The sequence below is a fragment of the Spermophilus citellus genome (genome assembly GCF_964194105.1).
Source record: "Spermophilus citellus genome assembly, chromosome: 2".
NCBI classification, from domain to species: domain Eukaryota; kingdom Metazoa; phylum Chordata; class Mammalia; order Rodentia; family Sciuridae; genus Spermophilus; species Spermophilus citellus.
Genome location: NC_138183.1, coordinates 50,265,697 through 50,337,785, shown reverse-complemented (window position 1 = coordinate 50,337,785; position 72,089 = coordinate 50,265,697). Strand labels below are relative to the sequence as shown.

At 37.4% G+C, this 72,089-nt stretch overlaps 3 protein-coding genes across 3 annotated transcripts in view; all 3 read right to left on the bottom strand.

Moving 5' to 3' along the window:
• The window catches only part of LOC308641975 (interferon beta-like), a gene marked incomplete at both ends in the record, with an annotated part of 564 nt that extends 99 nt beyond the window's left edge, over nucleotides 1-465 (bottom strand). Inside the window, one exon of the mRNA XM_081280560.1 lies at nucleotides 1-465. This exon is cut by the window's left edge and continues 99 nt beyond it. Coding sequence (XP_081136686.1) covers nucleotides 1-465 — 465 coding nt within the window.
• Nucleotides 466-39,308: 38,843 nt separating this feature from the next.
• Nucleotides 39,309-39,881, bottom strand: LOC308640767 (interferon alpha-2-like; the record flags this gene model as incomplete). The annotated part of the gene is made up of 1 exon (XM_081278603.1): nucleotides 39,309-39,881. The coding sequence occupies one exon, from the start codon at nucleotides 39,879-39,881 to the stop codon at nucleotides 39,309-39,311; it is 573 nt and encodes a 190-aa protein (XP_081134729.1).
• A 13,067-nt stretch (nucleotides 39,882-52,948) lies between these two features.
• On the bottom strand, nucleotides 52,949-53,512 carry LOC308632749 (interferon beta-like; the record flags this gene model as incomplete). The annotated part of the gene is made up of 1 exon (XM_081265122.1): nucleotides 52,949-53,512. The coding sequence occupies one exon, from the start codon at nucleotides 53,510-53,512 to the stop codon at nucleotides 52,949-52,951; it is 564 nt and encodes a 187-aa protein (XP_081121248.1).
• Nucleotides 53,513-72,089: the final 18,577 nt, after the last annotated feature.

Here is a 72,089-nt window from a genome sequence, read left to right as displayed (position 1 = left end):
CTCCAGGTACATCCGGATACTCAAATAGTAGCTCTTCAGGGGCAGGATGGTCCTGGAGTATGCCTGGCTTTTGTTTTTCTCCCCCAGTTTCCCTACCACTGTTGTGTTCAGGAGGTCCATCTGATGATTGAGTTTAGCAAGGAGGTCTTTGACAACCGTCTCATTCCAGCCAGGGTTAGTGTAGCCTCTTTCTAATACATGAAAGATGTCCTTGAGCATCTCATAGATGACAAAGGCAGCGTGCTCCTTCTGGAACTGCTGTGGATGTTTGATCTCCTTGGGGATCTTGAAGTCCATCCTGTCACTGAGGCAGTCTGCAGGCCTTCCATTCAACTGCTGCAGGAGCTTCTGACATTCCACACTGCTGTTGAACTGTTGGAGTCGAAGCAGGTTGTAACTTAGGGAAAGAGCTGTGGTGGAGAAGCACAACAGGAGAGCCAGTTGGAGGAGGCACCTGTTGTTCATGATGACAACCAGAAAAGCGCTGCCTACAATCTATGCAAGGTTGCACAGACTGCAAAGGTCTGTAGAGTGAATGTCCTGGCTCCATGGGGATGGGCTATTTATATGGGATGGTTCTCTCTGTTTCAGAGGAATTTCCCACTTTCAGTTCTCCCTTTCATTTTTACCATGTCATTTTCTTCTTATTGCATTCTTAAGAGTTTCTAAAACTCTTTTTATTTAACTGCTGATTACTCTATATAAGGTATATTAGGGAAAATATATACAAATTGTGAGAATTTCTAATATTGTATAAAGTTTCATTAATTTGTAATGCAAAGGGGGAGAAAGGGACTTGAGAGAAAACAGAGAAGCCCCAAATAGCTCAGAGTCATTAACTGAAAAGCCACTCATAGAACAGCAGCTGGATTGGGGTTTTGCCTATTGCAATAGTAGGTTCATGTGACAGGGCCTGGGGGAGTTCTGAGAGACCTTGGAATAGTGCAGGGAAGAGAAAGTTTCAAACCAACTGTGTCTGAAATAGTGACATGTCTTCCATTTTGTTGGCTTACATCCTTGCTCTTGAAGTTGTTAGCCACCATGTGAGGGGTCTGACTTCCCTGAGACTACTGTACTCTAGGAAAGCCCAAACTAGCTCAGGGGAGGCCAGGTAGAACTTGGCAAGATAACTTAAATGTTTAAGCAATGAAATCCCTTTAACTTGCAATATTATGACTAGAAATCTACCTATGGCTGTCCCTGCAGAAGTGTGTGTGTGAGTGTATAACACACACACACACACACACACACACACACACACACACACAATATCTACAAATGCCCATTACAGCAATGTCATAATAAAAAATACAAATGTCCATCAGGAGAAAAGTGGTTAAGTAATACCATAGTACAGACAAAATGGAATATTATTGCATCATTAAAATGGAAACAGCTGATATAAACCTATGTCACCAATATGTTCAATGAAATGAATACAATATATGAAATATATAATACTATACTAATTAATATATAATTTAAAATAAACAAATATATGAAATATATAATTATAATGTCATATAATACCTGTAAAACAAAATATATATCATATAGTATAATATATCATAATTATTATATTATAACAGATTATCTATAAAATAATGGAAATGGTAATATTGTTTGTTTTATAAATTAACTGAAAGTCACACACAAACACAAATTTACATGAATACGTATGCTGATACATGCATATTTTCTTTTTCAACAGGTACATTCACTCAAATATTAATAGTAGTCACTTGCAGCGAAATGGTGACAAGGGTGAGAATGTGGCTTGAAAGAAAAATTTTTCCATTTTCACAGTGTAACTTTAAAAATATTGATAATTATTTAGTGTAAAATTTCTTATTGGTGCATTATAATTATGTATAGTAGTAAGATTCATTAAGTCATATTTATACATGCACACAAAATAACTGGATGCAACTCACTCACTTCCCTCCTGCCTCCCCTGATCACCATCACATATAAGAAGAGCCATGAGGCATCCTAATCATTCAGTATACTTTGTTTGAGGAAAGCTAAAAAGCCTTACTCTATTTAATATATCCCTTTTTAAAATCACATTTAATTTTTTTTCTATAACAAAAGTACATTATTGGTATCATTAAAAATATAGTTATAAAGGAGGAGTAAGTCTTAGTGTCTATAGCACATACAGGAGGTGACTCTGGTTCATAATATTTCCTAAGTTCTAAGAAAAAGTAGATTCTAAAATAATGAAATTTTGAAAAAAATAAAATGATCTTGCAGCTGTTTCACTTATGAATGTCTTGTTATGTCAGTGACTGAGTAATTCTTTGGGGAAACTCCATTTTGAAAACCATCTTAGGGGAGAAGATGGCGGCGAAGGGAGTGCAGCACGCCAGTACGCTGCGCCACTGTGCGGGAGAAACACGAGGTGAAATGGCTGAAGGCTACCTTGGTGGGAATCCCCAGTGAAATTGAGGTGCTCCAGAATCTAGAGGACAGAATTCCAGCGCGCGGGATTCGGCTGCAGGGGCTTGGTCGCGGGCGATTTCTCCGCAGGGAGGGAAGCAGTACCTGGTCGGCGGACCGCCCCGTGGATGGAGTCTGGGACGTGCCCGAGTTAATTAGCCGCAAGGTACCAGAGCGGGATTACAGCGAAGCAGATTCTGCAGGCTCCTGCCAGTGGCACACTGGCCACGCTGAGTGCTGAGTTCCAGCTTTGAAATAGAGGAGAGAATCGGTCCAGTTCGATTCCCGACACCGGTCGGAACACGGAGGAGGACAGCAGCCGCCATCATGGAGAGCTGATGCAATCATCCCTGTTTTCTACTGATCTTAGCTCATTCAACTACAGAACAGGTGATTCCAGGCTGGTATTTGCCTGCGTCGCGCAGACAGATCGCTCAGGCTCGGGACTGGAAACTCTGAGGAGAATACTCTTCAGGCCTCACCCCTGGCAAGGCGGGCGCCGGGCTTTGAGCGGCCAGATTCTAGTTCCCCGGGTTGCTTTGGCCCAGGGCGGCAGATCCTTCGGGGACTCCGGGCGGAGGCCAGTTAAAAGTGGAACAGTTTTGGCCCGGGGCTAGGGAACCCGCGGCGACTGCGTCTTTGACCCTGCCCCTGTCTGAGCGTACACTGAGCTGGGAGAGGTTGGAGCTGCCAGGCTCGGGCTCCCGGGGCTGCCTGGGCCGGAGGCTGGGGTACCTCTGTGGAGCCTGCTCCGAGCAGAGTGTGGCAGGGATCGGAGAGGCTGGGTTCTGGCTCTCGTGGCTGCTTGAGCCCAGGGCCACGGAGCCTGCAGGGACCGCGAGCTGAGGCCAGCCACAAGTGAAACTTGCGACGAGGGGCAGCGGGACTCTGTCTCCTGGAACAGTTTTGACCCGGAGCTGGGGAGCCCGCGGGAAGTGTGTCTTAGACTCTGCTCCCAGCGGAGCGTGCACCGAGCAGGGAGAGTCTGGTGCGGCCAGGCTTGGGCACCGAGCAGGGAGAGTCTGGTGCGGCCAGGCTTGGGCTCCCGGGGCGGCTTTGGCCTGGGATTGGGGAACCCGCGGCGGTTGCCCTGAGGAGCCTGCTCCTAGCAGAACGTGGTGGGGATCGGAGAGACCGGAACCTGGCTCCCGAAGCAGCTCTGGCTCAGGGTTGGGGATCCTACAGGGACTGCTTCTTGGTCCGGGTCCTGCTGGGTGCTGCGGGGGCCTGGGGGGCAGAGTGGAGCTGCCTCCTGTGCCCAGAGCAGGCTAAGGGTCCCGCCGGTGTGGTATCGCGACACCCCAACTGCAGCTGGGGCCGAGGAGAGTAGCCGCCCACGCCTGGAACAGGACCAGCGACCCGATGGCAGGGTAGCCAAGTCAACCCACTTGGAGTGGAGGCCGTGAAGAGCTGCCGTCTGACCCTGCAAGGTAGGCAGTCCTGCGTCCCACTGGCAGGACAGGCTCGGCAGCCGGCCAGTGTGGTGGACGAGTAGCATCGAGGCAGTCACGTCACACTGGTTGGAGTGGTGGTTGAACAGAGCCGCCGCCAGCATCCGGAAGGAGCCCAGAGACCCGTTGGAGAGGCAGTTAGGTACCCCCACTGGGAGTGGGGGTTGAGCAGAACTGCTGCCCAGGCCCGCAGGGTGGGCAGATCTGAGACCCACCGGCGGAACAGGCTTGGAGGCCGACCAGCGTGGTAGACACATCACATCAATTGGAGTAGGGGTGGAGAAGAGCTGCTGCCCACATCCAGATCAGGACCAACGATCTGAGGACGTGGTAGGAACATCACCGCAATTGGAGTGGGGGCAGAGTAGAGCAGCCACCCGTGCCCCCAGGGCGGGCAGACCTACGACCAACCAGCATAGTGGATAGATCACCCTGATTAGAGGAGGATCACAGCCACTACCCGCCCTACAAGAGAGATATCCCAAATATACAAGAGCAACATAAATAAACAGGGGGAAAAATTTCAAAAACACAACAGTTTCACGAAGCAGAAAGAAACGCAAGCAACATGAAAAGACAAGGAAAGAAAGGACCACAAGCAATGCAGGTCAACTCAACTCTAGAAGAGGTAATAGCTGCAACAGATGGAATGTCAGATAAAGAGTTCAGGATATACATGCTTCAGATGATCTGGACTCTCAAGGAAGACATGAGACAGCAAAATCAGACAATGAAAAATCACATTGACAAGGAACTACAGAAACAAATCCAGGAAGTAAAAGATCAATTTCACAGGGAGTTAGAAGTAATAAAAAACAAACAAATAGAAATCCTAGAAATGCAGGAAGCAATAAACCAACTTAAAACCTCAATTGACAATACTACCAGCAGAATAGATCACTTAGAAGATAGAACATCAGACAATGAAGACAAAGTATTTCAACTTGAGAAGAACATAGACAATTCAGCAAGACTGCTAAGAAACCATGAGCAGAACATTCAAGAAATATGGGATAACATTAAAAGACCAAACTTAAGAGTCATTGGGATACAGGAGGGCACAGAGCTCCAAACCAGAGGAATGAACAATCTATTCAATGAAATAATATGAGAAAACTTCCCAGACTTGAAGAATGAAACAGAATCCCATATCCTAGAAGCCTACAGGATGCCAAAAGTGCAAAATCATAAGAGATCCACACCTAGACACATTATAATGAAGATGCCCAACATACAGAATAAGGAGAGAATTTTAAAAGCTACAAGAGAAAGAAAGCAGATTACATTTAGGGGCAAACCAATCAGGATAACAGCTGATCTCTCAACTCAGACTCTGAAAGCTAGAAGATCCTGGAATAACATTTTTCAAACACTGAAAGAAAATGGGCTCCAACCAAGAATCGTGTATCCAGCGAAATTAAGCTTCAGGATGGAAGATGAAATTAAAACCTTTCACGATAAACAAAAGTTAAAAGAATTCGCAGCTAGAAAACCATCTCTTCAAAAAATCCTTGGCAAAACATTACAGGAAGAGGAAACTGAAAATAACATTGAAAACCATCAGTGGGAGGTAGGACAGTAAAGGGGGGAAAGTAACCAAAGAGGAAAACTAATCAGGTTTAGTAACATAAATAAACAAATATGACTGGAGGAACAAACCAAATCTCAATAATAACCCTAAATGTTAATGGCTTAAACTCACCAATTAAGAGACACAGGCTAGTCGAATGGATCACAAAACAAGATCCAACAATATGTTGCCTACAGGAGACGCATTTGATAGGAAAAGATATACATAGACTGAAGGTGAAAGGATGGGAAAAATCATTCCACTCATATGGACTGCGGAAACAAGCAGGAGTGTCCATACTCATATCAAACAAAATAGATTTCAAGCCAAAGTTAATCAAAAAGGATAAAGAGGGACACTGCATACTGCTCAAGGGAACCATACACCAACAAGACATAACAATCATAAATATATATGCCCTAAACAATGGTGCAGCTACGTTCATCAAGCAAACTCTTTTCAAGTACAAGAGTCTAATAGACCAACATACAATAATCATGGGAGACTTCAACACACCTCTCTCACCACTGGACAGATCTTCCAAACAAAAGTTAAATAAGGAAACTATAGAACTCAACAACACAATTAACAACCTAGACTTAATTGACATATATAGAATATACCACCCAACATCAAGTAGTTACACTTTTTTCTCAGCAGCACATGGATCCTTCACAAAAATAGATCATATATTATGTCACAGGACAACTCTTAGACAATATAAAGGAGTAGAAATAATACCATGCATCCTATCTGATCATAATGGAATGAAACTGAAAATCAACGATAAAAGAAGGAAGGAAAAATCATGCATCACGTGGAGAATGAACAATAGGTTACTGAATGATCAATGGGTCATAGAAGACATCAAGGAGGAAATTAAAAAATTCTTAGAGATAAATGAAAACACTGACACAACATATCGGAATCTATGGGACACATTGAAAGCAGTTTTAAGAGGAAAATTCATTGCTTGGAGCGCATTCCTTAAAAAAAGAAAAAACCAACAAATAAACGATCTCATATATCATCTCAAAATCCTAGAAAAAGAAGAGCAAAATAACAGCAAAAGAAGTAGAAGGCAAGAAATAATTAAAATCAGAGCTGAAATTAATGAAATCGAAACAAAAGAAACAATTGAAAAAATTGACAAAACCAAAAGTTGGTTCTTTGAAAAAAATAAATAAAATTGACAGACCCTTAGCCATGCTAACGAAGAGAAGAAGAGAGAGAACCCAAATTACTAGCATACGGGATGAAAAAGGCAATATCACAACAGACACTTCAGAAATACAGAAGATAATCAGAAATTACTTTGAATCCTTATACTCCAATAAAATAGAAGATAGTGAAGGCATCAATAAATTTCTTAAGTCATATGATCTGCCCAGATTGAGTCAGGAAGATATAGACAGCCTAAACAGACCAATAACAATAGAGGAAATAGAAGAAACCATCAAAAGACTACCAACTAAGAAAAGCCCAGGACCGGACGGGTATACAGCAGAGTTTTATAAAACCTTTAAAGAGGAACTAACACCAATACTTTTCAAGCTATTTCAGGAAATAGAAAAAGAGGGAGAACTTCCAAAGACATTCTACAAGGCCAACATCACCCTGATACCTAAACCAGAGAGAGACACTTCAAAGAAAGAAAACTACAGACCAATATCTCTAATAAACCTAGATGCAAAAATCCTCAATAAAATCCTGGCGAATCGGATTCAAAATCGTATCAAAAAAATTATACACCATGATCAAGTAGGATTCATCCCTGGGATGCAAAGCTGGTTCAATATACGGAAATCAATAAATGTTATTCACCACATCAATAGACTTAAAACTAAGAACCATATGATCATCTTGATAGATGCAGAAAAGGCATTCGACAAAGTACAGCATCCCTTTATGTTCAAAACTCTAGAAAAATTAGGGATAACAGGATCATACCTCAACATTGTTAAAGCAATCTATGATAAGCCACAGGCCAGCATCATTCTGAATGGAGAAAAATTGAAGGCATTCCCTCTAAGATCTGGTACAAGACAGGGATGCCCTCTCTCACCACTTCTGTTCAACATAGTCCTCGAAACACTGGCCAGAGCAATTAGACAGACGAAAGAAATTAAAGGCATAAAAATAGGAAAAGAAGAACTTAAATTATCACTATTTGCAGACGATATGATTCTATACCTAACAGACCCAAAAGGGTCTACAAAGAAACTATTAGAGTTAATAAATGAATTCAGTAAAGTGGCGGGATATAAAATCAACACGCATAAATCAAATGCATTCCTGTATATCAGCGACAAATCCTCTGAAACGGAAATGAGGACAACTACTCCATTCACAATATCCCCCCAAAAAATAAAATACCTTGGAATCAACCTAACAAAAGAGGTGAAAGATCTATACAATGAAAACTACAGAACCCTAAAAAGAGACATAGAAGAAGACCTCAGAAGATGGAAAAATATACCCTGCTCATGGATAGGCAGAACTAACATCATCAAAATGGCGATATTACCAAAAGTTCTCTATAAGTTCAATGCTATCCCAATCAAAATCCCAACAGCATTTCTTGTAGAAATAGATAAAACAATCAGGAAATTCATATGGAATAATAAAAGACCCAGAATAGCAAAAACAATGCTAAGCAGGAAGTGTGAATCAGGCGCTATAGCGATACCAGACTTCAAACTATACTACAGAGCAATAGTAACAAAAACAGCATGGTACTGGTACCAAAACAGGCGAGTGGACCAATGGTACAGAATAGAAGACACAGTAACCAATCCGCAAAACTACAACTATCTTATATTTGATAAAGGGGCTAAAAGCATGCAATGGAGGAAGGATAGCATCTCCAACAAATGGTGCTGGGAAAACTGGAAATCCATTTGCATCAAAATGAAACTGAATCCCTTTCTCTCGCCATGCACAAAAGTTAACTCAAAATGGATCAAGGAGCTCGATATTAAATCAGAGACACGGCGTCTGATAGAAGAAAAAGTCGGCTATGTTCTACATACTGTGGGGTCAGGCTCCAAATTCCTCAATAGGACACCCATAGCGCAAGAGTTAACAACCAGAATCAACAAATGGGACTTACTCAAACTAAAAAGTTTTCTCTCAACAAAAGAAACAATAAGAGAGATAAACAGGGAGCCTACATCCTGGGAACAAATCTTTACCCCACACACTTCAGATAGAGCCCTAATATCCAGAGTATACAAAGAACTCAAAAAATTAGATAATAAGATAACAAATAACCCAATCAATAAATGGGCCAAGGACCTGAACAGACACTTCTCAGAGGAGGACATAAAATCAATCAACAAGTACATGATAAAATGCTCAACATCGCTAGCAGTCAGAGAAATGCAAATCAAAACCACCCTAAGATACCATCTCACTCCAGTAAGATTGGCAGCCATTAAGAAGTCCAACAACAACAAGTTCTGGCGAGGATGCGGGGAAATGGGTACACTTGTTCATTGTTGGTGGGACTGCAAAATGGTGCAGCCAATTTGGAAAGCAGTATGGAGATTTCTTGGAAAGCTGGGAATGGAACCACCATTTGACCCAGCTATTCCCCTTCTTGGACTATTCCCTAAAGACCTAACAAGAGCATGCTACAGGGACACTGCTATATCGATGTTCATAGCAGCACAATTCACAATAGCAAGATTGTGGAACCAACCTAGAAGCCCTTCAATAGATGAATGGATTAAAAAAATATGGCATTTATACACAATGGAGTATTACTCTGCAATAAGAAATGACAAAATCATAGAATTTGGAGGGAAATGGATGGCATTAGAGCAGATTATGCTAAGTGAAGCTAGCCAATCCTTAAAAAACAAATGTCAAATGTCTTCTTTGATATAAGGGGAGTAACCAAGGACAGGGTAGAGATGAAGAGCTGGAGAAGATTAACATTAAACAGGGATGATAGGCGGGAGGGAAAGTGAGAGTTAAGGGAAATTGCATGGAATTGGAAGGTGAGCCTCAGGGTTATACACAATTACATATAAGAGGAAAGGAGGAGTAGGAGAAAAATTATATAAGTGGAAGAAACGATTTATAGTAGAGGGGATGGAGAGAGAGAAGGGGAGGGGAGGGGAGGGGAGGGGAGGGGGGACAGTGGAGAATGGGATAGACAGCAGAATACATCAGTCACTAGAAAGGCAATTTGTAAATCAATGGAAATGTAACTGATGTGACACAGCAATCTGTATACGGGGTAAAAATGGCAGTCCATAACCCACTTGAATCAATCTGTCAAATATGGTATATTAAGAACTATGTAATGTTTTGAACAACCAACAATAAAATAATTAAAAAAAAACCATCTTAAGATAAATCTGGAATCATCCATGGCTCACAACACAAAGACCAATGCAAGGTGTTTCAGAGCTCAATCCTTTCTACTAAGAGGAGAACAATCCAGGGAGTCTGGTTATTAGAACCTGTCCATTAAGGACAACTTGTGCGCTCATTTAGACTTGACCTCTCCTGGTGCAGCCTTGGGCCTCCTCCTTGGGCCACATCTAGTGGTCTCTGATCCTCCCATGCTGAAATGGCCATCAGAGTTCATCCTATGATAAGAGAAAAGCCACAGAAGTGGAATCTGTAGTAGTAGTTGTTGTAGTATTGTTACTAATTCTTGAACACTTACTATACAATGTTTTCTGAATAATCCTCATAATAAACATTTGAGTGATACGTTAGTCCATTTTTTATTACTGTCAAAAAAATTCTTGTTTTGGAGAGTGAGAGAGAGAGAGAGAGAGAGAGAATTTTTTAATATTTATTTTTTAGTTATTGGCAAATACAACATCTTTGTTTGTATATGGTGCTGAGGATCGAACCCGGGCTGCACGCATGCCAGGCAAGCGCGCTACCACTTGAACCGCATCCCCAGCCCTCAAAAAAATTCTTGAGGTAGGCTACTTTTTAAAGAAAAGAGGTCTACTTAGCTGGCGGTTCTAGAGATTTAAACTCCAAGATTGGGCGGCTCCATTGATTTGACCAACTCACTCTAAAGGTCAGATGCAGTGTAATTCAGGATAACCTAATAATATCACTGTGTGTGTAAGTCACTTGTAACTCTGGTATAAAGGGGAAAATTTTAGTAACTTTAAGTAACTACAGCTACAAATATTTGTTTATGGATACCCAATATAAAAAGTATAACATCGAAAACATACACTGTAACAGGAGGATTAAACATATACTGCTTCTATATGCAATTGAATAAAGTTGTCAGTTTCTAATAGACTGCTGCAATTATAAAATATTCTATGTAAGCTTTATGATTACTACAAAGCAAACCATTGTTTTCTGTATACAAAATATCAAGAGAAAGGGATGAAAGCACACCACTTCAAAATCATCAAATCACTAAAGGACATAATAATACAGGAAGAAAGGAATGAAGAAACTAATAAACAATCAGAAAGAAATTAACACAATGGCAATAGTAAGCCCTTACCTACCAATCATTAGTATAAATGCCAATGGACTAAACATTCCAATCAAAAATAGAGTGTCTGAACAGATTCTTTTAAAATGCCCCAACAGTATGCTGTCTGCAAGAGAGTTCAGCTTTAAGAACACATATGCAATGAAGGCAAAGAGATGGAAAAAGCTATTCCCCACAGACACTGACCAAAAGAGAACATAGGTGGTTGTACTTACTTTAGAAACAGTATCATAACACAAGGAAGGTCCTTACACAATGTTAAAGGGGTAAATTCATTAAGAGTATTTAACAATCGCAAAAACATATACATCCAACAGCAGAACACCAAAATATACAAAGAAAGTGTGAATGAATCTGAAGAGAAAAACAGGTTGTAATGCAATATTAATAGCAATTTCTGTACCACTCTGGACAATGGATAAATCATAAAAAATGAGACAATATTGGAGTGGAGCTACACTTCAGTCCAAATGATCTTAACTAAAATACATTAAAAGAACTTCCCATCCTACAGCAGAAACCCATTCTTCCCAACTGAATATACAACTTATTCTAGAATAGATATGGTAGGCTACAAAATAAATCTGAACAAATTTAAGATTACAATCATATCATATCAGTATTATTTCCAAAATCAATGATATACAACCAGAAAAAAAATTTGGAAATTAAACTACTCCCTCCTGAATAAGTAGCAAGTCAAAAATAAATCAAAGGGGAAATTAGAAAGTACCTGAAAGCAAACAAAAATTGGAATGTAACATACCAAAACATGGAATGCAGCAAAACCAGTTCTAAGAGTGATGCTGATGGGATCAATACCTACAGAAGGGATAAAAGAAAGATCTCAAATGATGAAACCACCTTTTAACTTCAATACACTAGTAACAGAAAGGCAAAGGAAGCCCCCACAGTGAGTAGAGGAAGAGAGACAATGAAGATAAAAACAGAAATAAATTAGAAAGAAACTACAAAAACAATAGGAAAGATCAGCACAAAGATGGACAATCCTTTGTTTACAGTAACTAAGAAGATTCAAAATAAATAAAATCTGGAATAAATGAGGATAGGTTACAACTGATACCAGAGAAATGCAAAAGAGCTTAGAGACAACTGTGAACAATAGCATAATAAATTGATACTCAAAAAGAAATGGATACATGACTATTAGTACATAAACTGTGAACAATAAATCATGAACAATAGAAAATTTGAATGGACAAATAGTGAAAAAGGGGATTCTGATCAATAATCAAAAATCACAGAACAACAAAAAGTCTAGGACTTGAGGAATTCACTTGTAAATGCTACCAACCATTAACAAGAATGACAGAAGAAGAAATACAACCTGTTAACAAATCTATGAAAAAATATTTAACATCTCTAGCAAGTAGGGAAATGGAAATTAAAACTGAGATTCCATCTCACTCTAATCAGAATGGCAGTTATCAAGAATGAAATTAACACTGGCCTGCCAACCAGCAGACCCATGCTCAAGGCCAGGCCTGGCTCAACTCCATCTTGCAATATTGTTGCCACCACCATAGCCTTCCCTATATAGGTAGCTTCTACCTTGGGCCAATAGATAGGGCCTGGAGGCAGCTGAATCTCTGAATAGGCAACTCTCCTTTTCATCCCCATCTCTGAAAGTGGTTGCAGCCATCTTAGGACATCACTATGGCTACCTTGAGTTACCTCCACTATTTCAAGAACCACATTTAGTTTCAGTAGCTTTTATCATGGGACACTAGCTGTACTTCACCAAAGTGAGGTACAGGTAATATTCAGGGATGCTACAAGATTACAGGGTAGAAACTCTAATACCACAAATTTGAACTGCAAGAAAAGATGACACAAAGACAGCATGAAAAAAAAGGTGGGGGTGGGGGGGAATGCCTGAAACAAACCAAGAAACTACAATAATAGAATCCATCAACAGTGCAGATGATGAAATGTCAGAGAAGGAGTTCAGAATGTACACAATTAAAATGAAATCTGAATTAAAGAATGACCTACATGAGCAAATACAGGCAAACATTGAATACTCCAACAAAGAGATTAGAGAGCAAATACAGGCAACCATCAATCACAACAACAAAGAGATAAGAGAGCAAATACAAAGAGCAAAAGATTACTTCAAGAAAGAGATAGAGATTCTGAAAAAAAATCAGAAATCAGAAATACTTAAAATGAAGAAAACAATTGATGAAATGAAAAAAATCAACAGGAAGCATCAACAACAGACTAGATCACTTGGAATACAGCACATCAGATAATGAAGACAAAGCATACAGTCTTGAAAAGCAAGTTGACCACACACTGCACATGGTAAGAAATCATGAACAAAACATCCAAGAATTGTGGGATAGCATCAAAAGATCAAATCTAAGATTTATGGGGATAGAGGAAGGCACAGAGATTCAAACCAAAGTAATATACAATCTCTTCAATGAAATAATGTCAGAAAATTTCCTAAACATGAAGAATGAATTGGAAAATTAAATACAAGAGTCTTATAGAACACCAAATATACAAAATTACAACAGATCTTCACCAAGGCACATTATAATGAAAATGCCTAGCATACACCATAAGCATAGAATCTTAAAGGATGCAAGGGAGAGGAATCAGCTCACATATAGGGGGAGAACAATTCATATCTGCAGATTTTTCAACCCAGACCCTCAAAGCCAAGAGATCCTGGAATTTTATATACCAAGCTCTGAAAGAAAATAAATGCCAACCAAGAATCTTATATCCAGCAAAATTAAGCTTCAGATTTGATGACAAAATAAAAACCTTTCATGATAAACAAAAGTCAAAAGAATTTACAACGAGATAGCTTGCACTACAGCCTGCAAAATATTACAAAAGGAGGAAATGAAAAACAATAATAAAAATCAGCAAAGGGTGGAACTATACTAAAGGAAAGGCCAATCAGAGGAGAAAAAAGTCAAGCTAAAAACCAAAATGACTGGGAATACAAATCATATTTCAATAATAAACCTAAATGTGAATGGCCTAAACTCATCAATTTAAAGACATAGATTGGATTAAAAATAAAGACCTAAATATATGTTGCCTTAAGAGATTCATCCCACATAAAAATACATCCACAGACTGAAGGTGAAATGGTAGGAAAAAATGTACAACTCACATGGACCATATAAACAAGCAGGGTTTCCATCCTCATATCTGATAAAGTGGATTTCAAACCAAAGATACTGAAAAAGGATAAAGAAGGACATTTCATACTGTTTAAGGTTTTCTTAAATGAACAAGACATAACAATCATAAATATCTATGTTCTAAACAATGGGGCATATAAAACGAACAAACAAACCCTTCTAAAATACAAGAACCAAATAGACCACAACACAATAATACTAAGAAACTTTAATACACATCTCTCAACACTGGATATATGTTTCAAACAAAAACTAAATAAAGAAACTATAGAACCCAATAATACAAACAATAATTTAGACTTAACAGACATATATAGAATATGCCATCCATCAACAAATGAATACACTTTCTTTTCAGCCACACATGCATCATTCTCCAAAATAGACCATATGTTATGTCACAAAGCATAGCTTAGCAAATACAAATAATCCAAATACTACACTGCATTCCATCTTACCATAATAGAATGGAATTATAAATCAATGATAAAATAAAAAATAGAAGCTACTCCAACACATGGAGACTAAATAATATGCTATTAAATGATGCATGGATAGCAGAAGATTCAGGGAGATGATAAAAAAATTCTTAGAGGTAAATGAGAAATCTGATACAACTTATCAAAATGTATGGAACACTATGAGAAAGAAAGTTTATTGTATTAAGTTCATTCATTAAAAGAAGAAAAAGCCAACAAATAAATCACCTGACATTACAGCTCAAAGCCCTAGAAAAAGAGAAATAAACCAACACCAAAAGTAGTAGAAGACAGGAAATAATTAAAATCAGGGCAGAAATCAATGAAATTGAAACCAAAGAAACAAATCAAAAAATTGAAAAAAAAAAGCAGGTTCTTTGAAAAAAATAAATAAAACTGTCAAACCCTTAGCCACTGGAATGAAAAGGAGAAGAAAGAAAACTCAAATTACAAAAATTTGTGATGAAAAAGATATAAGACAGGCACTATTGAAATACAGAAGACAATTAGAAACTATTTTCAAAATTTATACTCTAGTAAAATAGAAAATCTTGAAGACACTGACAAAATTTTAGAGGCATATAATCAACCCAAACTGAGTCAAGAGGACATACATAGTTTAAACAGATCAATTTCAAGGAAGGAAATAGAAGACACCATCAAAAGTCTTCCAACCCAGAAAAGCCTGGGACCAGATGGATTCACATCTTAGTTCTATAAGACCTACAAAGAAGAATTAATACCAATTCTCCTCAGATTATTCCATGAAATAGAAAAGAAGGGAACCCTTCCAAACTCATTTTGTGAAGTTAGTATCATCCTGATACCAAAACCAGGCAAAGAAACATCAAGAAAAGAAAACTTTGAAGTACAGAAATCTGTGCGGGAAATAAAGAATATAGAGAAGAAACTGTAATATCTCAGATACGCACTGCAAGAAAGGAAGACTCATAGACAACATGAAAAAACAAGGAAAGAAAATGGCCCAAAGAAACCAGAACACTATAATAACAGAATCTATGGACAGCAAAATTGATGAAATGTCAGAGAAGGAGTTCAGAAGATTCATAATTAAAATGATCTGTTAATTAAAGAATGACCTAAATGAGCAAATGCAAGCAAAAATTGATCACTCCAACAGTGAGATAAGAGAAAAAATATAGGTAGCAAAAGATTACTCTGAGAGAGATAGAGACCCTGGAAAAAATGGTCAGAAATCCTTGAAATGAAGGATACAATCAATCAAATAAAAACTCAATAGAAAGCATAACCAGCAGACTGGATCACTTGGAAGAAAGAACATCAGATAATGAAGACAAAGTTTACAATCTGGAAAATAAAGTAGATCACACAGTGAAAAAAGTTAGAAACCATGAAAATAACATCCAAGAATTCTGGGACAGCATCAAAAGACCAAATCTAAAAGTAATTGGGATAGAGGAAGGCATAGAGTTTCCAACCAAAGGAATGCACAATCTCTTTAATGAGATAATTTCAGAAAATTTCCCAACCATGAATAACAAATTGGAAAACCAAATACATGAGGCTTACAGGACACTAAATTACAACAGATCTACACCAAGTTACATTGTAATAAAAATGCTGAACATACAAGAGTAAGGATAGAATCCTAAAAGCCACAAGAGAGAGGAATCAGATCACATATAGAGGGAGACCAATTTGTATCTCAGCAGATTTTTCAAACCACTCCCTCAAAGCCAGGAGATTATGGAACAATATACACCAAGCTCTGAAAGAAAAAGGATGCCAACCAAGAATCTTATATCCAGCAAAACTAAGTTTTAGATTTGATAATAAAATAAAAACCTTCCATGATAAACAAAAGTTCAAAGAATTTACAACTAGAAAGCCTGCACTACAGAACATCCTCAACAAAGTATTCCAAGAAGAGGAAATAAAAAACAATGATGAAAATCACCAGAGGGATGAATTACACTAAAGGAAACATCTAACCAAAGGAGAAACCAAGTCACATTAAATACAAAAAAACCCAAAAAACAAAAATGGTTGGGAATACAAATCATGTCTCAATAATAATGCTGAATGTTAATGGCCTAAACTCACCAATCAAATACACAATGGAGTATTATGCAGCACTAAGAAATGACAAAATCATAGAATTTGCAGGGAAATGGATGGCATTAGAGCAGATTATGCTAAGTGAAGCTAGCCAATCCCTAAAAAGCAAATGCCAAATGTCTTATTTTATATAAAGAGAGCAACTAAGAACAGAACAGGAAGGAAGAGCATGAAGGAAAGACTAACAGTAAAAAAAAAAGACGAAGGGCGGGGAGAGAAAGGGAGAGAGAAGGGAAAGCATATGGAAATGGTAGGAGACCTTCAATGATACACAAAATTATAAGAGGTTGTGAGGGGCAAGGGGGAGAGAAAAAATAAGGGGAAAGAATCTAACAACAGCAGAGGAGGTAGAGAGGGAAGATGGGAGGGGAGGGAAGGGGAGGGGGGATAGTAGGGGATAGGAATGGTAGCAGAATACAATAGTCACTAATATGCCATTATGTAATAATGTGAGTGTGTAACCAATGTGATTCTGCAAATTGTATTTGGGGTAAAAATGGGAGTTCAAAACCCAATTGAGTCAAATGTATGAAAGATGATATATCATGAGCTCTGTAATGTTTTGAACAATCAATAAAAAAAAGACATAGACTAGCAGATTGGATAAAAATTGGATAAAAAAAGACCCAATAATATGCTGCCTCCAAGAGACTCATCTCATAGAAAAAGACGTTCAGAGACTGATGGTGAAGGGTTGGGAAAAATCATACTACTCACATGGACTGTGGAAGCATTCTCATATCAAATAAAGAAGACTTCAAACTAAAGTTAATCAAAAAGGATAAAGAAGGACACTACATACTGCTCAAGGGAACCATACAAAAACAAGACATAATAATTATAAATATATATGCCCCAAACAATGGAGCAGCTATGTTCATCAAAGAAAACCTTATCAAGTTTAAGAGTCAAATAGACCACAACACAATAATTTTGGGTGATTTTAACACACCACTTTCATCACTAGATAGATCTTCCAAACAAAAGCTGAACAAAGAAACTATAGAACTTAATAATACAATCAATAACTTAGACTTAATTGATATATATAGAATATTCCAAACTTCAATGAGAGAATATACTTTCTTCTCAGCAGTACATGTATACTTCCCTAAAATAGATGATATACTGTGCCAAAAAGCAACTCTTAGCAAATATTTTAAAAAGTAAAGATTCTACCCTGCATTCTATCAGACCATTTAATACCTGGAGACTAAATAATATGCTACTGAGTGAACAATGGGTTACAGAAAACATCAAGGAGGAGATTAAAAAGGTTTTAGAGGTGAATGAGTACAACATACTGAAATCTGTGGGACACTATAAAAGCAGTTCTAAGAGGAAAGTTCATTGCATGGAGTTCACTCCTTAAAAGAAGAAAAGTCAACAAATAAATGACATAAAACTACATCTCAGAGTCCTAGAAAAAAAGAACAAATCAACACCAAAAGCAGCAGAAGACAGGAAGTAATTAATATCAGAGCTGAAATCAATGAAATTGAAGCAAAAGAAACAATTGTAAAAAATGACAGAACAAAAAGTTGGTTCTTTGAAAAAATAAATAAAATTGACAGTCCTTTAGCCATGCTGATGAAGAGAAGGAGAGAGGAAACTCAAATCACTAACATATGTAATGAAAAAGGAAATATCACAAAAGACACTACAGAAATAAAGAAGATAATTGAAAATTATTTTGAAAACCTGTACTCCAATAAAATAGAAAATATTGAAGGCATTGAAAATTTTCTAGAGTCATATAATTTGTGCAAATTGAATCAGGATGATATACACAATTTAAACAGATCAATTTCAAGTGATGAAATAGCAGACACCATCAAAAGTCTACCAACCAAGAAAAGCTCAGGAACCGACAGATACACAGCCAAGTTCTACAAGACTTTTAAAGAAGAACTAATACCAATACTCTACAATTTATTTCATGAAATAGAAAAAGAGGCAGCACTTCCAAACTCATTCTATGAGGCCAATATCACCGTGATTCCAAAACCAGTAAAGACACATCAAAGAAAGAAAACTTCAGATCAATATCTCTAATGAACACAGATGCAGAAATTCTCAATATAATTCTGGCAAATTGAATACAAAAATATATCAAAAAGATTATGTACCATGACCAAGTGGGAGTCATCCCAGGGATGCAAGGTTGGTTCAATATATGGAAATCAATAAATGTAATTCAACACATCAATAGACTTAAAGATAGGAATCATATGATCATCTCAATAGATGTAGAAAAATCATTTGACAAAATACAGCATCCCTTTATGTTTAAAACACTAGAAAAACTAGGGATAACAGGAACATATCTCAACATCGTAAAGGCTAACTATGCTAAGCCCCAGGCCAACATCATTCTAAATAGAGAAAAATCAAAGACATTCCATCTAAAAACTAGAACAAGACAGGGATGCCCTCTTTCACCTCTTCTATTTAACATAGTTCTTGAAACACTGGCCAGAGCAATTAGACAGACAAAAGAAATTAAAGGGATATGTATAGGAAAAGAAGAACTCAAATTGGCACTATTTGCTGATGATATGATTCTATACCTGGAAGACCCTAAAAGTTCCACCAGAAAACTTCTAGAACTAGTAAATGAATTCAGCAAAGTAGCAGGATATAAAATCAACACCCATAAATCAATGACATTTCTGTATATCAGTGACAAATCCTCAGAAAGAGAAATGAGGACAACTACGCGATTTTCAATAGTCTCAAAAAAAAAAAAAAACCTTGGGAATCAACTTAATGAAAGAGGTGAAAAATCTATACAATGAAAACTACAGAACCTTAATGAAAAAAATCAAAGAAGACCTTAGAATAGGGAAAGATGTATCTTGCTCTTGGATAGTCAGAATTAATATTATCAAAATGATCATACTTCCAAAGCACTATCCAGATTTAATGCAATTCCAATCAAAGTTTCAATGGCATTCCTCATAGAAATAGAAAAGGCAATCATGAAATTCATCTGGAAAAATAAGAGACCCAGAATAGGTAAAGCAATCCTTAGCAGGAGGATTGAAGCAGGTGGCATCACTATACCTAACCTTAAACTATACTACAGAGCAATAGCAACCAAAACAGCATGGTATTGGCACCAAAATAGACTGGTAGACTCATAGTACAGAACAGAGGACACAGAAACTAACCCACAAAACTACAATTATCTTATATTAGACAAAGGTGCCAAGAACATGCATTGGAGAAAAGATAGCCTCTTCAACAAATGGTGCTGGGAAAACCGCAAATCCATATGCAACAAAATGAAATTAAACCCCTTTCTCTCACCTTGCAGAAAACTCAACTCAAAGTGGATCAAGGATCTAGGTATTAAACCAGAGACTTTGTATCTAGCAGAAGAAAAAATAGGCCCTAATCTCCATCATGTGGGATTAGGCCCCAACTTCCTTAATAAGAATCCTCTGGCACAAGAATTAAAATCAAGCATTAATAAATGGGATGGACTCAAACTAAAAGTCTTCTTCTCAGCAAAAGAAACAATCTGTGAGGTGAACAGAGAGCCTACATCTTGGGAGCAAATCTTTACCCCTCACACATCAGATAGAGCACTAATCTCTGGAGTATATAAATAACTCAAAAAGCTAAACACCAAAAAAAAAGAAAAAATAACCCAATCAATACATAGGCCAAGGACCTGAAGAGACACTTCTCAGAAGAGGATATACAATCAATCGACAAATACATGAAAAAGTGTTCATCATCACTAGCAATAAGAGAAATTCAAATCAAAACCACTCTAAGATTTCATCTCACTTCAGTCAAAATGGCAGCTTTTATGCATAAAAAAACAATAAGTGTTGGTGAGGATGTGGGGAAAAAGGTACATTCACACACTGCTGGTGGGACTGAAAATTGGTGCAGCCGATATGGAAAGCAGTGTGAAGATTTCTTGGAAAATTGGGAATGAAACCATCATTTGACCCAGCTATACCTCTCCTTGGTCTATACACAAAGGACTTAAAACCATCATACTACAGGGACACAGCCATATCAATGTTTATAGCACCATAATCACATTAGCTAAACTGTGGAACCAACATATTGTGCAACCAACAATAGATGAATAGATTTTTTAAAATGTGGCATCTATACACAATAAAAGGGAATAAATAAAAGAGAATAAAATCATGGCATTTGCATGTAAATGGATGGAGTTAGAGAAGATAATGCTAAGTTAACCAATCCCAATAAACCGAATGCTGAATGTTTTCTTTGGTGTAAGGAGGCTGATTCATAGTGGGATAGGGAGAGGGAGCTTGGGAGGAACAGACAAACTCTAGATAGGCAGAGGGGTAGGAGGGGAAGGGAGGGGGAACGGAATAATTAACGATGGTTGAATGTGATGATCATTATTATCCAAGGTACATGTATAAAGACACGAATTGGTGTGAATACAATATGTATTCAACCAGAGATATGAAAAATTGTGCTCTCTCTATATAATAAGAATTATAATGAATTCCACTGTTCATATATATATATATATGTGTGTGTGTGTGTGTGTGTGTGTGTGTGTGTGTGTGTGTCTGTGTGTGTGTATACACCACTTTAGACCAATATCCTTGATGAACATCTGGAAAATTAATGCAGAGAAAGTATTTGACAAAATATAACACCCTTTCATGTTCAAAACACTAGGAAATTTAGGGATAGTAGGAACATATCTCAACATTGTAAATAGTATATATGCTAAACCCAAGGCCAACATCATTTTAAATGGAGAAAAAATTGAAAGCATTCCCTCTAAAAACTGGAATAAGATAGGCATGCCCTCTTTCAACACTTCTATTCAACATAGTACTTGAAACTCTATCCAGAGCAACTTGATAGATGAAAGAAATTAAAGATATACAAATAGGAAAAGAAGAACTCAAACTATCATTATTTGCTGATGGCATGATACTATGCTTAAGGGATCCAAAAAATTCCACCAGAAAACTTCTAAAATTAATAAATGAATTCAGCAAAGTATCAGGATGTAAACTCAATAACCATAAATCAAATGCATTTCTTTTTTATTGGTTGTTCACAACATTACAAAGCTCTTGAAATATCATATTTCATACATTAGATTGAAGTGGGTTATGAACTCCCAATTTTACCCCAAATGCAGATTGCAGAATCACGTCAATTACACATCCACAATTTTACATAATGCCCTATTAGTAATTGTTGTATTCTGCTACCTTTCCTATCCCCTACTATCCCCCCTCCCCTTCCCTCACATCTTCTCTCTCTACCCCATCTACTGAAATTCATTTCTCTCCTTGTTTATTTTCCCATTCCCCTCACAACCTCTTATATGTAATTTTGTATATCAATGAGGGTCTCCCTTCATTTCCATGCAATTTCCCTTTTCTCTCCCTTTCCCTCCCATCTCATGTCTCTGTTTAAAGTTAATCTTTTCTTCCTGCTCTTCCTCCCTACTCTGTTCATAGTTGCTCTCATTATATCAAAGAAGACATTTGGTATTTGTTTTTTAGGGATTGGCTAGCTTCACTAAGCATAATCAAATGCATTTCTATACATAAGTGATGAACCTTCTGAAAGAGAACTTAGGAAAACTGCCCCATTCACAATAGCCTAAAAAAAAACAAAATACTTGAGGATCAACAAAAGAGGTGAAAGACCTATACAATGAACACTAAAGCAAGAAATTGAAGAAGACCTTAGAAGATAAAAAGATATCCCATGCTGGTAGATAGGCAAAATCAATATTGCCAAAAAGGCCACAATACCCAAAGTGCTATACAGGTTCAATGAAATTCCAATTAAAATCCCAACATCACTTCTTATAGAAATAGGAAAAGCAATCATGAAATTCATTTGGAAAAATAAAAGACCCAGAATAGCCAAAGCAATCCTTAGCAATAAGAATGCCATAGTAACAAAAATGGCATAATAGTCACACCAAAATAGACATGTAGACCAATGGTACATAATAGAAGACACAGAGAAGAAAAACCCACATAAATACAGTTATCTCATACTAGACAAAGGCATCCAAAACATACATTGGTGAAAAGAAAGCCTCTTCAACAAATGGTCCTGGGAGAACTAAAAATCCATGTGCAGAAAAGTGAAACTAAATCCTATCTCTCAATATGCACAAAACTCAACTCAAAGTGGATCAAGGACCTAGGAATTAGACCAGAGACCCTGTACCTAATAGATGAAAAAGTAGGCCCAAATCTACATCACATCAGATTAGGCCCTGATTCCTTAACAAAACTCCTAAAGTGCAAGAAATAAAATCAAGAATTAATAAATGGGATGGATTCAAACTAATAAGCTTCTTCTCAGCAAAAGACAATCAATGAGGTGAATAGAGCCTACATTTTGGGAGCAAATTTTTTCCACATGCACATTGGATAGACCACTAATCTCCAGGACATGTAAAGAATTCAAAAAACTTAGCACCAATAAAACAAACAACCTAATCAATAAATGGGCTAAGGAGCAGAACAGACATTTCTCAGAAGAAGATATACAATTGATCAACAAATATATGAAAAAATGTTCAACACCTCTAATAATTAGAGGCATAAAAATCAAAACTACTCTAAAATTTCATCTCACAACAGTCAGAATGGCAGTTATCAAGAATCCATACAACAATAGTGTTGGAGAGGATGTGGGGAAAAGGCACACTCATACATTGCTGGTGGAACTGCAAATTAGTACAACCACTTTGGAAAGCAATGTGGAAATTCCTTGGAAAACTTGGAATGGAACCACCATTGGACCCAGCTATCCCGTTCCTTTACTATACCTCAAGGACTTAAAATCAGTATACTATAGTAACTCAGCCACATCAAAGTTTATAGCAGCTCAATTCACAATAGCTAAACTGTAGAAGCAACCTAGATGCCATTCAATAGATGAATGGATAAGGAAACTGTAGTACATATACACAATGCAATATTACTCAGTATTAAAAGAGAATAAAATTATGGAATTTGCAGGAAAATGGATGGAATTGGAGAATATCATATTAAGCGAAGTAAGCCAATCCCCAAATACCAAAGGCTGAATGCTCTCTCTGAAAAGTAGATGCTGATTAATAATGGAAATAATGGAGGAGGGGCATGGGGAAAATGGAGAAAACATGATTGGCAAAGTGGAGAGTGGGGTGGGAATAGGGAATGGGGGCAGGAAAGATGGTGGAATGAGATTCCAAGTATAGTATCCTTAAGTATAGTATATATATGACTACGCATACGGTGCAATGTTACCTTATGTACCATCAGAGAAATGAAAAGCTGTGCTGCAATTGTGCACAATGAATCAAAATGAATTCTGCTCTCATATATGCCTAATTAAAATAAATAAATGAATGAACAAAGAAAGAAAGAATAAAAGTAAAAATAATTGTTGGTGAGTATATGAGGAAAAAATGTTCACTCACACATTGCTGATGGGACTTCAAATTGCTGAAACAACTCTGCAAAGCAGTGTGGAGATTCCTCAAAAATCTTGCAATGGAACTACCATTTGGCCCAGGTATCCTACTCCTCAATATATTTAAGTCCTAAAGGACTTAAAATCAGCATACTTCAGTGACTCAGCCACTTCAATGTTTATATCAGCTCATCTCATAATAGCTAAGCTATGAAACTGACTTATGTGCCCTTCAGTAGATGAATGGATAAAGAAAATGTGATACATACACACAGTGGAATGTTACTCAGTCATAAAGAAGAATGAATTTATGGCATTTGCCAGTAAATGGATGCAACTGGAGAATAACATGCTAAGTGAGATAAGCCAATCCGCCAAAACCAATGGCTGAATGTTTTGTCTGGTATGCAGATGGCAAGTCACAATAAGTGGGGCTATTGTGAAGAATAGAAGTTCATTGGATTAGACAAAGCAAATGAAGAGAAGGAAGGGGGACAAGAATAGTAAAGACAGTAGAATGCATCAAACATCACTTTCTTATGTTCTTATACGAATACATGAAAAATGTAACTCCATATTATGTACAAACAAAAAATGGGAAGTTATACTCCATGTGTGTATGATACGTCCAAATACATTGCACTATCATGTATAACTAGAAGGAACAAATTAAAAATTTTTTAAAAAGAAGAATGAATATCAACTGTAATGGTTACTTTGAATTGTCAATGTGATTGGACTAAGAGATGCTGAAGATTAAGAAGCTTCTGGGTGTGTCAGTGAGGGAATGACTAGGAATGATTGGCATGTGGGAGAGCGAACCTAAGTGGAGACCCTACCTAAGTGTGGGCAGCACCAACCAATAGATTGGAGGTTTGGATGAATAAAAGTTGAAAGAAGAAGGAAGCAAATGCAGATGCAAGCCCTTCTTGCACAGGTTCTTGATTGCAGCTGTGATTGCCATACTCACTTTCTTTCACTCTTCCAAAGCAGTGTCTGCCAGTGATTCTCCAGAGAGTTTCCAGAACCTTTGGTCTCAGATTAGGATAACAGCATTGATCCCTCTAGTTCTGAGGCTTTAGCATCTTGAACTGAGCACCTACTGGCTTCTCCAGCTCTCCAGCCTGCAACCATTGTGGACTATGCAGCTTATGGTTGTGTAAGCTAATCTGATAAATCCCCTTTTATAATCATACCTCCTGTTGGTTCTGTTCCTCTAGAGAAACCTACTAATACACCAACCCTACTTAAATTTTCCTAAATAGTGAAGAGGAGGAAATGCTTCCAAATTCATTTTATGAGACTAATATTACCCCGAGATGAAAACCCTACAAGATAGTAAATAGAAACTTATAGGACAATATCCCCCAATGAACATAGGTAAAAAAAATCCTCAATGAAAACCTAGCAAACCAAATTCACCAGCATACTAATGGGATCCTAAAAACAATCAAATAAAATTCCCCCGGGCATGCAAGGATGATAAAGCATATATGTACCAATCAATAAATGTGATACCACATTAAGAGAACAAAGGATTAAAAATTATACAACCATTCCAATAAATGCAGAAAAACCATTTGATAAAATTCAACATTCATTCATTGCTGAGGGCCATTGCCAAGTAGGAATGACGTGTCGAAATTTCCTTGCCATCGTACCCCATGTTAAATGGACTTGCCTTGGAAATCCGCTGTGACCTTGCATGTGTGTTTGAGAAAGGTGACCCTGCTCAAGGACCAGGGTGGATCCAGGTTTAAGGTGTATCCTGCAGGTTTGAGGAAGTATCCTGCTCCTTGGGTTTAAGGCGTTCCTGGTTTAAGACAAGTTTCGGGCATTCCCGGTTTAAGACAATATGGGTTTTAGGGAAGTTCCAGGTTGAAGATTATTGCTGCTGGGAATAGGGCGTTCCTGCTGCCTGAGTTCCTGTTGAGTTCTCATGAGATTCAGAAAGTATTTGAAAAAAAGCCTCATGGAGTAGGTGAATTGGGCGGCGGCAGAACTTGGATTTCCCCAGAACGTGTGTAAAGGCCCATGTGAGTTCGGGAATAAAGAATTGCTGTTTGAATCTACAAGGTGTGTGGTGGCTCGTGATTCTGTGCCCAGCCAAGACTGCGGCAATTCATGACAAAAACTGCCAACTAGGACTAGAGATACAGTTCACTGGTAGAGCACTGGCCTAGCATGTGCAAGGCCTTGGGTGTGATCCCCACTATTGAAAACAAAAACAAACAAACAAACAATGCAACAAACAACTGCAACAGAAAACTATCAACACATGAGGTATAGAAGGAAAGTACTTCAACATAACAAAGGCCATCTATGACATGGCTATCATACTTAATAGTGCAAAGTTAAATATTTTCCTGAAGATCAGGAAGAAGACAAGGATGCCCACTTGGGCCACATCTGTTCAATATTCGAGTGGAATTCGTAACCAGAGCCATTTGGCAAGAAAACTGAAAAGCCATCCAAATAAGAAATGAAGAAGTAGAATAATGTGTAAATGACATGATCCTATAGAGTACTGAAAACTCTAAACTTCCCACCAGAACACTGCTTGAAGAAACAAACTAATGCAGTAAAGTTGTAGGATATGAAATCAGCATACAAAAATCAGGAGCATTTCTACATGCTAACAGTGAAATCAAAAGAACAAATTTAACTGAGGAAGCAAAGGCTCTGTACATCAAAAACTAGAAAATACAGATGACAGAATTGGCAGAGGAGATAAATTAATGGAAAGATATCTTACATTAGTGGATTGAAAGAATTAATAATGTGAAAATATTCAAACTATCCACAGTCATCTATACATTCTGTGCAATTTCTATCAAAATATCCATGGCATTTTTCACAGCACTGAAACAATATTCCTAACATTCCAATGAAAACCCAGCAAAGAAGAAAAAAGAAAAACATTTCCCCAGCAATCTTGCCAAGAGGAATGAAGAGGCTGCATCAGTCTACTCATACTGCAAGGTTATCATAGTCTAAATATTCTATAAAATGTAGACACAAACATGCAATATTGACTAAAGTCCTCCTGCTATTATTATTTTGAATAAATTGTATTTTACATAAATTAAAAATAAAAAAGTATTTAACCTTCACTCATTTCTTCCTTAGTATTCTTCATTTTTGAAAAATTCAAATATGAGTTTCTGACATAGATACTGTTTTCCTTCTCTTTAAATTTTTTTAACATTTTTTTACAAGGCAGGTCTACTGGTATCATATTCTTTCAATGTTTATCTGAGAAAGTCACTATTTTCCCTTTTCTTTTTAGAGAATGATTTCACCAGGTAGAGTATTCTAAGTTAGTGGGTTTTTCTCCCAGTGCTTGACCTTTCAATTCTCTCTGTTCTTGGTTGCACAGCTTTTGGGGAGAAGATAGCTGGATGTTCTTTTCTTTGATCCTCCATAAGGAAGATGTTGATTTTTCTCTGGCTTCTTTCATAATTTTCCCTTCACCTTTGACTTTCTGAAGTTTGAAAAAACATGGAAAGATGTAGCTTTTTCTGGCATTAAACCTGCTTGTTCTTGATATTGTGCATCTGAAGATTAATGTCTCACATTAATTTGAGGAAATTTTGTCATCATTGTTTCTTGTGTTCCTTTCTTTTTTCTCCTCCTGGGAATTCCAGTGCCTGTATGTTATATCTTTTGAAGTTTTCCCTCAGTTCTTGGATATTCTGGTCTGCCCCTAACCCTGTAGTCTGTTAGTCAACTTTACATTGCTGTGACAAAAATACTTGTCAAGGAAAATTTAGAGAAGAAAATTTTATTTTGACTCATGGTTTCATAGATTCACTTCATGGTGGGCTGACTCCATTGCTCTGAGGCAAGGTGAGGCAGACATCATGGTGGAAAGGGCTGGTGGAGGAAAACATCTCAGGACAGGGTAGCTAGGAAGCAAAGGGAAGGGGGTACCAGCCACACGGAAGACAATCTCTTCTAGGCTGCCAGCCCAGTGACCCTTCTCTAGCCATGCCCCTCCTGATTATAGTTTCCGCCCAGTTTTTCCATTCCAACTAGGATAGACTGAATTGTTTAGAGTTCTCATAATTCCATCACTTTACCTCTGAACAAAACTGTGAGCACTAGAGTAAGGCATGACCTTGCAGAATAGTGTTGACTTAGTTATAGATCTTTTGCATTCCTTCTCTGGTTTATTGCAATGTATTTCATTATTTACTTTCCAATGTGTTATTTGGAAATATTGTATTTTATACTTTATTGTTGCTATAGCTATGAATAAAATTATATTTTATTACATTTTCTAATTTTGAAAGTTTTAAATTCATTTCATTTACATGCACACTTTATTTTAATGAAAAAAGTATTTAAAATTTTGCCATTTAAAATTTTCTTATGACAAATATCAACACATAGAAACACAGAAGCACAACCTATTTGGGTGTCTTCATAATTTTCAAGATGCATCAGTGGGTCCTAAAAACAAAACATCTGAGCACAGTTGATGTTGATAATATTTACAAGTGTCTATTTGCAAGTTATGGTTAACTTGTGATGATTAATAAGGACTTATGATATTAACCTATTTTTAATTGATTATCATTTTCAAATCCAACAAAGATGAAAATGTCATTTTTCTGACCAGAAGTAGTGACCATGGGGCAGCTCCAGATTCCACTTAGAGACAAATCCAAGAGAAGCAGCTGGGGATGGGAGGTAAGGAAGGTACAGAAGTGTAGGAAAGAATGGTTGGAAGATAAAACCCTCCACCTGAACACAGGGAGTGAGAATCTCACCAAAACTCTTCATCTCCCTGGAGATTCTTGATCTTCCATAGAGTTTCTATGAAACTTGAGAACCACATGAAAAGCTTATGTATAAGGAAAGGGAGAAGAGCCTGTCTTCCTGTCTCCCCCTACTGCCTCACTCACCCCACTCAATGAGTGACCAAGCTGCTCCTGCCCAGGCTGTGGGTTTTCTGTAACCCCAGGAGCAGCTGGCAGGGCAGAGAATTCTCCATCTGAGCAGTGTGAGGAGGGTTAGTGCCAGCCTAGATCTGTGTGCCACTGGGTCCAGACACTTTCTGTTCCTTTGTCCTTTCCCACATTCTGCATGTCTTCTCATAGGCCTTTAGCCAAACTGCTTCTTCAGTTTCAATCTTACTCATCACCAGATCCAGATGTTAATATGCCACTGTTCTGGGGGATGTGCCATACTGTAACTATTGTCGCCATAAAGTATTCTCTGAAATTCCTCCCCTAAAGTGAGTCATAAGTCATGCAGTGGGCATCCTGCCCTATGCCCAGAGAACAGGTGTGAAATCGAAAGACTCCCAGAAGAATCTGAGCAAATAGGCCTTGTTGAGGTCCCCAGTTTTTGACCATTCAATAAGACTCCCATTTGGGCAATCATCCTGTCACAGAGCTGCATCCTCTTCGTCTATCCTAAGCGTGAACGGTAGTTTCCCTGGGTCTTCTCATCTTCAATTCTGAAGCCTCCCATGTCTTGTAAACTTTGGCTAAATATATTTGTCCTTTCTCTTGTTGATTTTTTTTACTACTTGGATGTTAGCTTTGAACCTCACAACTGTTGAGGAAAAGACTTTTCTTCAGACATTCTATATACAAAGATTACCAGAAGGCCCTCCAGTCTGCACCCCATGCCTCAATGAAAGGCTCCATCAGTGCTCAGTGGCCCTGGGGCCGACAGGGGCTGCCCACCCACATCTCCAACATGTGCCATCAGGACCCTGCTTCTAGAAACTTCCAAGGAGCCCTCTCAGATACAGATGTTGTTTGCCCTGAGCATAGATTTACTTTTCCTTTGAGATTCACCTGTGATCTCAGATTCAGGCTGGATAAAGTAATACTTAGACAACTGGTAAAGCATTATTTCTGTGTCTATCTGTGAAAGTGTGACTAGAGGAAATCAGCACATGAGTCAGTGAACTGAGTGGGAAGATCATCTAAGCAGCTGGAGGCCCAAACAGAGCAGATGGTAAAGAGAGGGAAATGTCTTCTCTCTCTCTCTGTCTCTATCTCCGCTAAAACTAGGACACTCATCTTATCCGGCTTTTGGAGTTTAGAACTCCATGCTCCTTGGTCCTCTGGACTCCAGTATTTACATTATTATCCTCCCTGAATTCTCAGGCCTTTGGCCTCAGGTAGAAATACATCATCAGCTTCTTTGGTTTTGAGGCTGCCATATTTAGATGTAGGCACAATTCTGGCATCCAAGGGTCTACAGTTGCAGACAGCCTGTTTTGTGATATCTTAGCCACAATTACGATATGAACCAATTCTTTAATAAATCCCCTATTTGGCTGTCTGATTGTCTATCTATCTATCTACATCAATTGTCTTAAATATTCAGGACCTCCTGGGGCTGAGAGCATCTAATGACTGGTTTACAAGGTGGTAGAGATGCCCCTCACTCCACCACTGTGAGTTCACACACATAACATGCCTGTGGAGGCAAACTTACCAACTGTGGATGACTGTGAATTCTGAAACAGCCCTGTCATTTGGACTTAGCCTCTCTCAGCTGTAGCATATGATCAGTCTCATCTACCCAGAGAACTGCTGGGAGACATGCTTTCCTATGTCCGTGAAGGAAAGTCCACCAACCTCAGTCCAGATGCAGAACCTAAAGCACAGTGCTCTCTATAATCTGGGGCCAGTCCTGCCCAGGTTCTTGAACCTGCCTAAGTACTAGGAAAAGTCCTTCCCAAGACCTAGTGGGAAGTGTTTCCATCTATTTAACTGATAAGAGGCCCACCTTTTACAGATTCAACTGTGGATCCTAAAGCAAGTCTTGTACCAGTGCCAGCCCTACTGAACAAAGTCCTTGTCTTATCCATCAAATGATCAGGCAGGGCCCATGCCAACTGCCTATCACCTAGAAATGAGCCTGCCAACTTCTTTTCGTAGTACAGATTCAGCAGACGCCCCATGATCTGACTCCATTTCCACCTGACTGTGATGCCTGAAGCAATCCCATCATTCTGGTGAAGCAACGGAGAAGATCTTTGCATGATGAAATCAGAGTGGAAAAGCTGCTTGCCCCTTCAAGTGCAGAGCAACCACAGCAAGGTATACGAATCACGAGGTGTTAGTCAAACACATCACCAATAAAGAAATAAAATAAATCACTAGTAACTGAGCCCCCAAGGAAATAGAGAATTACTGGACAAAAGATTTAAAATTAAATATGTTCAAGAAGATTAATGAGGTGCAGAAGAAGACCAGACAACTATATGAAATCAAGGGAACAATTTATGAACAAAACAAAAAGTTTGATAAAGAAATTGAAGCCCTGAAAAAGAACCAAATGGATTCAGGAGCTGAAAAATGTATTGACAAAACTAAAAACCTTAATAGTTTCAACAGTAGGCTCAAGCTGTTCGACATCACTCAATTAGAGAAACAAAGAGAGAATTAAAACAAAGGACAAAAGCAGAAGGAAACCAAGATATATACATGGTCAATATGAATATATGATTTAAAGGAATGTGAGAAGTGACACAGAGAGGATTAGACAGCTTATTCAAGTAAAAATTATGTGATACCTTCCCAAATATGGGGAAAAAACACTGATATACTATTTACTAAACTGAAAGAACTAATGGCAAGATCAATTCAATAAAGAACAAAACAATGTGAAATACAATGATATTTTGGTCAACATTCAACCACATAATATGATGGTTGTCCCATAAAATTATAATAGAACTGAGAAATTCCTATTCCCTAGAAAAGGAATCTTCTGCAGAAGAAAAAGAAATTTCCCCAGGAAAATACATAAGAACAGTTTAGCAGAAGCTTCTAAGCTTCTCTAGCTTCAATATATGGCTTGAAAATTACATTCAGGTCTTTGAATAACTATTGGGAGAGGGACAACCAAGGGGTCATTCTACATGAATTAATAAACAGAGTTCAAAAAAAAGATAAATTTGTATTAAGATCCAGTTACTTATGTTTTTATTATCTGTAATAGAACCTAGCATCAATATTTACTGTCAAATATCTCTCAAAAATTCACTCTTGATGAGCCTCTTCCATGAGAAAACTAAATTTCAAACTTCTGGAAACTGCAAATGCCTTCCAGAAGTTTATTGAAAAAAAAATTAAAATTATAAATAATAACATTTTTTTTTCTTTAAAAAATAAACCATGCTATTCTTCTATGTATTTATGGTCAATTTAAAATGCATGATGTATAACATCTATTTAAAATACTCTCATGGTTAGGTTTGAAATATTTTTCTTCTGGTGAAAAACTCATAGATGAGATTGTGTTTGTGGGTTCAGGAAAGAAAATCATATAATTTGGTAGAGGAAGCCATGAGCATGAGTTTCTTCTTTCTTTGCTAACTTTTCTTTGATGATTGCTAATGTCAAAACAGGACAATTTAAGTTCCCCTCTGATAATCTTCCAGGTACAGGAGATGTATTCCTATTCCTTAAGAAAACAGATAATTATATGGAAATATGTCTGGGGAGCAAATTCCAAGTGATACACACTTTTTCTATATGTGATGGCTTCAGTTGATCCAGACTGAAATGAAGTCTAGAGCATTGTTGCTGAAGGAGGAACTCATTGCCATCATCGCGGATGCCCACTGTGCTGAAGAAATTGAACATCTGCTAGATCATCGGATGGGAGAGACAGGTAGCCTCTGTCTTCTGCATTTGGATGATCTTCCCAGTTTTTCAGAAAAAGTGGAAGTCAGCTCTGTCTTTCAGGCATTTGTGAGACCATCTTTAGGTGATCAAACAAGATGATATCAACACGAGAAGGTAGCTTTACAAGTAAATAGCAGATGCACCTGTCCAATGGGAAGTGTCTTTGACCTAATGACAAGAGTGTCTGTAGAATCAGATGCTGATAGCAAAGGTTGGTTCTGTTTGTATAGCTAAGGGCTGGTAACTGTCATTTCAGTTTCAGTATACAAATATTTTTAAGCTTGCTCAATACTACTTTATTTCCAATTTATATCCTTAAATCTCTGAATTTTATCTTTTAAATTTCTGAGCTGGGCACAGAGGATTCATTAATGACATTTTCCTCCATTAGAACCCAATTAAAAAAAAAACTGTGACATCCAGTTTCCATACAGGAGTATAAGTCCAATCTCTCTAACACACACACACACACACACACACACACACACACACACACACATTTTCATCTCTAAATATTACTCTTCTCTGTTCTAGAAACAAACTTTGAGCCCTGACCTAACATTCACTTTTCTTTCCTTCTTTGTCAGAGAAAGTCTGCTCCCTCAACCTATGAATCCCTGTATTTCTTCCATGTTTTACCAGATCATCTCTGACAATAAAGTTCTTCCTGAATAGGATTGCTCTTTGATTCATTCACAGCAGAAGCTGCTGATTACTGTTGGATGAGCTTCTCTTTTTCCTCTCCTTTTTAGAAGATATTCCAGCAGTTCTATGTGCTTATGCTTCACTGAGCCACAGGATCAGAGATAATGTAGATACTGTCTTTTCTGTCCACCATCTTCTAACTGAGGTCTACATTGCTCCTCAGTCTGCCAAAAATACTGGGAGAAATCCAGGTATTTTTCAGTTTCTTAAGAGTATGTTGATACTAATTTCAAAATAATAATATTTTCCCAGCACCACCTGGCTTTCTAGGTGGTTTTAACAACTAGTTACAAGATCTGCTCTCACATGTCAAAGTGTCCTCAGTCCACACTCACCAGACTCATCTAGAGAGCAGGTGCACCACCTCTTCATGAGGGGAGGACTCTGTTACTGAGACTCATTTCTTTATTGACAAAATAATAAACTCTCCATGATTCTTGCCCTGTCTCTAGAGATCTTATCCCATGGACCCTAGTGCTCAGTAGTGACTTCTCCTCTCCTGATACATGTACCCAGGTATCAAACTCTTGTGATTCTGAGACTAAAGGTTTGTTATGAGTAGGTACCTAGAGGACTTATCTAATAAAAATCATTTACCTTCAATAGCCAGAGAAGATTATTTTGCTAATTACACTTTTATTGTTTTATTCTTCTACTTTTTAGAATTCTTGTCTTCCTCAGATTTTCTGAGCTGGGCACAGGGAACTCATGGATGATACTGTCCTTCATGTAAAACTAATCTTACAGAAACACATGGCCTTCAGCTGGTCATAGTCAGTGTGGTTCCATTGAGGATCATCGCTCCTTGGTCTATGTCTCACTCTGACAGTGAAGGGTGGTGAGATCCAGGCTATCATGCCAGGAAGGAAAACACTTCTTTCCTCTCCTTCTCTTTTTGACTTTGTCACCTTAAATTTTTGTACATTCTTTTTAATAGCGGTTTACCAGGAAAACTTTGTATTTCTGCTCATGCATTAGGCTCTTATAATGAAGTCAGACAAATAATGGAAAGTATAAGAAAAGTGAAAGGCTGCACTGCCTTTCTGTATCAGATTTCATTTCTTATTTCAACTTTCCTAAAAAGCAAAATTACACAGTTTGTGGGTAACAGGGAAAAGAAACGGATGTCATAATTTTCATGGAAGTGAAAGAAGGAAGTGGCTCTTCCTTGACTGTTAACAGAGTGTAACTTAGCCTCGTGCAATGCAGCCAAATTGAGCCCCAGGGCCAAGGCAGAGGGGAAGACTGAGGGCCAATGTTCAGGTGCCCAAGGCAGGGAAATGCCTGCTTTTGACAGAGGCTCAAAGACCAGTCAATGGATTGCCTGACTGTTCTCTCATTTAATCCAGATGTGATCAGCCCTTAGGAGAAGAGAGGGGAGTCAAACCAACCAATAGCATCCTTCCCACTAGGCTCCAGAACTAGCATACTCACCGAGTCTGGCAGGACATGGATATTGGACTTGACAGTGCATTCCAACTTGGTCATAATCTACTCAAAGAAAAGTCTACCCTGAGAACCCAAGACTTGAAACAGGGAGTGTGAAAATCTCAAATATTTAAGTCTTAGTCTGGAAAATACTCCTAATCTCCTAATAATGATATTAAAAATAATACCATCAAAATGATTTATAGGCTGACTATAGAAAACCATCATTTTAAGATCTTTGAAAGTAGTATCTCATACTTCCCATTAACACTGTTAGTCATTTGGAGAGCTCCTTGGAGACAAATATAAATCTGGAGAGATGAACTATTCCAAACTCACCAATGATCCAAGGTCAGCACCTAAGGGATAGTTGACATATGGCTTGTCAGGAAGGCCCTATTAAGAACTGAAAGAATAGAAATAGACTTGAACTTATGAACCAAGTAAAGTGTGATATCAAATCCATATAGCAGAGAAATTGAGATGCCAGAGGATCTGGCATCTGGTTTTAGTCTATGTTCTGTCTTTCTGGGCTCAGAAAGCCTACCTTGCCCCTTGCGGTGTGAGGCTTGGCAGGCAGGGAAGGTTGAGGTGTGGCCACCTTCACCCTTCTGCTTCTTACATACACAGAGCCACGCTTTCTCCAGTTGGTGCTTACCACGGCACCCAGGGCAGACTTGAGTCCTTCTCTAGTCCTGTTTCCAGGCTGAGTCAGAGCCCCTTGCTGTCAGACTCACTACTTTCTCAACTTGGTTTTCAACACTTTCCACTGTATAATAAATTAACATCTGATATGATCAGAAGATGGTTCCAGAGATGTTTCAGTGTGAATTGAGAATAAAGAGCCAATTTTGTGATTTTTGCACAGGGAGCATGACATGATAAAGAATTAAAAGTAAAACTACATTAAAGAAGTAAACAACACTAAAAAATAAAGAACGGACAGGGCAATAATGTTGAAAGGTATTAAGCAACAAGAAAGGGAAAGACAGAGGCAGAGAAATGAGGAAAAAGGAAACCCACAAGCTACAGAAATTGCAGTGTTTTTTTTTTAACCTTCTTGTAAATTGAGAGTCCTGCAAGCTTTACAGGAAGAAAGAAGACAAGTAAAAACTTTGAGTGTCTCAGACTGCACCCTTCCTCTCATGTGGAGAAAAGGTTGGGTCTGTGATCTGAGCTAAGGTTTGAGTGATTCCCTCACTCCAAGCCCCTTTCAGCTAGCTCAGAAATTCACAGGCAATTCCTGATCACCCTCATAAGTAACCACATTATTCAATCTTCTTTAAACTTCCCAGTGTCTTCCCCAATGGATTCTTTCACAGGCTGTCAGTTGGCTATTTCTGCACCCTTTGAAATCCCTTTACATTTGCCCTTGCTGTGTCTTACTCCTGAATCAAGGTGGAGCAAACCTTCCAAGTCATTATTCAAAGAGACAGAATTTTCTCTAGGCATAGTGGTGCACACCTGGCTCGGGAGGCTAAAGAAGGAAGAGATGGCAAGTTCAGGGCCAGCCTCTGCAACTTATTGAGGCCCTACACAACCTAGCAAGTTACAATTTGTCTCAAAATAAAAAATAAAAGGGCTTGGTTTGGGCTGGGGTTGTGGCTCAGAGGAAGAGCAGTCACCTAGCATGCATGAGGCACTCACAGGGTTCCATCCTCAGCACCACATAAAAATAAAACAAAGGTATTGTGTCCACCTACAACCAAAAAATAAATGTTAAAAACTTTAAAAAAATTTAAAAGGGCTGTGTTTATGACAAAGTGATAAAGCACCCTGGGTCCAATCCTTCCTTCTCAAAACAGAATTTTCTCTTCACTATAAAGGCATCCTGGGTAATTTACTAAGAGTAAAATTGTAAAAGTAGACACTTAGATTTTTCCTCATTTTCCTTCAGGTATACTGTCCTGCCTCCTATATACAATAGACATGCTCTCCTGCCTTCTAGCATCATACACTATGCAGAGGGACTGAAGGGCCAGGAGACTCTGGAAGGCTGAGCAGGCTGAAGGGGAGGGTGGGAGCATTCTGACCCTTTCTTCCAAAGAGGACACTACCTTCCTGGGGCTGAGAGTCATTGCTCTTTCTGGAATGGAAAGTTGAGAAGTTGGACTGTTCTGGTATTGGGGTCATTTCCTTCAAGGAGAACAGCCTATTTTAGCTGTGGAAAAATGTCTCTTCCCAGGACACAGAAATTGTGCATAGAACAGAAACTTGATTGCCAGACTTGGACTCTTTCCCTGTCTTCTTGGGCCAGTAGGCTGTGTCTATTTCTGTCAATATGTTAATGGCTTCCAGAGTGAAATGAATCATGCTTTCTCTTTGTTTATTTGTCACGCTACTGTTATATCACTGTAATAACAACATGCTTTTATTTCCAAAAATATTAACCAGTAGGAACTAAACTTCTCTTGGAGGTTTCTGACAAAGGTAGAACTCTCATTCATTTATGGCTTTCAGTAGGTGACTCGATACAATTCTAGAGAAAATTTATAGCTGGAAACCATAATAGAACAGGAAGCAGAAATGCATGAGCAGGTTAATGAGAAATAAAGGAGGAAATCACACTTGGTTGATTTTGTTTTTGTTGTTTTTTTTTTCTGGTTTTGTGTTTTGTTTGTTTGCTTGCTTGGTACCTGGGATTGAACCCAAGGACACATAACCCCTGAACTACATTCTACCCTACATTGCTGAGGGCCTGGATAGTTTGCTGAGTATGGCTTTGAATTTGCCATCCTCCTGCCTCAGCCTAGAGAACCTCTGGGATTACAAGCATGCACTGCCATGCCAGGCACACTGGAAGTTTCTGAATCAGAGAGGGAGGAAACAACTGTGATAAGGCAGTGACATGATAGGATCCATGGAATTAGGGAACAAGGAGGAGTGTCACAGGAATCACAACCCGCAAATGAAATGTTAGTATACATATGTATGTATGTATGTGTGTGTGTGCGTGTATGTGTGTGTGTGTGTGTGTGTATATATATATATATATATATATATACACATGTGTGTGTGTATATATATATACATATACATATATATATAATATATATATATACATATACATATATATATATAATGATAATACTTTTAAATAATTGTATATTATATACTGTAGGATATATTATACAGACACACACGTGTGCACTAGCACAAAAAGCTGTGATATGCAGCATGCATGGAACCAGAGATCACATGTAAAGTGAAATGAACCAGGACAGGAGGACAAGTGCCACCAGATCTCACTCACATGGGAACTAGAGAGAAGTTGATCTCATAGGAGCTGAGAGTGGGATGGTGCTTACCAGAGGCCACAGAGAGCAGAAGGTGAGCAAATTTGGGAAAGGGTGATCAATGGTTCCCCAATACACCTGGAAAGGAACAAGGAGCTGGTGAGCAATTCCAGAATGTCGTGACTGTTCAGAGCACGAACCTCCTGTGCATTTGAAAAAGCTGGAGGAAGGGATTTCTGAGAGGTTCACAACAGAGACATGAAAAATGTTCAAAGAGATGAATTTGTTGACCTGATTTAAACATTACATTCAACATGGCACTGCACTAATGTGTACCACTTTTGTGTTTTGATGTATGTTAAAAAAGTTAAACAAGAATATCAGAAAGCAGTTGGGTGCATTGAAGCCATCAGTATAGAGGGAAAATAGATGAAATTGGGATAATGAGTGAGACATGAAGAGTATCTAAGCACAAACCCCAATGGAGTAAGTAGAAAGATGAGTCAGAGAAGTCCCCTTATTTTTTTCTTCTTCTAAGGGGTAATTTTTATGGTTTTCCTTTATCATATCCAGAGTTTATTGATTTTCTATTAGTCTCACTTTTTCTACAGGCAAAAATAATGATGGCCATGAAGTAAATTCAACCTAGAAATCAGCATTTGGAACTAAATTTTTGGTTGCAATTTAAAATAAAATGGAAAAGAATGAAAAGAAAAATGAATCCAATCCCTCATTCCCTGCAAGAATGTAAAGAGTTAAAGAAATTTAAAAAGTAATGAAGAACAAATATATCAACTTCTTAAATATAAAGAAAATGTTCAGCTTTATTAATCATATTGCAAACATATACATAATATCATATAGACAAAATAAATAAAATTATATAAATAGTTAAATAAATATTTAAATAGATATATAGACACATCTGCAGGGATGAAAGGGTCTAGTGCCTATAGATTTGAAAGCAATGTTGGGCAAAGGCCTAAACACATCTGAAAATTGAATTCATGTCACAATTCCAGGAGGAAGGAGAGTCTTTGAAATGGCAGAACTTGTGGGAGTGTGGTAAGGTGTGTTCATCAGTGAGAGGCATTTCCCTGCTGGACCAGGTCTCATTCCATGCTCCTTAATCTTGCATACAAGTCGGCTGATGAAGAGAAAAATTTCATGATTTCTGCTCTGACCACCTCCCAGGCACAAGGCAGGTATTTCTTCTCCTTCAGGTAGACAGTGATCCTGTGGAAGTATTTCCTCACAGCCCTCAGGGGAGCCTCTTCCACCCCCACCTGCTGGGTCCCACAGTCTTTCAGGTCATCCAGATGCTGATGGAGGCCACTGAGGAAGGTGTCCAGGAGGGTCTTGTCCCAAGCAGCAAAGGCCTCCTGGGTGCTGAAGAGGTTGAAGACCTGCTGGGTCATCTCATGGAGGACAGCAACAGCTTGAGCCTTCTGTACCTGCTCATCCTGCAACTGCTCCTTGTGGAAAGCAAAGTCCTTTCTGTACTTCAGGCAGGAGAAAGTGGGAATTCTCCTCATTTTTTCCAGGAGCATCCAGGTCCCCTCCTCATTCCTGTCAGGAGTTGCAAGATCCAGATTGTGAATCTGAGGCAGGTCACAGCCCACAGAGCAGGTGGACTTACAGCTGAGCACCACCAGGGCCAGCAGGAAAGCCAAGGGCAAGGCCATTGGGGATCTTGCAGATGCTGCTGGCCTGCTTGAGATGGGTGGTCTTGCACCTTTGCCTCTAGGTTCTCTGAAGCCCTTGACTTGTTCCTATGTCTTAAATAGGAACCAATTGCTCTCAATTTTCTGAATGTCACCAGTACTTTCTGTTTTTGCTTTCCTTTATGCTTTCACTACATGAGTTTAGAGTAGTGTTTCCAAACCATGTTCTTATTATGTATTTCCCCTTCCCTGCCCCCAGACCCTCTTTTAGAATTATTGACCCAACTGAAACCCCTATTAATTTTGTATGGTGGTAGGGGAGCTTACTAGGTATTGAACCCAGAAGTGTTTTATGACTGAGCCACCTCTGGAGCCCTTCTAATTTTTATTTTGAGACAGGGGCTGGCTAAGTTACATTTCCTCCCTTAGTTCCTCAGGCTGACCTCAAATGTCCGATCCTTCTGTTTCAGCCTCTGAAATCACTGGAATTAAAGGTGCACACAACCATGTCCAACCTATTAAGTTTTAATACACATGTGTATGTATTTATATACCCAATGAATATGCCTATGTTATAAGTAAAATATTATATGTAAATATATAAACAAGTAAAATTGTTAAATTTAATCTTTGTGTTCAATACAGAATTAAAAATGTCTACATTTAAAAAATTCAGTCAAAAGTAAATCTGAAAAGCTATTAATATAAACATAACTTTATAATAAATTTACTCAATGACTCTAACTTGTATAAATCATAATGTATCATATTCCTCAAAATCTCTCTTCAATGTGATCTTATCTATTAGTGAAGCTTTCTGCTGAAAACTTAATTTGTTTTATTGAGTTTCATTTCTAGTGTTTCTGTTTTGTATTTTTCAGAGTCTCTGCATCTTTATTGAAATTATCTTTTACTTCTTCTGTTTTCTAAGTTCATTTCTTATCTTCTTTTAGCTTGTTGAAGAAGATCACTATGAACTTTCTAAATTCTTTTTATGTTACTTCTTCCAATATGGTAGATATGAAATCAATTGTTCTGTTTTCTTTGCTGTGGTTTGTTCCCCTCCTTTTTTATACTGCCAGTATATCCAATCACCTATTACGATGATTATTGTTTTATTTATTTAAGGGACTATTTAGAGAGCTTCTTTCTTAGAGCCCCAGGCTGGGTAAATACACATCTGTTGATACCTTCACTGAATGTACGTCTTATGCAGTTCATTATCACTTTAATATGAATACTATTATCATTTTGAGAGAAGCTATTGATCCCTATTTAGTACAATCACTTTAGAGCAAAGCCAAATACTACTCAACCTTAGTAAAAACCAAAAACATATTGAAAGTTTTCTCCATAACTTTTCTAATCCAAGTATATACCTGTAGTACAGTTCTGGAATAGATTGAAAAATATTATTATCATTATTATCAATTAAATATACCAATATTGCTACAACATTATATAGATACAGAAAAGGAGAAGAAAGAAAATTTGGATAAAAGGAGAGAGAAAATAATAATGAAAGAAGATAACATAGAAAATTAAATGCACATCAAGGCAAGGAGAAGAAAAAATGTATGAGGGCAATTGACAGCAGGTAATCTAAGAGGGAAAAGAGGGAGCAAGGAAAGAAAATATAAATCTGAGCTCAAAAAAAGAGAATAGTTATAATGAGTGCTTTAAAACATTAGAAGAAATACAGTGAAAACTGCTTGAGGCACAAGATCAAATACTATGGTCACAAATATAAAATAAAAGTGAAGAGTAATACATATATAATCAGAACTATTTATAATTAAACATGCCAAGATGAAGAAAATTCTTGTTGAATGCTTTTTGGATTTTGTAAGGATTTGGAACCTATTGAAAATATCCACCTCTTTCAGCTTTGGATCACCCCAAGAGGTGCTGGGGCCCAGGCACCAGTGCTTGAGTTGCTGAGGACCCCCTCACCAGCATGTTCTCATTTATCAGCCCAATCGCCTAAAGCTGGATGCTCCAAGGGTGTGGCACTCTGTCTGTTGGCTGTTTATCTTGTGTGCAGGAACTCAGGATGCCTAGATCTGAACAGTCACTCTGAGTGTCCTGGGTCACCACCCCTCCCACTCACCTTCCTAGGGTCCTTTTCAAAGTGACACAGAGCCTGGTGTCTCTCTGCAACCATTGGATCTGTCATTGTGGGATCTCCATGGGTGGTGAGTGGTGCAAAAGTGTCCCCCCTGACCTACTCAGATCGCTGGGACACTTTTTCTGGTACTGAGATAGAGGCTTAGCAAGTTTGTCTGGCTTGGAGATCCCACTGCCCATAGTCACAAACCACTAGAGCTGCTCCCCTCCTCTGACAGGGACAGACACAGACATGGTCCAAGCTCTTGCTGACTGCAGCCAGGAATCATGGGGGCTGTCCCCCTCTGCTGCCTGGGAGTGAGACAGCCATCCCACCCATGTCCAATCTCCTACCTGCTGCAGCTCTAACTTCCAGAGACTATCCCCATCTGCTGCTGGGACACAGACTGCTTTCCTGCCTGGTTCTGCACTTTCATTTCCTGCCACTGGGGGCTTCTGTGCCTTCTCTATCTAGCCTGCCACAAAGGCCATGTGGAGTTAGGCTAGCACTTCCAGGGCAGTCTGCTCCCCTACACCTCTGGTGGCTGCTAAGGGGTAGGGGGTTTCAGCAACTTTTGGCAAGGAGGGACTCATGTACAAGGTCCTTCTGCACAGATTATAGTGACATCCCTCTGCAGGAACAGTCTCTCTGGTTTTATCTGTTGCTACCTGGAGGTGAAGAGATGCCATGTTGATTTAATTTATTCTAGGGCCACAGGCCAGCTGTGGACTCCACAAAATGAAGGCGACTCAGCAGGACTTTGAGCCCACAATTTGGGTTAAACTGCTTGATCTCCTTCACTGACTTTGTTGTTCCTCTTGCATTTTAATTTGGTCTTCTTTTTTTTCCAGCTGTGGGTAAAGGAGTGAGCTTACATGATCTTCCTCTCCCTCTTTCTCTCTCTATTCCCCTGGCTGCTCACCCCACCCTGGTCTGGCTTCAGGTTAAGGAACTCTGCTTTGGTAATCGGACTGAAGTCCCTCCAGGTCTCAGACTGTCAAATATTCAGTCTTACAACATTTACTGGGTCAGCTCTGCAGTCAGCTGTTCCCTCACTGCCTCTTTCTCTGCTGATGGGGTTCGCCGCTTAGTTGTACCTACACATTCTTATTCTTTCAATGTTTTCCTGAGCATAGAGTTGTCCTGATGTTTTTTGAATTACTTTCATTTTCATCTTGAGGTTAGAAGTCAAACAGAAAAATAAAAATGCAACAACATTGAGCCAGTATTTCCAAAAATTTTCAACACACCATTTTTACTTCTGTGGTGATATTCCTAGAAAGCTAGATTGCACCAGAAGCCAAAGGAAGACAGAAGTAAGTCTGAATTGGAGGGAAATTCAAATGACTGGCTCCTCAGATTGACTTGCTGCAGGGGAGTTCTTCTCTACTCTTACTCGCCTGCCACCTTCTCCAGTGTCATTTCCACTCACTAATTCTAAGATCCATCTCTCACAAGGTCATTAGTTCTGTCTAACTTCCCACTGTGGTGATGCTTTCAACCCACAGAGCAGCTTACTGACATTTAACATAGTACTTACTAATACAGGAAAAATGACCATTGTAATTAAAGATGTCATGATTTAACATTAATACAATAGAAAGGTTACTAATATGACTTGCCAATATATGAAATCCATTTGAACATAAATATATTTCAGAGGTGAAAACTGTATAGAAAAAAAAAACCCTACACTATTTTTCAGATCATATCCCACTTTTCTCCTCTGCCTAAGATTACAACCTCTCATTCTTTTTTTTTTTAATATGTCAACCCTAATTACTCTTCTCTTATTTGTCACTACCTTGGTTAGCATAGTTTCTACTGATGGATTCTTCTCGATCACTAAGATTTTCCCTGCCCTCCACTTTCCCAATGTGTTTCAATCCATATCTTCCATAAATCTATTGATTGCTCTTCTTCTAAGCAAGTTTTGGACAGCTGATGTGTAAACATCTTGAGTAGGAAGGGGGGTCCCTGAGCTCTATGTCACCTTAATAGTAACTACCCTGGCCTTCTCTCAGACTTCTTCTCCTGGAGTCTTACTCTTTTCAAGAATCTGACTTTCCATTCCCAGATTTCCAAGGAATCTCCATATTGCTTTTCATATTGGCTGCACCAATTTGCAGTCCCACCAGCAATGTATGAGTGTACCTTTTTCCCCACATCCTCACCAACACTTATTGTTGTTTGTCTTCATAATGGCTGCCATTATGACTGGAGTGAGATGATATCTTAGAGTAGTTTTGATTTGCATTTCTCTAATTGCTAGAGATTATGGATATTTTTTCATATATTTGTTGATTGATTGTATGTCCTCTTCAGAGAAGTGTCTGCTCAGATCCTTGGCCCATTTGTTGATTGGGTTATTTGTTTTTTTGGTGCTTAGCTTTTTGAGTTCTTTATATACCCTAGACCCAAAGGACTTTAAAACAGCATACCATAGGGACACAGCCACATCAATGTTTATAGCAGCACAATTCACAATAGCTAAACGTCGGAGCCAACCTAGATGTCCTTCAGTGGATGAATGGATAAAAAAGTGTGGCATATATACACAATGGAATCTTACTCAGCAATAAAAGAGAATAAAATTATGGCATTTGCAGGTAAATGGATGGCGTTGGAGAAGATCATGCTAATTGAAGTTAGCCAATTCCAAAAAAAAAAAAAAAACAAATGTCAAATGTTTTCTCTAATATAAGGAGGCTGACTCATAGTGGGGTAGGGAGGGAGAGCATGGGAGGAATAGATGAATTCTAGATAGGGCAGAGGGGTGGGAGAGAAAAAGAGGGAGGGTATGATTAGCAAGGATGATGAAGTGTGATAGACAAAGTACAAGTATGAAGATGTGAACTGGTGTCAATATACTTTATATACAACCAGAGATATGTTGTGCTGTATATGTGTAATAAGAAGTGTAATGCATTCTGCTGTCACTTATTTTTTTAAAAAATGAATAAAAAAGAAACTGATTTTCATGCTGCTCTTTGAACAAATGCATAGTTTCAAATAAAACTTTTATAAACCTCCACTCAAAAGATTTGTGAAATTTGGTGGTTACTAAGCCTCTTTGATATTTAGTTTCCTGTCCTATAAAATGGAAAAATGTAGAATAAGTATCCACTATGTAGGCAAACTGCTTATGTAAGGATGCATATGAAGAGGATCAAATTGAAATATGTACATAGGTGCTCAGCCCAGTGCCTGTTTCATTAGAATCTCTGAGTAAATGGCAGCTGCAAATGACGGTAATGGCCAAAATATCCCAAGTACCAAGAAGTGAGTCTGAAGACCAAAACCTAGCCAGTGGGCATATGCTGGTGAGATAACCAGGAATTCCTTGGAAAGTTTCATTATCCCAGGGAAAGCACTGGAAAACTGGTGCCTTCAAAAATGGTTGGGAATACAAATCATGTCTCAATAATAATGCTGAATGTTAATGGCCTAAACTCACCAATCAAAAGACATAGACTAGCAGATTGGATGAAAAAAAAGACCCAATAATATGCTGCCTCCAAGAGATGATGAGTCTCTTTACGAAGAGTCATAGAAAAAGACATTCAGAGACTGAAGGTGAAGGGTTGGGAAAAATCATACTACTCATATGGACTGTGGAAGCAAGCAGTGGTTTCCATTCTCATATCAAATAAAGAAGACTTCAAACTAAAGTCAATCAAAAAAAAAAAGATAAAGAAGGACACTACATACTGCTCAAGGGAACCATACAAAAACAAGACATAATAATTATAAATATATATGCCCCCCAAAATGGAGCAGCTGTGTTCATCAAACAAAACCTTCTCAAGTTCAAGAGTCAAATAGACCACAACACAATAATTTAAGGTGATTTTAACACACCTCTTTCATCACTATATAGATCTTCCAAACAAAATCTGAACAAAGAAATTATAGAACTTAATAATACAATCAATAACTTAGACTTAATTGACATATATAGAATATTCCAAACTTCAATTTGAGAATATACTTTCTTCTCAACAGTACATGGATACTTCTCTAAAATAGACCTTATACTGTGCCACAAAGCAACTCTTAACAAATATTTAAAAAGTAGAGATTCTACCCTGCATTCTATCAGACCATAATGGAATGAAATTAGAAATAATTTCATTCAATACCTGGAGAGTAATAATATGTTACTGAGTGAACAATGGGTTATAGAAGACATCAAGGAGGAGATTAAAAAGTTTTTAGAGTTGAATGAGAACACAGATACAACATACTGAAATCTGTGGGACACTATAAAAGCAGTTCTAAGAGGAAAGTTCATTGCATGGAGGTCACTCCTTAAAAGAAGAAAAGTCAACAAATAAATGACTTAACACTACATCTAAAGTCCTAGAAAAAAAAAAAAGAACAAAACAACACCAAAATCAGCAGAAGGCAGGAAGTAATTAAAATCAGAGCTGAAATCAATGAAATTGAAACAAAAGAAACAATTGTAAAATTTGACAGAAAAAAGCTTGGTTCTTTGAAAAAATAAATAAAATTGACAGTCCTTTAGCCATGCTGATGAAGAGAAGGAGAGAGAAAACTCAAATCACTAACATATGTTATGAAAAAGGAAATATCACAAAAGACACTACAGAAATAAAGAAGATAATTGAAAATTATTTTGAAAACCCGTACTCCAATAAAATAGAAAATATTGAAGGCATCAAAAAATTTCTAGAGTCATATAATTTGCCCAAATTGAATCAGGATGATATACACACTTTAAACAGATCAATTTCAAGTGATGAAATAGTAGACACCGTCAAAAGTCTACCAACCAAGAAAAGCTCAGGAACTGACAGATACATAGCCAAGTTCTACAAGACTTTTAAAGAAGAAATAATACCAATACTCTACAATTTATTTCATGAAATAGAAAAAGAGGTAGCACTTCCAAACTCATTCTATGAGGACAATATCACCCTGATTCCAAAACCAGCAAAGACACATCAAAGAAAGAAAACTTCAGATCAATATCTCTAATGAACATAGATGCAAAAATTCTCAATAAAATTCTGGCAAATCGAATACAAAATCATATCAAAAAGATTGTGCACCATGATCAAATGGGATTCATCCCAGGGCTGCAAGGTTGGTTCTACATATGGAAATCAATAAATGTAATTCATCACATCAATAGACTTAAAGATAGGAATCATATGATCATCTCAATAGATGTAGAAAAAGCATATGACAAAATACAGCATCCCTTTATGTTTAAAACACTAGAAAAAATAGGGATAACAAGAACATATCTCAACATTGTAAAGGCTAACTATGCTAAGCCCCAGGCCAACATCATTCTAAATAGAGAAAAATTAAAGGCATTCCATCTAAAAACTAGAACAAGACAGGGATGCCCTCTTTCACCTCTTCTATTTAACATAGTTCTTGAAACACTGGCCAGAGCAATTAGACAGACAAAAGAAATTAAAGGGATATGTATAGGAAAAGAAGAACTCAAATTGGCACTATTTGCTGATGATATGATTCTATACCTAGAAGACCCTAAAAGTTCCACCAGAAAACTTCTAGAACTAGTAAATAAATTCAGCAAAGTAGCAGGATATAAAATCAACACCCATAAATAAATGACATTTCTGTATATCAGGGACAAATCCTCAGAAAGAAAATGAGGACAACTACGCCATTCTCAATAGTCTCAAAAAAAAAAAAAACTTAGGAATCAACTTAATGAAAGAGGTGAAAGAATTATACAATGAAAACTACAGAACCTTAAATAAAAATATCAAAGAAGACCTTAGAAGATGGAAAGATGTATCTTGCTCTTGGATAGTCGGAATTGATATTATCAAAATTCTCATACTTCCAAAGCACTATACAGATTTATTGCAATTCCAATCAAAATTTCAATGGCATTTCTCATAGAAATAGAAAAAGCATCTGGAAAAATAAGAGACCCAGAATAGCTAAAGCAAATCCTTACCAGGAGGACTGAAACAGGTGGCATCACTATACCTGACCTTAAACTATACTAGAGAGCAATAGTAACAAAAACATCACGGTATAAGCACCAAAATAGACTGGTAGACTCATGGTACAGAACAGAAGACACAGAGACTAACCCACAAAACTACAGTTATCGTATATTAGACAAAGGTGCCAAGAACATGCACTGGAGAAAAGATAGCTTCTTCAACAAATGGTGCTGGGAAAACTGGAAATCCATACGCAAAAAAAAATGAAATTAAACCCATATCTCTCATCATGCACAAAACTCAACTCAAAGTGGATCAAGGACCTAGGAATTAAACCAGATACTCTGCATCTAACAGAAGAAAAAATAGGCCCTAATCTTCATCATGTGGGATTAGGCCCCAACTTCCTTAATAAGATTCCTATAGTACAAGAATTAAAATCAAGAATTAATAAATGGTATGGACTCAAACTAAAAATCTTCTTCTCAGCAAAAGAAACAATCTGTGAGGTGAACAGAGAGCCTACAACTTGGGAGCAAATCTTATCCCTCACACTTCACATAGAGCATAGGGTATATAAAGAACTCAAAAAGCTAGACACCAAAAAAAATAAAATAAAATAACCGAATCAATCAATGGGCCAAGAACCTGAAGAGACCCTTCTCAGAAGATGATGTACAATCAGTCAAAAAACACCTGAAAAAATTTTCATCATCACTAGCAATTAGAGAAATTCAAAGAAAAACTACTCTAAGATTTCATCTCACTTTAGTCAGAATGGCACCTATTATGCATACAAACAATAATAAGTGTTGGCCAGAATGTGGGGGGGAGGAAGTGCATTCATACACTGCTGGTGGGACTAAAAATTGGTACAGCCAATATGGAAAGCAGTGTAAAGATTTCTTGGAAAATTGGGAATGAAACCATCATTTGACCCAGCTATACCTCTCCTTGGTCACCCAGTGAGTGAGGCAGTAGGTGGGAGACAGGAAGACAGGCTCTTCTCCCTTTCCCTGAACATAAGCTTTTCATGTGGTTCCCAAGTTTCACAGAAACTCTATGGCTGAGCCAGCTTCTCCAGTGAGATGAAGAGTTTTGGTGAGGTTCTCACTCTCTGTGTTCAGGTGGATGATGTTGTCTTCAACCAGGCTCTTCCTACATTTTGTATCCTCCTTCCTCCCATCCCCAACTGTTTTTATGGACTGGGCTCTAAGTAGAATCTGGAATCAAGGTCATTACATCTGGTCAGAAAAATGTCACATTTGTCTTTCTTTGATTTGAATAGGCAAACCAAAAAATAAAGAGATTGATATTATAAGCCCTTAATAATCACCCCCAATTAACCATGCAAAAGGCACTTATAAATATTATCAACAGCAACACTGCTCAAATGTTTTGTTTTTAGGACCCAGTGCTTCTCCATTTCTATGTATTGACATTTGCCATAAGAAAATTTAAAATGAGGAAGTTTTAAATATTTTTTTCATTAAAAATAAAGCACACATGTATATACATTGAAGCTATTCTCTTTTAAAATTAGAAAATGTAATAAAATTCAATTTTATTCATAACTATAACAATAATAAAGTATAAAATAAGATGTTTTCAAAAACATATTGGAAAATTAATAATAAAATACGTTGGAATAAACCTCAGAAGGAATAGAGAAGATGTATAATTAAGCTAACATTAAAACTTTATTGAGTATTCTTCAATGATTTGGAACGAGAGTCACCATTTTTATTTACACTTAATATATATTAGAAAATATTCAATAAACAAAAACTTTTTCTTTATTGAGTGCTCAGCAAATATTCATTAATATGTTAATAAAGAATAGGTATGTATTTAATATATTAATTGTATTTCTCTAGTGGAAGAAACCAGAGCCTTGCCCTGCCTTGCAGCCTGCTCTGCAGAGTCTGATTTCCCTCTTCACTAGGCTTCCCACCCACCACATGCTAAAATGTGCATCACTCACTTGAGAAGATAACATGTGGAACAACTTGCTTAAGCCTCATTGGTGAACAATATGAAAAAAAATAATCTCAGTTTAAGGAGAAAGGCTATATACCTATAGCTACTGTGATATCATTATTAGAGGGACATTACCTCCTTTCTAAAAATATTTATAGTGTGTGAACAAGAGCTACTCACATAGAATTTCTGACAAACAGAGAACTTACACTCAACATTTGCTGTCAAGTGTGGTATCTGTACTACTAAAGGGAAATTGATGGAAAGAAACCACAAGGGAAAACAGCTGTATGAAAACACAGAGCAGGTTAATGATGAGTAAAGGAAGACCCCGAGTGGGGAATTCTGGAGGAAGGGGAAAATGATTATCAAGATTTCTCAATGGAAAAAATGTGGGCTAGAGCAGTAGGGAGGAATGTGCCAGCTATCGGAAACATCTAGGGGAGTAACATACCTATTTCCTATCAGTTTCAGAGACTAACTTATCCAGAATGGCCTACAACCTGTCATGTTCTGACTCAACCTACAAATAAGACTTATCTTCCATGTGAAGAGTAACTGTTTTTCAGTCTTCTCCAGAACTCTTCCCAGCATTTTTTTCTTTTTTAAAAAAATCATCTCTTTGAAGGTAGTTACTGAGAGAGGTACATGGTAACCATTACCACTGCCCCAAAGTAGTCTGCATTATGAGGAGAAACCCATGGAGCCATTGGACTTCTGCATAGATCAGAAACCTGTCGCTGCCCTTATCACACTGAGCCACCAGGGAGAGTTCTTCTCTGAAGGAGTTTCCCTTAGTCTGCATGCACTGGATGCTGCTCTCTGTTTCCTTTAGGTACAGCTACTATGACATCACATACAATGGAAAGTAAGGAGAGCACTCCAGCAGATGTCTCTGCAAAACCTAGACATTTTATGGAACTTCTGCTTTCTACGCATGCTGCACTGATCTTCAGGGAAACCATTAAGCTGAAACCACAACACAATAGAAAGCAGCCCTGTGTGAATGGGCAGGCAGGTGAAGGGAGAGAAAAAGAGAATTATGGGCTTTCAGAATGCTTCCTTTAAAGGTCAATTACTGACCTCTTTATGAGGAAAAGTTGTAAGAATTCTCTAGAAAAACAAGTGGCATCTGCCTAGAGAGCAAAGAAAAATTTAAAAAGACCTACATAATTTTATTATTTATTTATTTATTTATTTATTTATTCAAAATATGTTTTGCAGGTTTATTGAGAGAGATGAAAGGAAAGGAGACAATAACTACTTGATGAAAGGGATTACTTCAATTTCATTAGATTATTGTTTTTTCCCCTTGTGCTGTTAATATCCAGATAAACTAAATGCAAATGTTGGGTATACTTAGTTATAAAATATCTGAATTGTCTAAAATGCTTTCTTTTTATTTTTATATCTTTTCTAGTTTTTTTATTTGTTTTAATTAGTTACACATGACAGTACAATGATCTTGACATATCATACATTTGAATCAGATGGGATATAATTTCTCATTTTTCTGAGTGTACAGGTTGCAGAATTACATTGGTCATGTAGTCACGTACATACCCACAGTAATAATAATGTCTATTTTATTCTGCTGTCCTTCCATTCCTACATAATTTTAAATCCTCAATCTATGGAAGATACTGTGCTAAGATCTTTGAAATGCAAGTACATTTTTAGTGTTTCCAGACTATATTTTGAACCCATTTTATTAATAATAAAACTGTAGGCTATAGTTTAAGTGGAAAAGAGTAAAGATAAAATGGAAAGTTAATTTTATTTAGCACCATCTTCTGGGTCTCACTGCCTCACATTTTCTCTGTGAGATGGAGAAGGAAGAACCAAGAAGCTCAACAGTAATGTCATTACTACAGAGAGAAGAGGGGTGTGGATAAGAGAGAAATTAGTGAGAGAAGTCCATATTTCTGTCATGAGTTCTAAAGAGGCTGAAGAATGGCTCTTTACATTTTAAAGAAGTGGCATTTTCATGCACTGAGGAAATGGTGGCTTTTGCTAATACCTGACAATGGGAATGAATGTCTCCATGGAAATGCACAAGATTCATGGGATTTAGTTGTGATTCTGGCTCCTGGCTCACCCATTCCCTTACCCTAAGCATCCCAGCACTCATTCCCTCATCATCACAATTTCCTTTTTCTCTCAGATAGAATTCCCAGGTCACCCTTATCATTCTCTCCCTTCATCTGCCTGCTCATTCACACAGGACTGTTTTCTGATGTGTTGTGATTTCAGCTTAATGGTTTCCCTGAAGAGCAGTGCTGCATGTGTAGAAAGCAGAAGTTCCATAAAATGTCTGGGTTCTGCAAAGACATCCACTGGAGAGCTCTCCTTAATTTTCATTGTGATGTCATAGTGGCTATACCTAAAAGAAAGAGAAAACAGCATCCAATGCCTGCAGACAAGGAAGGGCTTAGGTTGACTTACAAGAGCTAGTATATTCCTTTGGCTCACCTGAGAGCTAAATTCTAACTTCATGACCACAGACCCTGGAGCACAGAGCAGAAGCAGTGGGCACCCCAGATTCTAGCCCCAAGACACTTTCTCACCCATTACCCTCCAATCTCACAGAATTCACTCCAATTTATTGCCCTAAAAGGTCCAGATCCCCTTATTATGTAGTTCCTTGTGTATTACATGTGGCTTCTTTGGAATATAAATTTCTCAGGGGAATTTAAATGTCAGGATTTTAAATTATGGCATGGGCTAGAAACTCTACTACTTTACAGGCACATTTACAAAGAGCATCTAAGAGGGGTTCTGAATATGTGAACACGGGTTTTATAAATCAAGTTGAAATTGAAACTGCCACATGGATTTTTGCATCATAAATAATTTATTTTCCAATGTAAATATTTAAATAAATAATGAAATAACTTAATTCATAAGTTAATTTAAAAAGTTAAAAACGTCTATTGTCTTTTCAAAAGCACCCCATTTCCTGTCAGACACTGAATGAGACTCTGCTGGTTGAAGAATGCCTGAACTCATCCGCTGGTCAAGACATGGTGCCTACTGGGCAATCTTCAGTTTTGGAATTTGTCTGTAAGTCTGTTAATGAAGGAGAAGTTCCAGTAGAGTTCATCTCTGACTACTCTCCAGGCACAGCTGCTGTACTCCTTGGCCTCCAGGTACATCCGGATCCTCACATAGTAACTCTTCAGGCGCAGGATGGGGCTGGAATATGCCCAGGTTTTGTTTTCCTCCCCCAGTTTCCCTACCACTGTTGTGTTCAGGAGGTCCATCTGATGATTGAGTTTAGCAAGGAGGTCTTTGACAACCGTCTCATTCCAGCCAGGGTTAGTGTAACCTCTTTCTAATACATGAAAGATGTCCTTGAGCATCTCATAGATGACAAAGGCAGCGTGCTCCTTCTGGAACTGCTGTGGATGTTTGATCTCCTTGGGGATCTTGAAGTCCATCCTGTCACTGAGGCAGTCTGCAGGCCTTCCATTCAACTGCTGCAGGAGCTTCTGACATTCCACACTGCTGTTGAACTGTTGGAGTCGAAGCAGGTTGTAACTTAGGGAAAGAGCTGTGGTGGAGAAGCACAACAGGAGAGCCAGTTGGAGGAGGCACCTGTTGTTCATGATGACAACCAGAACAGCACTGCCTACAATCTATGCAAGGTTGCACAGACTGCAAAGATCTGCAATGTGAATGTCCTGGCTCCATGGGGATGGGCTATTTATATGGGATGGTCATCTCTGTTTCAGAGGAATTTCTCACTTTCAGTTCTCCCTTTCATTTTTACTATGTCATTTTCTTCTTATTGCATTCTTAAGAGTTTCTAAAAACCCTTTTTATTTAAACTCCTGATTACTCTATATAATGTATATTAGGGAAAAAGATATACAAACTGTGAGAATTTCTAATATTGTATAAAGTTTCAGTAATTTCTAAAGCAAAGGGGGAGAAAGGGACTTTAGAGGAAACAGAGAAGCCCCAAATAGCTAAGGGTCATTAACTGAAAAGCCACTCAGAACAGCAGCTGGATTGAGGTTTTGCCTATTGCAATAGTAGGTTCATGTGAGAGGGCTTGGGGGAGTTCAGAGACACCTTGGAATAGTGCAGGGAAGAGAAAGTTTCAAACCAACTGTGTCTGAAATAGTGACATGTCTTACATTTTGTTGGCTTACATCCTTGCTCTTGAAGTTGTTAGCCACCTTGTGAGGGGTCTGACTTCCCTGAGACTATTGTACTGTAGGAAAGCCCAAACTAGCTCAGGGGAGGCCATGTGGAACTTGGCAAGATAATTTAAATGTTTAAACAATGAAATCCCTTTAACTTGCAATATTATGAAAATAACCTATGGCTGTCCCTGCAGAAGTGTGTGTGAGTGTATAACACATACACACAATATCTGTAAATGCCCTTGCAGCAACGTCATAATAAAAAATACAAATATCCATCAGGAGAGAAATAGCTAAGTAATACCATAGTATAGACAAAATGGAATATTATTGCATCGTTAAAATGGAAACAGTTGATATAAACGTATGTCACAAATTTCTTTAATGAAATGAATATAATATATGAAATAGATAATATTATACTCATTAATTATAATATAAAATAAATAAATATGAAATATATAATATCAGATAATATCAGTAAAATGTAATATATATCATATAATATAATAAATATCATGATTCTATATTATATATAATAGATTAACTATAAAATAATGGATATGGTAATATTGTTTGTTTTATAGATTAATGAAAGACACACACAAACACAAATTTACATGAATACATATGCTGACACATGCATGTCATCTTTCTCAACAGCTACATTCACTCAAATGTTAATAGTAGTCACTTGCAGTGACAGTGCTGGCAGGGGTGAGAATGTGGCTTGAAAGAAAAATTTTTTTCATTTTCACAATGTAAATTTAGAAATATTGATAATTTTTTAGTGTGCAATTTCTTATTGGTGCATCATACTTATATATAGTAGTGGGATTCATTATGCCATATCTATACATGCACACAACAAAACTGGATGCAACTCACTCACCAGGGCCTTCCCTTTCCTTCCCTCCTGCCTCCCCTGATCCCAGTCACGTATAAGAAGAGCCATGAGGCATCTTCATCATTCAGTATACTTTGTTTGAGGAAAGTTAAAAAGCCTTACTCTGTTTAATATATCCCTTATTTTATTCACATTTAAATTTTTTCTATAACAAACATACATTATTGGTATCATTAGAAAATATAGTTATAGAGGAGGAGTAAGTCCTAGTGTCTACAGCACATACAGGAGGTGACTCTGGCTCATTACAACTTATTAAATTTTAAAAGAGAAGAGTTTAACAATACCCAAATCAAAAACATGGCACTGTTTAAGGAGATGGTGTCATAGTCTGACTGTTAAATGTCCCCTCCAGGCCATGTGTTAAATCTTGATCCCTAGGGAGCTGCCAAAGGGAGGTGGTGGAGTCCTTTGGAGGTGTCCTCTAGTGGAAGGTTTGAAGGTCATAGCTGGTGGGTCCTTGAAGGGCATTTTGGGACTCTGGCCTTCTCTTCACTCCATCTTACTCCCTGGAATCAGGTAGTAGTGTTTTTCCTCCTGTGGTGACACCCTGCACTCGTCAGGAAGGAAGAAAAGGGCCTATTAATCATGAACTGCAACCACCAGAACATTAAAAGTTAGTTATCCCTTTTAAGAGTTAATTATCTAGGGTATTTGTTATGGTAAAAGAAAACTGACTAATAATGGTGAAAATGCTAGTTACCCTGTTTAAATCATTACACATTATAAACACGTATAATGATTATCTCACTGTACGATATAAATGCTTACAATTATCATGTCTATGTCAATAAATAGCCCAAATATTTGTTTTTATCATAAAGGATATCAGATGCTATGGGAAACAGGTATATAATAACGAAGAGAGGAAATTTATAAAAAGAAGTATAGCAACATCATAATACTCATTTATTTTGTTTGATTTAACACAAAAGACTGATTTCCCCCTTTTTTCTTTGTGTGGTTTTCCAGTTTTCCACTGTCAAACATGTGTTCTCTTATAATAGACCAATCTACACAAAAGAGGAACAATCAACCACCAAGTGTCAAGGCCATTCTGCCTCTTCTGTGGGTTTTATTCTTACATTTTGGTGTTTGCATGTGAGCTCATGAAAGTTGCTTAGTTATTTCCTACGTTCTAGGAAGAAGTAGATTCTAAAATAATGAGTTTTTTAAAAAGAAAATGATCTTGCAGCTGTTTCACTTATGAAAGTCTTGTTATGTCAGTGACTGAGTAATTTCTTGGGGAAACTCCATTTTGAAAAGCATCTTAGGATAAGTCTGGAATCATCCATGGCTCACAACACAAAGACCAATGCAAGGTGTTTCAGAGATCAATCCTTTCTACTAAGAGGAGAACAATCCAGGGAATCTGGTGATTATGACCTACCCATTCAGGACGACTTGTGAGCTCATTTAGAGTTGACCTCTCCTGGTGCAGCAGTGGGCCTCCTCCTTGGGCCACATCTAGTGGTCTCTGATCCTCCCATGCTGAAATGGCCATCAGAGTTCATCCTATGATAAGAGAAAAGCCACAGAAGTGGAAGCTATAGTAGTAGTAGTTGTAGTATTGTTACTAATTCTTGAACACTTACTATACACTGTTCTCTGAATAATCCTCATAATAAACACTTGCGTGATACATTAGTCCATTTTTATTACTGTCAACAAAATTCTTGAGGTAGGCTACTTTTAAAAGAAAAAAGTTCTATTTAGCTGGCAGTTCTAGAGGTTTAAAGTCCAAGATTGGGCAGCTCTATTGATTTGACCAACTCACTCTAAAGGTCAAATATAGTATAATTCAGGATAACTTAATAATGTCACTGTGTGTGTAAGTCACTTGTAACTCTGGTATAAAGAGGAAATTTTTAAAGTTTTAATAACTTTAAGTAACTACAGCTACAAATATTTGTTTATGGATACCCAATATAAAGAGTATAACATTGAAAACATATACTATAACAGGAGGATTAAGCATATACTGCTTCTATATGCAATTGAATCAAGTTGTCAGTTTCTAATATTCTACTGCAATTATAAGATATTCTATGTAAGCTTCATGGTACAAAGCAAACCATTGTTTTCTTTATACAAAATATCAAGAGAAAGGAATGAAAGCACACTACTTAAAAATCATCAAATCACTAAAGGACATAAGAATACAGGAATAAAGGAATTTAAGAAACTAACAGACAATCAGAAATAAATTAACACAATGGCAATAGTGAGCCCTTACCTACCAATCATTAGTATAAATGCCAATGGACTAAACATTCCAATCAAAAATAGAGAGTGTCTGAACAGATTCTTTTAAAATGCCCCAACAATATGCTGTCTGTGAAAGACTTCAGCTTCACAGGCACATAAAGAATGAAGGCAAAGGGATGGAAAAAGCTATTCCACACAGACACTAACCAAAAGAGAATATAGGTAGTTGTACTTATATCAGAAACAGTATCATAACACAAGGAAGGTCCTTACACAATGTTAAGGGGGTAAATTCATTAAGAGTATTTAACCATCACAAAAATATATACATCCAACATCAGAACACCAAAATATACAAAGAAAGTATGAATGAATCTGAAGAGATAAAGAGGTTATAATGCAATATTTATAGCAATTTCTGTACCACTATGGACAATAATTCAGATAAAAAAATGAGGCAATATTGGAGTAGAGCTACACTTCAGACTAAATGATCTTAACTAACATACATTAACAGAACTTTCCACTCTATAGCAGAAACCCATTCTTCCCAACTGAACAACATACTCTAGAATAGAATATGGATACATAGAATACATAGGCTACAAAACAAGTCTGAATAAATTTAATATTACAATCATATTATATCAGTATTATTTCCAAAATTAATGGTATACAACCAGAAAAAAAAATTAGAAATTAAAGGAATCCCTCCTGAATAAGTAGTGAGTGAAAATTAAATCAAAGGGGAAATTAGAAAGTACCTGAAAGCAAACAAAATTGGGAATGGAACATACCAAAACATGGAATGCAGCAAAGCCAGTTCTAAGAGTGTTGCTGATGGGATCAATGCCTACATAAGGGAAAAAAAGAAAGATCTCGAATGATCAAACCACCTTTTAACCTCAATAAACTAGTAACAGAAAGGCAAAGGAAGCCCCCACAGTGAGTAGAGGAAGAGAGACAATGAAGATAAGAGCAGAAATAAATTAAAAAGAAACTACAAAAACAATAGGAAAGATCAGCACAAAGTGGACAAACCTTTGTTTACAGTAACTAAGAACATTCAAAATAAATAAAACCGGAATAAATGAGGATAGGTTACAACTGATACCACAGAAATGCAAAAGAGCATAGAGACAACTATGAACAATAGCATAATAAATTGAATAGTCAAAAAGAAATGGATACATGACTATTAGTACATAATCTGTGAACAATAAATCATGAACAATAGAAAATTTGAACAGACAAATAATTAAAAGGGGAATTCTGATCAATAATCAAAAATCACAGAATAACAAAAAGTCTAGGACTTGAGGGATTCACTTGTAAATGCTACCAACCATTAACAAGAATAACAGAAGAAGAAATATAACCTGTTATCAAATCTATCAAAATATGTTTAACATCTCTAGCAAGTAGGGAAATGGAAATTAAAACTGAGATTGCATCTCACTCCAGTCAGAATGGCAGTTATGAAGAATGAAATTAACACTGCCCTGCCAACCAGCAGACCCATGCTAGAGGACAGGCCTGGCCCAACTTGCAACATTGTAGCCACCACCATATCCTTCCCCAAACACGTAGCTTCCACCTTGGGCCAACAGATAGGGCCTGGAGGCAGCTGAATCTCTGTACAGGCAACCGACTTTTTCATCCCCATCTCTGAAAGTGGTTTTGGCCATCTTGGGACACCACCAAGGCTACCTTGAGTTACCTCCATTCTTTCCACCATCACATTTAGTTGAAGTAGCATTTATCATGGGACACTAGAGAGCAGTAGAAGCCCAACACCAAAGTCAGGTACAGGTAATATGCAGGGACACTACAAGATTACAGGGTAGAAATTCTAATACCACAGATATGAACTGCAAGAAAAGATGACACAAAGACAACATGAAAAAAAAGCAGGGTGGTGGTGGGGAAATGCCTGAAACAAACCAAGAAACATAATAATAGAATCCATTGACAGTGCAGATGATGAAATGTCAGAGAAGGAGTTCAGAATGTACACAATTAAAGTGATATCTGAATTAAATAATGATCTACATGAGCAAATACAGGCAAACATTGAATACCCCAACAAAGAGATTAGAGAGCAAATACAGGCAACCATCAATCATGGCAACAAAGAGATAAGGGAGCAAATACAGAAAGCAAAAGATTACTTCAAGAAAGAAACAGAGATTCTGGAAAAAAATCAATCAGAAATCCTTAAAATGAAGGAAACAATAGATGAAATGAAAAACTCAATAGGAAGTGTCACCAAAGACTAGATCACTTGGAAGACAGAACATCAGATAATGAAGACAAAATATACAATCTTGAAAAGAAAGTTGACCACACAGTGCACATAGTAAGAAATCATGAACAGAACATCCAAGAATTGTGGGATAGCATCAAAAGACCAAATCTAAGATTCATGGGGATAGAGGAAGGTATAGAGATTCAAACCAAAATAATGTACAATCTCTTCAATGAAATAATAATGTCAGAAAATTTCCCAAACATGAAGAATGAATTGGAAAATTAAATACAAGAGGCTTACAGGACAGCAAATGTACAAAATTACAACAGATCTCCACCAAGGCACAATATAATGAAAATGCCTAGTATACAAGTATGGATAGAATCATAAAAGCCACAAGAGAGAGGAATCAGTTCACATATAAGGGGAGACCAATTTGTATCTCAGATTTTTCAACCCAGACCCTCAAAGGCAGGAGATAGTGGAACAACATATACTAAGCTCTGAAAAAAAGGATTACAACCAAGAATCTTATATCCAGTAAAACTAAGTTTTAGATTTGATGATGAATAAAAACCTTCCATGATAAACAAAAGTTAAAAGAATTTACAACTAGAAAGCCTGCACTACAGAACATCCTCAGCAAAGTATTCCAAGAAGAGGAAATTTAAAAAAATGATAAAAATCAGCAGAGGGAGGAATTATACTAAAGGAAAAATCTAACCAAAAGAGAAACCAAGTCATGTTAAATACAAAAAATAAACAAAAATGGCTGGGAATACAAATCATGTCTCAATAATAACCCTGAATATTAATGGCCTAAATTCACCAATCAAAAGACATAGACTAGCAGATTGGATTTTAAAAAAAGATTCAATAATATGCTGCCTCCAAGAGACTCATCTCATAGAAAAAGACATTCACAGACTGAAGGTGAAGGGTTGGGAAAAATCATACTACCCACATGGTCTGCAGAAGCAAGCAGGGTTTCCATCCTTATATCAAATGAAGTAGACTTTAAACTAAACTCAATCAAAAAGGATCAAGAAGGACACTACATACTGCCCAAGGGAACCGTACACCAACAAGACTTAACAATTATAAATATATATGCCCCAAACAACAGAGCAGCTATGTTCATCAAACAAAACCTTCTCAAGTTCAATAGTCAAATAGACCACAACACGATAATTCTGGGTGACTTTAACACAACTCTTTCATCACTAGATAGATCTTCCAAACAAAAGCTGAACAAAGAAACTATAGAACTCAATAATACAATCAATAACTTAGATTTAACTGACAAATATAGAATAGTCCAACCTTCAATGAGAGAATATTATTTCTTCTCAGCAGCACATGAATCCTTCTCTAAAATAGACCATATATTATGCCACAAAGTAACTCTTAGAAAATATAAAAAAGTAGAGATTCTACCCTGCATTTCTGTCAGACCATTGTGGAATGAAATTAGAAACAAATGATGAAAGAAGAAATAAAATCCATTCCAATACCTGGAGACTAAATATTATGCTACTGAGTGAACAATGGGTTACAGAAGACATCAAGGAGGAGATTACAAAGTTTTTAGAGGTGAATGATAACACAGATAAAACGTACTGAAATCTCTGGGACACTATAAAATCAGTTCTAAGAGGAAAGTATCTTGCATGGAGTTCATTCCTTAAAAGAAGAAAAAGTCAACAAATAAATGACTTAACACTATATCTCAAAGTCCTAGAAAAAGAAGTGCAAATCAATACCAAAAGCTGCAGAAGACAAGAAGTAATTAAAATCAGAGGTGAAATCAATGAAATTGAAACAAAAAAATTGAAAAATTGACAGAACAAAAAGTTGGTTCTTTGAAAAATCAAATAAAATTGACAGTCCCTTAGCTATGCTGATGAAGAGAAGGAGAGAGAAAACTCAAATCACTAACATATATGATGAAAAAGGAAATATCACAAAAGACATTACAGAAATAAAGAAGATAATTGAAAATTATTTTGAAAACCTGTACTTCAGGAAAATAGAAAATATTGAAGGCACTGACAAATTTCTAGAGTCATATAATTTTCCCAGATTGAATTAGGATGATATACACAATTTAAACAGATCAATTTCAAGTGATGAAATAGCAGTCACCATCAAAACCAAGAAAAGCCCAGGAATGGAAACATACACAGCCAAGTTCTACAAGACTTTTAAAGAAGAACTAATACCAATACTCTACAATTTATTGCAAGAAATAGAAAAAGAGGCAGCATTTCCAAACTTCTATGGGGCCAATATCACTCTGATTCCAAAACCAGGCAAAGACACATCAAAGAAAGAAAACTTCAGACCAATATATCTAAGAATATAGATGCAAAAATTCTCAATACCATTCTGGCAAATCAAATACAAAAACATCAAAAAGATTGTGCACCATGATCAAGTGGGATTCATTCCAGGGATGCACGGTTGGTTCAACATACGAAAATCAATAAATGTAATTCATCACATCAATAGACTTAAAGATAGGAATCATATGATCATCTATCTCAATAGATGTAGAAAAATTATTTGACAAAATACAGCATCCCTTTATGTTTAAAACACTACAAAAACTAGGGATAACAGGAACATATCTCCACATCGTAAAGGCTAACTATGCTAAACCTCAGGCCAACATCATTCTAAATAGAGAAAAACTAAAGGCATTCCATCTAAAAACTAGAACAAGACAGGGATGCCCTCTTTCACCTCTTCTATTTAACATAGTTCTTGAAACACTGGCCAGAACAATTAGACAGATGAAAGAAATTAAAGGGGTATGTATAGGAAAAGAAGAACTCAAATTGGCACTATTTGCTGATGATATGATTCTATACCTGGAAGAGCCTAAATGTTCCACCAGAAAACTTCTAGAACTAGTAAATAAATTCAGCAAAGTAGCAGGATATAAAATCAACACCCATAAATCAATGACATTTCTGTATATCAGTGACAAATCCTCAGAAAGAGAAATGAGGACAACTACGCGATTTTCAATAGTCTCAAAAAAAAAAAACTTGGGAATCAACTTAATGAAAGAGGTGAAAGGTCTATACAATGAAAACTACAGAACCTTAATGAAAAAAATCAAAGAAGACCTTAGAAGAGGGAAAGATGTATCTTGCTCTTGGATAGTCAGAATTAATATTATCAAAATGATCATACTTCCAAAGCACTATCCAGATTTAATGCAATTCCAATCAAAATTTCAATGGCATTCCTCATAGAAATAGAAAAAGCAATCATGAAATTCATCTGGAAAAATAAGAGACCCAGAATAGGTAAAGCAATCCTTAGCAGGAGGATTGAAGCAGGTGGCATCACTATACCTAACCTTAAACTATACTACAGAGCAATAGCAACCAAAACAGCATGGTATTGGCACCAAAATACAGTGGTAGACTCCTAGTACAGAACAGAGGACACAGAGACTAACCCACAAAACTACAATTATCTTATATTAGACAAAGGTGCCAAGAACATGCATTGGAGAAAAGATAGCCTCTTCAACAAATGGTGCTGGGAAAACTGCAAATCCATATGCAACAAAATGAAATTAAACCCCTTTCTCTCACCTTGCAGAAAACTCAACTCAAACTGGATCAAGGATCTAGGTATTAAACCAGAGACTTTGCATCTAACAGAAGAAAAAATAGGCTCTAATCTCCATCATGTGGGATTAGGCCCCAACTTCCTTAATAAGAATCCTCTGGCACAAGAATTAAAATCAAGAATTAATAAATGGGATGGACTCAAACTAAAAGTCTTCTTCTCAGCAAAAGAAACAATCTGTGAGGTGAACAGAGAGCCTACATCTTGGGAGCAAATTTTACCCCTCACACATCAGATAGAGCACTAATCTCTAGGGTATATAAATAACTCAAAAAGCTAAACACCAAATAAAAAATAACCCAATCAATAAATAGGCCAAGGACCTGAAGAGACACTTCTCAGAAGAGGATATACAATCAATCGACAAATACATGAAAAAGTGTTCATCATCACTAGCAATAAGAGAAATTCAAATCAAAACCACTCTAAGATTTCATCTCACTTCAGTAAAAATGGCAGCTTTTATGCATAAAAAAACAATAAGTGTTGGTGAGGATGTGGGGAAAAAGGTACATTCATACACTGCTGGTGGGACTGAAAATTGGTGCAGCCGATATGGAAAGCAGTGTGAAGATTTCTTGGAAAATTGGGAATGAAACCATCATTTGACCCAGCTATACCTCTCCTTGGTCTATATACAAAGGACTTAAAACCATCATACTACAGGGACACAGCCATATCAATGTTTATAGCACCATAATCACATTAGCTAAACTGTGGAACCAACATATTGTGCAACCAACAATAGATGAATAGATTTTTTAAAATGTGGCATCTATACACAATAAAAGGGAATAAATAAAAGAGAATAAAATCATGGCATTTGCATGTAAATGGATGGAGTTAGAGAAGATAATGCTAAGTTAACCAATCCCAATAAACCAAATGCTGAATGTTTTCTTTGGTATAAGGAGGCTGATTCATAGTGGGATAGGGAGAGGGAGCTTGGGAGGAACAGACAAACTCTAGATAGGCAGACGGGTAGGAGGGGAAGGAAGGGGGAATGGAATAATTAATGATGGTTGAATGTGATGATCATTATTATCCAAGGTACATGTATACGAATTGGTATGAATACAATATGTATTCACCCAGAGATATGAAAAATTGTGCTCTCTCTATATAATAAGAATTATAATGAATTCCACTGTTCCTATATATATATATATATATATATATATATATATATATATATGTGTGTGTGTGTGTGTGTGTGTGTGTGTGTGTGTGTGTGTGTTTGTGTGTGTGTGTGTATACACCACTTTAGACCAATATCCTTGATGAACATTCTGGAAAATTAATGCAGAGAAAGTATTTGACAAAATATAACACCCTTTCATGTTCAAAACATTAGAAAATTTAGGGATAGTAGGAACATATCTCAACATTGTAAATAGTATATATGCTAAACCCAAGGCCAACTTCATTGTAAATGGAGAAAAAATTGAAAGCATTCCCTCTAAAAACTGGAATAAGATAGGCATGCCCTCTTTCAACACTTCTATTCAACATAGTACTTGAAACTCTATCCAGAGCAACTTGACAGATGAAAGAAATTAAAGATATACAAATAAGAAAAGAAGAACTCAAACTATCATTATTTGCTGATGGCATGATACTATGCTTAATGGATCCAAAAAAATTCCACCAGAAAACTTCTAAAATTAATAAATGAATTCAGCAAAGTAGCAGGATGTAAACTCAATAACCATAAATCAAATGCATTTCTATACATAAGTGATGAACCTTCTGAAAGAGAATTTAGGAAAACTGCCCCATTCACAATAGCCTCAAATAAAACAAAATACTTGGGAATCAACAAAAGAGGTGAAAGACTTATACAATGAACACTAAAGCAAAAATTGAAGAAGACCTTAGAAGATAAAAAGATCTCCCATGCTGGTAAATAGGCAAAATCAATATTGCCAAAATGGCCACACTATCCAAAGTGCTATACAGACTCAATGCAATTCCAAATAAAATCCCAACATCACTTCTAATAGAAATAGGAAAAGCAATCATGAAATTCATTTGGAAAAATAAAAGACCCAGAATAGCCAAAGCAATCCTTAGCAAGAAGAATAAAGCAGGAGGCATCACAATACCAGACCTTAAACAATACTACAAAGCCATAGTAAAAAAAAAAATGGCATAATAGTCACACCAAAATAGACATGTAGACCAATGGTACATAATAGAAGACACAGAGTAAAACCCACATAAATACAGTTATCGCATACTAGACAAAGTCATCAAAAACATACATTGGTGAAAAGAAAGCCTCTTCAACAAATGGTCCTGGGAGAACTAAAAATCCATGTGCAGAAAAGTGAAACTAAATTCCTATCTCTCAATATGCACAAAACTCAACTCAAAGTGGATCAAGGACCTAGGAATTAGACCAGAGACCCTGTACCTAATAGATGAAAAAGTAGGCCCAAATCTACATCACATCAGATTAGGCCCTGATTCCTTAACAAAACTCCTAAAGTGCAAGAAATAAAATCAAGAATTAATAAATGGGATGGATTCAAACTAATAAGCTTCTTCTCAGCAAAAGACAATCAATGAGGTGAATAGAGCCTACATTTTGGGAGCACATTTTTTCCACATGCACATTGGATAGACCACTAATCTCCAGGACATGTAAAGAATTCAAAAAACTTAGCACTAAAAAAAACAAACAACCTAATCAATAAATGGGCTAAGGAGCGGAACAGACATTTCTCAGAAGATATACAATTTATCAACAAATATATGAAAAAATGTTCAACACCTCTAGTAATTAGAGGCATGAAAATCAAAACTACTCTAAAATTTCATCTCACAACAGTCAGAATGGCAGTTATCAAGAATCCATACAACAATAGTGTTGGAGAGGATGTGGGGAAAAGGCACACTCATACATTGCTGGTGGAACTGCAAATTAGTACAACCACTTTGGAAAGCAATATGGAAATTCCTTGGAAAACTTGGAATGGAACCACCATTTGACCCAGCAATCCCATTCCTTCATCTATACCTCAAGGACTTAAAATCAATATACTATAGTAACTCAGCCACATCAAAGTTTATAGCAGCTCAATTCACAATAGCTAAACTGTAGAAGCAACCTAGATGCCATTCAATAGATGAATGGATAAAGAAACTGTAGTATATATACAAAATACAATATTACTCAGTATTAAAAGAGAATAAAATTATGGCATTTGCATGAAAATGGATGGAGTTAGAGAATATCATATTAAGCGAAATAAGCCAATCCCCAAAGCCCAAAGGCTGAGTGCTCTCTCTGAAAAGTGGATGCTGATTCATAATGGAGGGGGCATGGGAAAAATGGAGAAAACTTGATTGGGCAAAGTGGAGGGTGGGGTGGGGATAGGGAAAGGGGGCAGGAAACATGGTTGAATGAGATTCCAAGAATAGTACCCTTAAGTATATACCATCAGAGAAATGAAAAGCTGTGCTGCAATTGTGTACAAGGAATCAAAATGCATTTTTCTTTCATATATACCTGATTAAAATAAATAAATGAATTAATAAATAAGTAAATAATAAACGTAAAAATAAATATTGGTGAGTATATGAGGAAAAATGTTCACTCACACATTGCTGATGGGACTTCAAGTTGCTGAAACAACTCTGCAAAGCAGTATGGAGATTCTTCAGAAATCTTGCAATGGAACTACCATTTGGACCAGGATCCTACTCCTCAATATATACCTAAAGGACTTAAATTCAGCATACTTCAGTGACTCAGCCACTTCAATGTTTATATCAGCTCAGTTCACAATAGCTAAGCTATGAAACTAACCTATGTGTCCTTCAGCAGATGAATAGATCAAGAAAATGTGGTATATATACACAATGGAATGTTACTCAGTCATAAAGAAGAATGAATTTATGGCATTTGCCAGTAAATGGATGCAACTGGAGAATAACATGCTAAGTGAAATAAGCCAATCCCCAAAAATCAATGGCTGAATGTTTTGTCTAATATGCAGATGCCAACTCACAATAAGTAGGGCTGTTGAGAAGAATAGAAGTTCATTTAATTAGACAAAGTGAATGAAGAGAAGGAATGGGGTCAAGAATAGGAAAGACAGTACAATGAATCAAACATCACTTTCTTATGCTCTTATATGAATACATGACTAATGTAACTCCACATTATGTACAACCACAAAAATGGAAAGTTACACTCCATGTGTGCATGATATGTCCAAATATATTGCACTATCATGTATAACTAAAAGGAACAAATTTAAAAAAATTTAAAAAAGAATGAATATCAACTGTAATGGTTACTTTGAATTGTCAATGTGATTGGACTAAGAGATGCTGAAGATTAAGAAGCTTCTGAGTGTGTCAGTGAGGGAATATCGAGGAATGATTGGCATGTGGGATAGCGAACCTAAGTGGAGAACCTACCTAAGCGTGGGCAGCACCAACCAATAGATTGGAGGTTGGGGTGAAATAAAAGTTGAAAGAAGAAGGAAGCAAATGCAGATGCAAGCCCTTCTTGCACAGGTTCTTGATTGCAGCTGTGATTGCCATACTCACTTTCTTTCACTCTTCCAAAGCAGTGTCTGCCAGTGATTCTCCAGAGAGTTTCCAGAACCTTTGGTCTCAGATTGGGATAACATCATTGATCCCTCTAGTTCTGAGGCTTGGCATCTTGGACTGAGAACCTACTGGTTTCTCCAGCTGTCCAGCCTGCAACCATTGTGGACTATGCAGCTTCTGGTTGTGTAAGCCAATCTAATAAATCCCCTTTTATAATCATATCTCCTGTTGATTCTGTTCCTCTAGAGAAACCTGACTAATGCACCAACCCTACTTACATTTTCCCAAATAGTGAAGAGGAGGAAATGCTTCCAAATTCATTTTATGAGACCAATATTACCCTGAGATGAAAACCCTACAAGATAGTAAAATAGAAACTTATTGGCTAAGATCCCCCAATGAGCATAGGTTAAAAAAAAATCTTCAAAGAAAAACTAGCAAACCAAATTCACCAGCATACTAACGGGATCCTAAAAACAATCAAAAAAATTCCCCTTGGGCATGCAAGGATGATAAAATATATATGTACCAATCAATAAATATGATACCACATTAAGAAAACAAGGGATTAAAAATGATATGACCATTCCAATAAATGCAGAAAAAACATTTGATAAAATTCAACATTCAGAGATGCAACATGGCGGTGGGCGGAGAGGCACCGTTTTCAATACCCCACCAGTGATGGGGTCATAAAAATGCATAGATAATGCTTAGATTCTACCAACCAAGAATCTCCTAGCAAAATTCCACTGAAGAGAGACCGGCCAGGAGCTACTAGGATATTTTGAAGCGACATATTGCCCCATGAGACGCAGAGGTTCAGATCCGCCAGCCACAGTCCACGCGCCTAGGCATGCGGCTTCCGGCCCGTCTGCCCGCAGCAAACGTGACTGGGTCCCACTAGCCTCCAAGATGCAGCTTGGCAGGAAGAAGTCTTTAGCCAAGCCGTCATGAATTAGCGAGCTGGGAGCTGAAGCCAACCGGGGACGGACCAGTCCCACCTCTCCCTTCGGACACTCCGGCAAGGAGCCTGGGACCCGCCATAGCAGAGAGGTGACATCATCAGAGTTTGGCCCAAGGAATTCCTTCCCAGCAGAATCCACTTTAGCAGGTGTGTGACTCCCTCCCCATCCAGATACAAGCAGCCAAGAAACTTCATGGACCTCTTAAGGGTCTTGTCTGTAGGGAAGTAGAGGGGATCTCCAACCCCCAACCCCTTATTTCACCAGCGATGACTCCCAAGGTTTTAGCCGCCAGTTTACCACAGCACTGGGGCTTAAATGGGACACGCGGTGGGGCTGCAAGTGTAACTAGATCTCTGGGGAACCGCTTCTGGTGAACAGGACCTGGCTGGCTGGCTGACAGGAGGAAGGGGGTAAGGGCCCGAGAAGTGAAACGGCTGGCTCTGGACTGACAAGTCTGAGAGACTCCCAGGAGATGCCTTACAGGGATTGCTATGGGCAGGTAGACAGCAGAAGCTCCGCCTACTGGAAGAGAAGAAAAATGCATCTCTAAGACTTCAATATTTTTTTTTCTTCTTCTCTCTCTGTTCCTTTCTCCCCTTTTCCTTCTCTCTTTCTTTCCTGTTTCAAGTTTTGTTGCTGTTTTCATTCTCCTCTAATCTATCTCTCTCTCCTTCTTTCTTTTTAAGAGCACCTTCATTCCCCTACCCCCCAACTTTCATCCCAAGCATTTCGTCTTCCATTATGTGTAATTGTCTAAATGCAAATAGGTGAATGTCTCCAGGCTGTCTATAGGGCTCCTAAATACCTAGCTACTACCAACAGCCTGATCCAATTGCCTGTTAGTATCCACCTTCAGTAGAGCAATCTTCTAAAGTAGCCAAGACATACTAACCCTCGTACCATCATAGCACCTAACCTAAACATATAGTCCTAAGAACAAACAACAAATCACTATATGCATACAGAACCTGGAAGCCTTTTATGAATTGAATGAATCAGCTTTAAAGTACAATAAATCCCAACATTTCTAGGCACAATCTCCCACCACAACGGAGAGACAACAGAGATATACAAAGCCAAAACAAATGTATAGGAGAAAGCAGTTACAAAGCAGTCAAACAGAGCTGGAAAGTAACGTGAACAACATGAAAAAACAAGGAAAAAAAGGACTACAAACATTGAAAGACAACTTAAATCTACAGGAGGACCTAGAAGCATCAGAAACATGGACAGGGAAAGAAATCAAGGCATACCTAACTCAGATGGAATGGAATATTAGAGAAGACATGAGACAGCAAGTCCAAGCATTGAAAGTATATTTTGAAAACGAACTAAACAAACAAATTCAAACTGCAAAGAACGAGATAGAGACTTAAAAAAAAAACAAACTGTAATACTAGAAATGCAAGAAACCATAAACCAGATAAAAAACTCTAACGAGAATATTACAAATAGACTAGATCAAGTAGAAGTGAGAACATCAGATAATGAAGTCAAAGTTTATCAACTTGAAAAGAATATAGTCAACACAGCAAAGATGCTTAAATCTCATGAGCAATCTATCCAAGAGATATGGGATCTCATAAAAAAAACAAATTTGAGAGTCATTGGGATAGAAGAAGGCACAGAGTTTCAAACCAAAGGAATGGACAACTTATTAAATGAAATAATCCTAGAAAATTTCCCAGAGATGAAAGATGGAATGGATTGCCAAATCCTGGAAGCCTACAGGACCCCAAACATCCAAAACCGTAATAGACCAACACCAAGACATATAATTATGAATGTAGCTAACATACAGAACAAGGAGAGCATATTAAAAGCTACGAGAGAAAGGAGGCAGATTACATTCAGGGGTAAACCAATTAGGTCAACGACTGATTTTTCATTACAGACTTTGAAAGCGAGAAGATCCTGGAACAACATATTTCAAATGCTGAAAAATAATGGATTCCAACCAAGAATACTGTATCCAGCAAAATTAAGCTTCAGATTTGACAATGAAATTAAAATCTTTCATGATAAACAAAAGCTAAAAGAATTTGCAGCCAGAAAACCAGCACTGCAAAGCATTTTGAGCAAAATACTACAAGAAGAGGAATTGAAAAATAGTGCCCAAAACTAACAGTGGGAGGTATCCCAGTAAAGGGGGAGAAAAATAACCAAAGAGGAAAAACTAGCCAAACTAAAATAAATAAATAAATAAACATGACTGGAAGTACAAATCATATTTCAATTGTAACCTTAAATGTTAATGGCTTAAATTCACCAATCAAGAGACATAGGCTAGTAACCTGGATTAAAAAAAACAAATCCAACAATATGCTGCCTTCAGGAGACTCATATGATAGGAAAAGACATACACAGGCTGAAGGTGAAAGGTTGGGAAAAACCATACCACTCACATGGCCCTCGGAAGCAAGCAGGAGTGGCCATACTCATATCGAATAAAATCAACTTCAAACCTAAGTTAATCAAAAGGGATAAAGAACACTATATACTGTTAAAAGGAACCATCCACCATCAAGACATAACAATTATCAATTTGTATGCACCAAACAATGGTGCTGCAATGTTCATAAAACAAACTCTCCTCAAGTTCAAGAGTCAAATAGACCACAACACAATAATTATGGGGGACTTCAACACACCACTCTCGCCATTGGAGAGATCCTCTAGACAAAAGCTGAACAAAGAAACTATAAAACTCAATAACGCAATCAATAACCTAGACTTAACCAACATATATAGAATATATCAACCATCATCAAGCAGATACACGTTCTTCTCAGCAGCACATGGATCCTACTCAAAGATAGACCATATATTATGCCATAGGGCGACTCTCAGTAAATATAAAGTTGTGGAGATAATACCACGCACCATATCTGATCATAATGGAATGAAACTGGAAATCAATGATTAAAGAAGGAAGGAAAAATCCTACATCACATGGAAAATGAACAATATATTACTGAATGATCAATGGGTTACAGAAGACATAAAGGAGGAGATGAAAAAATCTTAGAGACAAATGACAATACAGACACAACATACCGGAATCTATGGGACACAATGAAAGCAGTTTTAAGAGTGAAATTCATTTCTTGGAGTTCTTTCCTCAAAAAAAGAAAAAAAAAAACAACAAAAAAATGAACTCACACTACACCTCATAAACCTAGAAAAGGAAGAGCAAAACAACAGCGAATGTAGTAGAAGACAAGGAATAATTAAAATTAGAGCAGAAATCAACGAAATTGAAACAAAAAAAACATTGAAAAAATTGATAAAACTAAAAGTTGGTTCTTTGAAAAAATAAATAAGATAGACAAGCCCTTAGCCATGCTAACGAAGAGAAGAAGAGCGAGAACTCAAATTACTAACATACAGGATGAAAAAGGCAATATCACAACAGACACAACAGAAATACAGAAGATAATTAGAAAGTATTTTGAAAACCTATATTCCAATAAAATAGAAGATAAT